The sequence below is a fragment of the Mytilus edulis genome, chromosome 7, assembly GCF_963676685.1.
Source record: "Mytilus edulis chromosome 7, xbMytEdul2.2, whole genome shotgun sequence".
Lineage (NCBI taxonomy): Eukaryota > Metazoa > Mollusca > Bivalvia > Mytilida > Mytilidae > Mytilus > Mytilus edulis.
The window spans coordinates 54334558-54406646 of NC_092350.1; the positions used below are offsets into that span (position 1 = coordinate 54334558).

The 72089-nt window shown below is 31.9% G+C and overlaps 2 protein-coding genes across 2 annotated transcripts; one reads left to right on the top strand and one right to left on the bottom strand.

The window, feature by feature from the left end:
* Positions 1-18182: 18182 nt before the first annotated feature.
* Positions 18183-27851, top strand: LOC139483515 (uncharacterized). The gene is made up of 5 exons (XM_071267536.1): positions 18183-18240; positions 22944-22985; positions 25915-25980; positions 26323-26649; positions 27429-27851. The coding sequence occupies exons 1-5, from the start codon at positions 18193-18195 to the stop codon at positions 27786-27788; spliced, it is 843 nt and encodes a 280-aa protein (XP_071123637.1). The 5' UTR covers positions 18183-18192; the 3' UTR covers positions 27789-27851.
* A 23669-nt stretch (positions 27852-51520) lies between these two features.
* On the bottom strand, positions 51521-54837 carry LOC139483516 (uncharacterized). The gene is made up of 3 exons (XM_071267537.1): positions 54699-54837; positions 53777-53878; positions 51521-51751 (listed from the first exon to the last, which is right to left on the bottom strand). The coding sequence occupies exons 1-3, from the start codon at positions 54798-54800 to the stop codon at positions 51641-51643; spliced, it is 315 nt and encodes a 104-aa protein (XP_071123638.1). The 5' UTR covers positions 54801-54837; the 3' UTR covers positions 51521-51640.
* Positions 54838-72089: the final 17252 nt, after the last annotated feature.

Here is a 72089-nt window from a genome sequence, read left to right on the forward strand (position 1 = left end):
ATAGCGATAAATATGTATATTGTGTTATAGTTTATATTATATACATATATATACATATACATTGTACATTTGATAAAGCACTCTTACAGAAATTAAAAGGGACGAGTAAAACAGTCAATTCAATTTGTTTTATATACATCTATTTTCGCAATGTTCCTATTGGTTTTGTGACTCGAAACCCCCATAATTTTACCGGCTTTTTTACTTCGGGTAGCGGTTCAAATATTTTCAGGAGCAGATAACCGCTATATTCTGTTTTCACCTACAACATAAATTGAATTAATGTTATTAATCATTACTCTCAACATCTCATACTTTTAATTGTCTTATTAAAAATAAGTTAATAACAGCTACTAGATAACTTATCAATCCTACATGAAATGTAGGAGTAGTATAATTAATCTCGAATCTGTTTATCATGTATAAAGTTATTAATATTTTTTAATTTAAAATTAAATGTAAAAAAAAAGTTGTTTTCATTTATGCTGCTCATTTCTATTGGAACCAAATTGTATGCAAAGGTGCTGTTTAAGCTGTATTTGTATTTGCAAGTTTTCTCTCCTTATGTAATTTCGTGTGGGAACACATTAAGTTGCCATAGTTGTTTTTTTTCTGTCTGCATTGCCTTATATGTTTTGGCGTCATTGCATGATTTGTGTATCGGAGTAACCAGACGGCTTGCCAGGTATGGTTCTATTTATATAATCTGCAATAATTTATTGGCCGTTTAATTATCTAGGGATACAAGACTGTTATTATGGTTATTAGGGTTCACAATTCAAACAATGAGGGTCTGAATTTTTTACTTTTGCACATTTTTGTTAATAGAGCCATATCATTTCATTATAGTTGCAATTGAAATGCTAATAATTATCAAAGGTACCAAGATTGTAATTTAGTACGCCAGACGCGCGTTTCATCTACATAAGACTCATTAGTGACGCTCAGATCAATATGGTTATAAAGCCAAACAAGGACAAAGTTGAAGAGCATTGAGGACCCAAAATTTCAAAAAGTTGTGCCAAATACGGCTAAGGTAATAATGTATTCCTTGGATAAAAAAATCCTTACTTTTTCGAAAAATTCAGTTTTGTAAACAGTAAATTTATAAAAATTATCATATAATTGATATTCATGCCAACACCGAACTGCTGACTACTGGGTTTGCAATACCCTCGGGGACGAAACTTCCACAAGCCGTGGCATCGACCAAGTGGTGTAAATAGTTATCAAAGGTACCAGAATTATAACTTAGTACGCAAGACGCGCGTTTCGAACACTAACTCAATATACAATAGAGGAATAAAAACTAAACAAACGAAAAACGATCAAAAGACAACGGACAATATATGAAACATATAAAAACAAACACTTCCGAGCAATACGAACTGAATCTTACAATACTTAAGTTGGTGGATACTACATAACTATCAAAAGATTATCAATGGAATTAAAAATGATTTCAAAAGAAATTTCTGTAATTAAATTGACACACTTTTTGAAATATATCGATCAAAGAGATTGGTCTGTCCCGTGTCAAACTTGAAAATTGTTAAGCTTTAATATTCACAGAATATGCTTCCCGTGATAAAAAAATTCGATTCAAAAGTTTACTAACTATAATTTCTGTTAAAACGGAATGTATTTATGTAGTTTTTATCACAATATTTATCACAAGTGGGGAAACATAACAAAAAATAACCACCAACACACGTTTTGTTCATACCTAAGATGAACCATTCTTTTGACATTTATTACCTTTGAAAATGGTATTTGCCATGATTTACCAGTTAAAGTCTCGTTTTCGGTGAGGTTCTTGCTGCTCCTTTGAATTATGTGTATTAATTCATGATGCAAATATCGCATCAATTTACAAATGAAGAACACGAATTTGCTATTTATAATGAACACTTTGATATATGTGCAAAAATCAGTAAGTTTCTTACCTTCACAATGAAAAAAGTCCCTTCTGCAACTGCAGTTCGATAGGTTAGCGATCTCAACTCACCAGGATTTTTTCCATTCATCGCACTCTGCACATCTTGTGTCATCTGCATAAAATATTAATAAAAGACGAAGTTGGAATACGTTTAGCAGAAAGAAAAAAAACCCTAACAAAGATTTCTAGATATCCAAGTACGATTATATTTTAACCATAGATATAAACAGACAGATTATCACAAAAAGGTGTGAACAATTGTTTGACATCGTTATTCATATCTCCTCATTTCATTCCATTTACAGTAAAACAACATATACCTTAAATGATACTCGTTTCAGAAGTAACATTAACCGTAAAAAAGATGCACATTTCAACAAATAATGTTAAATCATTTAAATTTTATTTTAGAAAGTTTGCAACTTCTAAAAATAAGTGTGTAACTGGGTATAAAGAATTTATAAACTGTCCTGTATTTCTACATATGATTCGTCGCTCGTCAGATACATGGTTGGCATATAACAAGTAACTTATCTTTGGCTATTATTTAAACATTATATAAATATATAAAAATTATGGAAACCAATCTGAGGTATTGAAAATTCATCTTGAATAAGGGTAACCTCTAACATACAATTTGATTTTATATACACTTCTGAAATGCTGTGGAGAGGATAAATAATCATGATAATGCCGATATTATGCAAACAGGAATGTCACTTCGAAAACAATGAAGTTAACTGACAACTATTTTTTAACAGATTTAAAGATAAAAAACCTTATTGAACAAGTTAATACAGGAACACAATTACGTGTCCACAATTTTCATTCAATCAGATTGCTGAAGACAGAACAAAACAACGGACAATTACCAGTAAGACATTTTTCGTTCATACAGAATAATAAATCATTGTAAATGTATTTATAATAACCAGACAACTAAATCTATTTTACATTTACAAGGAATGCAACATAGTGTTTACCTGTTCATTAAAATCTACCAAGGGTTGTATTCTATCATCACTTCGTGTTTCATCGCCATAGCCTCCAAGCTTTGGTTTTTTCTCATAACTTCCATAACTTCCATAACATTGTCCCATTGTGTACTTTTTAAAGTAATGGCACATAGTATGTCACACTACTTTTTAATACATGCTTACTCTTACTGGGCGCATGTCCGTTAAGTTTTGTTACGGTTCTTAAATGCTAAAAGGATATTTTTTAAATGAACTTTGGTGGTAAATACACCAGGAAGATGTTGACGCTGTTGATCTTTAACTCATAAAATTACTGTCATAAAATTGTTAAAACCTTATTAAATTTCAACATTAAAACTGTCTGGTTGTAATACGTACATTTTTATTGGTATTGTTTGAAATCTACACAAACATTTTCTTGATAATTTCGGGATTATTGCATAAAAGTAATGCATTACATTATTTATTAATTATATTAATGTGCTATATACGATGTATAAAAACGTACACTTATTGCCTTTATAATGCTATTAAATGCAAACAACTTTATATTTTGTAATTTTAATATAAAATTGTTGTCATTAACCAATTTACATGGATAAACACTAATAACGGAGAACATGATATTCTGTTACCCTTACAGTGATGTCGATATGTCATTGTAATCGAATTTAATCAGGAAAAGGGAAACCCTTTTTGTACAAGTTAAAGTTAGAACACAGAAATGCGATTTCTGATATAATACTTTTGTTGGCTGATCCATTTACATTTGAATGCGACAGATCACATATTCTATCCTCCATTGAGGCTCGTCTATCATTTCCTAGTGATACCAACTTGAACAGATGAGTGATAAAAAAGGTCACGAAAGTACTTGATTAAAAGAGGGACGAAAATACCAGAGGGACAGTCAAACTCATAGATCGAAAATAAACTGACAACGCCTGGCTAAAAATGAAAGAAGACAAACAAACAAACAATAGAATACATTTGACACAACACCGAAGCTAAAAAATAGGCAACACGAACCAACCAAAACTAGGGGTGATCTCAGGTGCTCCATAATGGTAAGCAGATCCTGCTCCACATGTGACACTAAAGTTAATATTCCTGATTTCACAAACAGAAACATATAGTTTGACTCTTGTTTTTGTTCATCAGCTAACATCAAATTATATTTGCTTATTGAAGTTAAAACATTGAAATTTAACAAATTAAAGTAAACTTATTTGTATATCTATATAACAGTTACAATGTAGTTAGGGCAATTTAGGGCAAAAACATTTTTTTTAGGTTTGGTGCAGGCGTGTAAATTATGATAAAAAGTCAATACAAAACTCGTTTTTGTTTTGTTTTCTTATTGCTATATTGTACCTACATGACACTTAAGATCATATCAGCTAAATATAATGTGGGGTGTTTGTTTTAATACTGGTATAACAGAAAAACAGATTGAATTATAAATCATCTTATGTTGTCAATATAGCTTTTATCACATGTTTCAAAAAGCCTTCCAGCTCGATATGCATGTTGAACTATACGTTCTTCGTCGATATTAGACCGTGTTTATTCCAGACGAGTAACCAGCTTTTAGCTATGCTGTAAGATTTTTTTTAAAAAGTAAAATAACATATATACCGAACTCAAAAGAAAATAATTTTGTTATTCTCATATATAGCTTAATATATTAACACGATTACGAGAATAAATATTGATAACATTTTTAATCAGATTAAAACAACATACAAATATTGCCACATTTTGCTGAAGCTTATAAACGTTTCATCTGATCAAACAAATTAAGGTAAGAGTACTTATTTCAGTTGTTCTTTGTAATCGAATGTATTGTAAGCATACAACTTGTTGGTGGCGGCGACAACACAGTACACTATTCGAACTCCGATGAAAAATTAAATGGCAATACACTCAAACACTACAAATGAATGTGTAATAAGTGTCATATTCCTGACTTGGTACAAACAGTTTCTTTAGTAGAAAATGGTGTACTTGACCTGGTTTTGTAGCTAGCTTTACCATTATTGTTACTAATATATTAAATCCTCGCAAGGTATACATATAAATGTCAGTCATACTTGTGTCACCTGACCTTAATCACATTTCATTGGTTGCAATAGTCAAAACCTTATCTAAGAAACTATATCAATGTTCAAGTAGGGAATCAAATATATTTGGTTTATGGAATGGTAGCAAAGTGTAAATGTCTTTGTGGCAGAGTACATCTGTCCTACCTTATGTGCACGGAACATTGATAAATTTTATGTAATATTTGTTCAATATAAAAAGAGAATTTTGAAAGTAAGCAGATATAGGCAAACGTACAGCCTTACAAATTCATTTGGAAAAAGTATGTTTAAGGTCCTTTTTTCATAAAACAATATAACATGGCTCTCAATGTTTTGACTTTAAATGTTCCAAATAACCCATGAAGGTAAATCAAGAAAAGCTTTTCATACACAGGAAATTAAAACACAAGAGTTAATTTCTTGATAAAAAAAAAGACAGGATGAGTGTTGCATGCTTTTTCTCAAAGTGCGCCTAATTAAAGATAGTCAAGATCTTGGACATCGTAATGTGTGCGACTTTTTATTTTTTTTTCAATTCGAACGTCACTGATGACAATGGATGAGTTTTTGTAGTTCGACTGAACGTCTGTCATGCATACGTGTTATCATGGTGTCTATGAAAGTATATTAACAAATTGAGTTGTTCATGTTTAAACTGATAGTAGTCTTTAGTTTATCATGTTTAGTTATTCTCGGAATAAGAAAAAATAATGAAATCACAAGAAACTTTAATATATACAAGCACTAATTTGTTATGAAATACATTGCATTATAATAATATGTAAATATATATAAGACTAACAATGACTTAAGTGTTACAGACAAAAAACAGGATACATTTGATAATATATTAGAAAGTTTAATGATGAAAAAGACCAACTTGACGTATTTGTGAAAATTGAATGTAGACAAATATACATGTTTATTTCGGTCTGACCTTTACAAAGATAGCATGTCTATTTCTGTTAAGCAGATATCTACCCGACATTTATTAAAACAATGGCTTATATATTGGATCAAAATCATTAGAAATAAATAAACTCATATATCATAACCGAGTTTGAAAGGTGATTGTATCAACAAAAGTCATAGTGATTTTTGTTTCCTCTTCATACCCACCTGCCTTTGTTTGATCAGATATAAATATGTTCTTAATACTTTTCGAGTGATTTGTCATTAATATTAGTCAGTTTATATCAATGAATACCAAATAATGATCATAAATCAACTAAAACATATCAACCCTCAAAAACCTTCTTTTAACAAGATCTATAATAAAAAAAGAGGCTCAACTTGTAGGTCGGCATGGGGTAAAAAATAAAGGAAACAGTAATATACCGCTGTTCGAAACTCATAATTCGATTGAGAAAAAAAACCCCAAATCCTGGTTACAAACTAAAACTTAGGGAAACACATCAAATATAAGAGGAGAACTACGACACAACAGAAACACAAAACTAAAATGTAACACACACAGAAGCGAACTATAATATAACAATGGTCATTTTCTGACTTGGTACAGGACATTTTAAGAGAAAATTGGTGGGTAAAAACGACGAATAAAAAATCATATTCATATGTAACTAATATGGAACAATAGTGTTGATTTATAAATACACCATTTTAGGCACTTTTGTTTTTCCAAATGAATGATATCACCAATAAATCGACGGGTTCAAACAAAGATAATGAGAGCATAGAAAACTGTGGATCTTATAATCAGCATGACTTTATAATATGACAATACAAATACTAAAAATCCAGGCTAAAATAAGGCTTATACTTAATTCATTCACGGACCCGAGAAGTAGTGGGTGTGTTCTACTATAATATCATTACTGTTTACAAAAAGCACACTTTTAAGGTAGCACAATAGAAAGATTTTATATCTCCAATTCCCCAGTTTAAAAATGCTATTCCTTTCTGTATAATGCTTGAAAATTTATAAAAGTGGTATTAATGGATAGCTAACGGAGCCATTATCTACAAAAAGGGTGTCTCAGATTTTGGATAGAATGTTTACATCAAATTTTACACCTAATCAATCATTATCTACTTTAATGTGGTAAGGATGTTTACACTAATTACAGATTTATGAGAGAATGGAATACAATAGCCATAATTTGAGACACCATTTTGAAGGTCCTGCTGTGTTGATTAAGATTTCGTTGAAATGTCCTGTATAGTTATAGAGATGAAAGAGCTAAATTCATTAAAGTGAACTGACCAAGCTTTTGCCATTTATTGCATAATAATTGATTACATAATGATTGCATAACAAAAATGTTGCGTTCATTTAAAAGATTATTCTTTTATCTATCTATATATACCTCTTTTATTAATTCATATGCATTCTTAAGAAAGAAACAACATTTTATAAAAATCAAATTATCTGAAAGCTAGACAGTAGATTGCTCGGCTGAAATTATTGAACTGGCAACAACTGTGTAAAATCCATTGAACTTTTTCAATATGCTACAAAATGAATTCATTAACAAGTCGTCACTGAAATATTTTTCAAAACTTGTAAACAAATGACAAAACCGATTACTGTATCAAAAATATTCACATCTATATCTCTATTATAGGACATACCCATGATACGCATAGTTGATTAGTTCTCGTCCTGAACATGCATGAAATATTTGTCACAGGATGTGACGCAACCGCCATTCAAGCAACAAAATTACATTCTTTAGCAAATCATGACTATTAACATGATTAAGTAGAATGTATTAAAATGTTCATATTGAGTTCATTTGAATACAGCTTCACCGGAAAAGATGACTCAGTTATGCGCGCCTTTATGACGTTACTTAACAGATTAAGGGAATCGCCTGTATATCCCTGCACTGTTAAAGTTCATCAAGTGTCTTCATAATTGTCATTATGCATGTTTATCTAGAAAAAAATGTGGGTTCCATATGTTTTTCATCAAAATGCCCAAATAACAGTTGTGCTGATTATCAATCAAATAATACGTACAAAATATCATAATACATTATTTCATAACTCGTTCAAAATAGAAAGGAAGTGACGAAATCAATAAACAGATGAAAGATGAAAAAATGCAATAAACGGGAAAGAAGTTTATTGTTTTGAATAAGGCCGTAAGTTTTTCAAATGAATTGTTTCATAGTTTTCTTGTCAGGGCTTTTTCAGCCGACGTTCTATGCGGTATTGGTTTTCTTATTGTAGTAGGTTGTACAAATGCCTGTTATTGTTTTAATCCATTTCATTCTAAACAATGTGCTAGGGTGACCGTAACCACATAATTTCAATTTTAATGCACCTACCTACATTTACGTAACATATAACATTAATCATATATACTTTTCGAAATATATCCTCTGTACTATCTTTTGCCTAGTTCTAAAAATATCATACGATGCAATTTTGCGCAATTCGCGATATAGGTCAAAGACAAGTCACTTCCTTATGGTATAAAACGTCAGCTTTTTTGCATTCTATTTCTTTGAAATAATAAAATTCTGTATGGAAAGCTGACAAAAGTTTTGGAAAAGAGAATACTTCAAATCAACTCATTTCGACAAAAATGATAAGTAAAAAAGTACATTCGACTGCCAAAAATCCAACCCCTCTCGTTATCCTTATTAACGGCAAGTGTCTGAAAATCTAACATTCATCTATTAATTTGCCAGTAATTACAATCATCCATTGGAAAAAAAATTGTATCTCTGTTTCATTACAAAATAACAAATATTAAGCTTTTAGATAACAATTATAAGATAATATTGTTCTTCCCCATTGCACCAATACCTTTAGCATTACATAAACTCGTTTATAATTGTCAAAAGGTTACTTCGATTTTGATTTACGGCAAAATATTTGAATTTGGATAAATGTAATGTTCACACAATAAGCGTCAAACAAAGCGTAGACTATTGTGGTTGTTGTAATTCTTCGTCGTTACCATTTATACTCCTTGCTTTTTATCAATGTTATCATTAAACGTTTTAAATGAAATATAATATGAGACATTAAACTATGACATGATATGATATATGGTAATGTTCATACTGTATATATGAAACATGTGTTCTGTACACAAGTGTCATTGAGTACCTCGTTGAGAAAACACTTATTAATTGTTAGAGATGCAGTCATTTTGTAATAGAAATTCACTTATTAATTAGTTTTTGATTTGACATAAAACAGCAAATTGTCCGGTATGAACTTACCTCAACTGTTAAAGGATCTTTCAGCTCTATGCATTGCAATCTCATTTAAATCCGATGTTATGATACTCTACATTCATCGTATTAAAAACTAACAGCTGATTTGAATGAGATTGCATGCATTTTTACGTTTGTAAGATTTCTTTCTGCACACATTCATTTAAGGCGTTTTATACTGCAGTGGTGCAATCTTTACAATTGGTATTGTCCGTTATATGTTAAAAAAATGTGGATCTGGTAGAAAATGTTCTGCAGCTTCTATACATTTTTTCACAACTAATTTTTGCCTTCTACGTACTTGTTTTGGAAATCAAATGTTTGATTATGTAGACAGAAAATAATCACCAAGGTCAACAAATACTTTTAATTGATTATAAAAAAACAAACGAGGAAAGTTAAGCTATTGCAAATGCAAGTTCGCAAACATGCATACGATGCGCGTTTCTTTGACATGAAAGGACTCTCTTCAAAACTTTATAAAGCAAATCAATTTAGGGTTGCTAGAAATGTGGCAAATGGAGCAGAAAACTATTTCTTTCGACGAAATTGTTGAGGTTCCAGCACAGTCATATAGAACAAATTGTCAGTTTTACACATAACAGAACTGAACAAAATTGATCAGTGAAGGTACACAAAATGAATGTTACAAACAGTTTAATTTTTTGTCATATATGGTGCTGGTAAAATCTCACATAAAAAAGTTTGCCGTTTGAGTAAATAAGATATGAATGTTAAACATTTATTGCATAATACGACAAAAAATATTTGTCCCTTGGCGCGAAAGAAACAATCAATCATTTTAGACGCATGTCAAATAAAGAGAAAACAATTTTGTATTAATTTTGTTGTGAAGGGGGACATGAGGATTTTAAATAGGAATTGTGTTGGCCCGTTAAGACTTATTAGAATACAGAATAAATCCGCCAAAAATTCACCCTGCTCCCTTCCCTTCCAAAGGACATCAACAAGTCGTCCCCTAACTGTAATTGTCCATGTAGTTCTGATATTGATCCAGCTTATTGTCTCTACAGGGATGTTCTTCCAATGCTGCCTTACAATATAAACGTTCATTTTACAGTTCACATTCTATTATATCTGCATTTATTAATTTATCAATGTCAGGTAGACTATATGACGCCATTTGTTTTTGTATGTGCTTCTGTCGTCAAAAACCATATTTTAAAAGAAGAGGTAGAAGAGAAACAGATCGTCCCAATTAAAAAAAAAACAAACAGAAACTTCTTCTGGCTCACTACCGAGGAACAAAAAACGCGCCCTATGTGTTAATAAGAAGCATCGAAATATGTCAAGCTTGTAAATGCATGCAAAAATGTATATACGCAAATGAAACTTTTCTGTGTTACAACCGAGGAACAAAATAACACGCCCTAGGTGTTTAAAAAGAAACATCGAAATATTCCAAGCTTTTAAAAGCATGCAAAAATATATAAACGCAAATGAAACTTTTCTGTGTCACGACGAAATATTGGTTTAACATTTTTCAAACATTGTGAAAATTTAATTCATTTCAATTATTAGTTAAAAAGTTTGTTAATATCTATATGCATACAACTTCCAAAACCTCTTAAGGAAATATCGTCTTTCTTTTGTGGAGTTGTGGTTCTTTCACCGCTGCTGCTATTCTCAATATTAACTTAAACTATAGTATAAACAAGTGTTGGTTGCTTAACGTCAAGTTTAAAATATCTAGATATCAGTAGAGGAACTAGGTAGGTTTTTCAAAATGTGTCGATCTGGATAAAAGTGAGAATTTAAACTTGAACCTGCTCTTTAATGTGCAGAAAGCGTGTTAGAGATGACATAAAATGAGAGAGAGAGAGAGAGAGAGAGAGAGAGAGAGAGAGAGAGAGAGAGAGAGATGAGAGAGAGAGAGAGAGAGAGAGAGAGAGAGAGAGAGAGAGAGAGAGAGAGAGAGAGAGAAATGTTTTTTTCTGAAAGACAGCGGCGCAACCTAATAAATGGATAAAAATTTCAGATGTGATAATTCTTTCAATTCAAATAACACAAAACAGACTTTGAAAATAATATAAAAAGGCGGGGACGGACAATGGACACTGCACGAAACAAGCTTAAAATCACACAATGCATTACATATAGCTAACATTTAGAGTTACCGCGTGATCTTCGAATTCAGTAGTAAGGTCTGAACTGCTCCGAACAAACAAAGAAATAAAATCTAAGGCCACAATATACTATTGTACATTAAAAAACGAGAAAAGAGGCAAACGTTATGCGGCGGTGGTTTAACTTAATGTTCAAGAGGATCATCAATATTTTTGTCAAATGGGAAATAATAAAACAAAAAACATTGAGACGAATTATTATAGTAAAACTAAATAAGAGAAGGAAAAACCGAAGCGTGAAAGATCAAAAGAACACATTCCTCCTCATAGAAGACCAAAGTTATATGAGAAAAGTACTTGAATTAGTGCAAGTATTTTAATATGGTAAGCAATTGAGTACTAGCAGATAACCAACAGAGATAGTTAATTAATTTAATCTGTTCTGAAGAACCACATTTTTTTTTATGAAGTAGATAATCACAATTTTCTAAACTCGAATGTTCAGTTTATTTGAAAATGTTAATGACTGAAATCACAAAATACCAGTACAGAGTTTCGACAAAACTTTTTTTCTTAATCCAGAAACATATCCAATATGTAATTGTTTATTTAATGCAATTTATATAAAAAAGACTGTCAAATTTATGTTCGTTTCAAGCAATGTTATGAAAGTGAGAAACAAAGTGTAAAAGATATATGGTTGTTTCTAATTTTAGTTTGACGTTTGTAGATTTGCTACACGTCATGGCTATAAGTTAGTTATTAACACAAACTAGAGTTTTACAGTTTTAAAGAGTTTTAATTTAAAGTTTATATGTTTAAAGACGTCTACCAAGAAACATCATTTGTAAAATTGTGAATGGAAATGGGGAATGTGTCAAGGAGACAACAACTCGACCCTAGAACAAACAACAGCAGAAGGCCACCAATAGGTCTTCAATGCAGCGAGAAATTCCCGCACCCGGAGGTGTCCGTCAGTTGGCCCTTAAACAAATATATATACTAGTTTAGTGATAATGAACGCCATACTAAACTCCAAATAATACACAAGAAATTAAAATTAAAAATAATACAAGACTAACAAAGGCCAGAGGCTTCCGACTTGGGACAGGCGCAAAAATGCGGCGGGGTTAAACATGCTAATGAGATCTCAACCACCCCTATACCTCTAGCCAATGTAGAAAAGTAAACGCAAACAATACGCACATTAAAATTCAGTTCAAGAGAAGTCCGAGTCTGAAGTCAGAAGATGTAACAAAAAAAAATAAATAAACAAAATGACAATAATACATAAATAACAACAGACTACTAGCAGTTAACTGACATGCCAGCTCCAGACTTCAATTAAACTGATTGAAAGAGTATGTCTTCATCATATGAATATCAGGCACATTCCCTCCCGTTAGGGGTTTAGTATTATACCATCATAACATATATGAGAAGAACATTACACGTGTCATGCCAATTAATGGTTTTTAAATACATGTGTTTAGTTCCGATGCAAAGACCCTATAAGTAGATCAAAATTGAAGCCGAAATATGCAATCTTTAATGACCTCACAACAATATCGTAACTATATCCCTTCTTAATTAGTCTATTTAAAGGTTTTGTTAGCTTCTGCTGTGAATACTGACATTTTTGTGCTTTATAAATAATATTTCCATAAAAGATTGGATGTGAAATACCTGAACGTTCAAACATGTATATGAAGTCTGCATGTTGCGCTATATTTACGAATGATGTCCTTGTACCGATGTACCGATGATAAAATTTAGTAAATGTTTTGACTAGTTTGTGATATCGAAAACCCTGGTGTAATAATTTTTCAGTAATACTAAAATTTCTCTCGTTAAAATTTGAAACGTTGTTACATACTCGAGCAAATCGTAATAGTTGAGATATATGAACACCGTAATTTTTTTTGTATCAGATGTTGTTTCGATGGGTCTTTGTTGATTTTAGTCATAAATTGTAACTCAAAGCAATACAACCAATAACAGGTCCGCAATAAGTGGTGCACAGTCATCCCCATTAGAATTCCGATAACCTGACAATATACGGATCTCCAAAGCGAACAAAAATGTTATGTAGTAAAAATTCAAGGGCAGATATAGTATCAAAGCATGTCCAATTGAAATCATTTGTGCATGTATATGATTTTTTTGGGTAACGAATAAAAACACATGTTAGTTAAGTAGTGATCGTTGAAATATACTCTATTAGAAATGAGAGGCGAAAGATACCTCAGGACTTTCAAACGCATTAGTAAAAAATAAACTGACAACGACATGGCAAAAAAGAAAAATACCTACAGACAAACAGCAGTTCACAAAACAAAACATAGAAATTTCTGAGTATCACGAACCCAACCAAAAACTATGGATGACCTAAGGTGCTAAGACAAGATGCACATATGTGGCACCCATCGTGTTGCTGTGTAAGTACATGCCTCTAATAAGTTTAATTCGGTAGGTTATATTTGTGAAAAGGAGGACGGTATTGTAGGTACGACAATTGGAGCATAACCGCTATCATCTTTGAAACAGTTATTCGATAACGGTCAACTAACCCGTGATGGTGTATGGAAATTTAACTAAGGAATAAATTAAACTTTACCACTTGAACAGTTGGTTGAATAAATTATTTGTGAGCAGCAACCGCATATCTATTAAATCAGCAAAGGAAATCATAATAGGTAAAACAGGCATTGAAATATCAACTTGAAGATATATGTTCCGTATGCAGGCGCTTCTGGAATGTTGCTACAAAGAAATAAAAAGTTTACACTTTGTAAGCTGAATTCTTTCCTTTTGTCGTAAAGTCTTGTTCGTTTCTTGAAATGCAGTTCACAGCGGTTGCAAATACGGCATTTAGTTTAAAAAAATTCGTTTGGAACGTAGGGGATAACAACGATTTTATATTCTCTCCTAAAAAGTAAAATACCGAAAAATAGCAATCAATATTGTGTTATAATCTTAATCACAATAAAAACTAACAAACATAAGTAAAAAAACCAAACAAATTTAAAAAAAAAAACATATATCTTTTTTATATAGATTTGACCGTTGGTTTTCCCGTTTGGTTGTATCAGACAAGATTTTTTTCTATGAAAAACTATTAACTCCATACAATGTCATATCGATTTTATATGATATGATCTAAACACATGGTGTTATATATTTATATGTTTTGTAATATATTAGTTACGTCATATTTATCGTGTTCTGTCTACTGCAAACAAGTATGCCCTTATTTGTCCAATTAACAATTTCACACATGTTAACCTTATTCAGAAATATATATTTCTTTTGTGCCACTCACGCAAAATGCATAGCGACTTAAACATATTTAATGAACCCATAATAGATACCAGGTTTATTTAATTTTTTTTACGCCAAACGAGATTTCGTTTTCAAACGACCCATCGTTGACGCTAGAATATATAGAATTAAAAAAAAAATTGAAAAAGAGTACGAAGAACTTGCACATTGCTCCATAGTGACAAGAAGTGCATTGCGTACTTCCGATTCGATTGTACTTTGCAACCTTACATGTACCACTTTTCTTTATTTCATTTTATTATTTGGTTTTGTGATTGCTTTTTTTTGCATCGATGTTTGTACGGGCAATATAAACAAAAAATTAAACAGCATACCCCATATGTCCCTTATCAAACTCCTTTTATTTAAAATACAATGGAATAAAAATCATGAACTGACACAGTTCGGTTTTAGACACTTTCTAATATAAATACTTGAAAAATATGATATAAAAAAATGTTATTTGTGGACGCTTTTATGATATTAAGGTATAGATTAACAAAGCCATATAATTTACACCGCTTTCTTTTATTTTTCTGTTACAATTACTTTATCTAACCCAACAAATGAAATAGATACAGTTATGGTATTAATTAGAGATAAAGATGTAGGTAAAAATATAAACCAACAAAAGTTCTTGATCTGTCTGTCAATCATTAAGGCGGTTCCCACAGGCAGTCATTGCTTTCTACAACGACACATTCGTTGATAAGGGCAAACCCCAATTATTAACTTAATTTGGATACTAATCATGATTGTATTCGATTAAATATTTTGACAGTATATGTTTTATTATGTTGTTTTATGTGTATACATTTATTTAAAACAGTGCTTAATTAAAAATGAGAATTAAAAAGAATAATCATGTGTTGGGTTTTTAAAAGTTGTCAGAGAGTGGTATTAAGTCTTCAGAGGCTTTCTTTTCTATCGTAAAATGACCTATCGTTAGATTTCAATGATGTATGAAACCGGAAATCGTTCATTCTAATGCAATTCGTTGAAAACGATAATTTTCTTTGGACGTTAACAAATAATGTGAACGGTTAGATTCTACGCTCTATCAGTCTGTGACTAGAAAGTCACAATTTTTTATTCCATTTTTTTTTGGTATGTTATTTCTAAAACAAACAACAAGGAAGTTACACAATATTTTATGAAGGCCAGGATTAAAATACAAAACAGTTATCGCCTGAATAAGAAATAGTGGTCTGACTAATTCAAAGTAAAATAAGTTTGTTGTTTGCATACAAAACCCGGTTATTTAGAAACCTGTTTGGAAAAAAACAGATCAATATGCGTTTGTACTCTTTATACTTACACATTAACAAACATTGGTATACTCAATATAATCAGTTCTCAGAAAAACTTCAATGACTATCTACATTCAAGATTTTTGCCGTCTCGCACAATGACAAACATAACTATATTTTAAAGGATCAGTTCTCAGTATAATTTGAAGGACATTTGATAGTGCAGATTGATTTGTGTCATTGTGCACATATACAATTAGTATATCAAAAAGGATTGGTTCTCTGTAAACTGCAAAGTAATCATAAATTGAATAATGTGCATTTTACAAAGAAACGCACATCATTATACTTGGAAGTGCGTTAATGATTTTAGATTGTATGGAGTTTATATTATAAAATATGAGCTAAAAAAGTAGAATAACATCAGTATATACAAGAGAGAAAAAATACAGAATCAAATCGTAAATCAGACAAAATCATAAATGGCGTTGAATATTAAGTTAATAAAAACAAGGTGTACCAGTTTGACAATAATTGACAGCTATACCTCTTTCAATTTTAGAAGATTCCTATAAATGTTTAACATATAATTTGTTTTGAAGAGTATCATGTTATAAAATCTGAAACAATGCCAAAGTTTATAACTTTTTTTGTGATAGTATAAGAAAAGATCAGAACAATATTTAGTTCATGGAATTAAGTTTTAAAATATACCCTCCTATATATGTTTGAAAAGAAAGAAATGTTGGATATGAATTGCAAAATCACTTATTTTATATAAAAATGAGACGTCGATGAAGAAAATATATATTTGCAACTGTTAATATGCATTTATAGCTCGATTATATAGAAAAGATACACAGAATTTGACCAATTTTTCAAGGTCGACTGAATTCATATGTATGGTATAATTCTAAAGTAACCAAACACCACATAAAGCTTAATTGACCATGTATGATACTCGCAAAACATACTGATACAATTCATTTGTTAAAAATTAATTAAAATTATACTTCAATACCAGATAATAGATTTTAATTAACAAATATCGAGACGTTCGATTCTAGATATTTACCAGACCCTTAGTTATGTAATATTTCTTATTGTACTTCAAGCATGACTATAATCATACGGAAATTTGTATCGATACTAAATTATAATCCTGGTACTTTTTCTTTTGTATTTTTAATGATTTTATTATCTTATGTATACAATTTCTTTCCGCAAACCCTGGAAATACTCTGCGGAAAGTATATTTAATTAGTAATTTTATGATAACTTTAAAACCATATATTGTTGTCAACACTAAAAAAAAAGCTGATTTTTCAAATTCCATAAATAAATCTGTTAGATCTGGAGTTCAGTGGAAATATTATAATATAGACTTTAAAAAAAAATGAATAATTTAAAATCTGTACATGTATTTTTCCGTCAGTTATTCAACCAACTGAATTTTATATAACTGTTTGGGTAAGAATATATTTACGAGGAAGTCTGGTGTAGTTTTTTGATTAAATTCCATATTTTCATCTATAAAGAAGTAAAATTCAACTACAAAACTTCTCATTTATCTCGTACTTTGAAATATAAAAATATGTAAATTTATAATCAATAAGAAAACATCTTCCTGAGTGAGTTTTGATTTTCGATTTTACCATAATTTCATAATAACTTTAGAAAAGGAGACATTATACGAAAATGAACATGTTTCTTATACCTGTATACATACTTACATCTGAAATGTTCTGAAATACGATAATCGATCTTTATAAATATAAAGACATGTGGTATGATTTCAAATGACACAACTTTCGAAAGTTCGTTGTAAGTGGATGTAAGCAGTTATAAACAACCATACGGCCTTCAACAATTACAAAAACCAATACCGTATAGTTGGCTATTACACGCCCCGGCAAGACAACTATAAAATAATTAAATCTAGAAAGCTAACGGCCTAATCTTCATGATCGAAAACACAAAATTAACGATAACAAATATAACAGCATGAATCAACGATAACCACTGATCTACAGGGGCAAACATAATGTAACGGGGTTAAAATTGTGTGTGAATGCATATATGATTTAGTGTGAAGAGTAAAGTAATTCAAATGAAACAAGTGTAACTATTTTTATTTGATACTTGATAAATTAATAAGTATTTTAAAATGTTCACGTGTTGGTCTGTTGTAAAAAAAAACAACCCATGAGGGTACTTTATGTACGTCACTCAACCGAGTTCTTGGAAATCGTTAGTAGGAATCAGACAAACGTCATGTCAGCAAAAAATATATTTGAATGCATACACCCGTGTCTTAGGTATAAATATGAAAATCTCAATGAATTGTTTGCAAAGAGCGAACTCAGCGTATAGTACAACATTCAAGGTAAATGAAGCACATTTTATAATTCTAATATTTTCGCAATACTGCATGTTTATGTATTTATATTTTATCTGTCTTGATGTTACTTTTAGTTGTTTTTTTCGGATAAATTTCTAAAGGTACTTCCACACACAAAATGACATTTGTAATATTGAATCTGACACTGCAATTTATCCCTTTTGGTATAGTAAAAAATATTTTCTATCTACAACTGTATTTAACAAAATGACTTTTCGATACCTTATTTATGCGGAACATAGAATTTGACCGTTGCTTAAAAATGTTAATTTCGAAAGACGAATTATCATTAATGTGATGATTGGGAACCTTTAATGTCTAATCTGATTAAAAATAAAACAACAATCAATTGCATTCAAAGCCCAAAACAAATTCAAACATTCAGTAAGTTATGAACTTATTTAAATAAAAATTTCTGGAACACCAATTCTTTAACATTCTTTAACTATTGTTCCCCCATCAAATTAATAAAAATAAATAAACCGTCTCCTCGCATACTTTTACACATATCTTCCGAATTCCATATTTTAATGTTTTAGTGACACACGTTCGAACGAAAAGGAACAAGTGAACCTCTTTCGGTTTGAAAAAAAATAAGGGAACATGTACAATAGCAAACATTTCAAAGTTTGTACGATCACGGAAAATAATTGAAATAAATTGGATTAAAAAATTACAGACAGTCTACCCTATCGGTCTTAGTGATAATATCATGGGAATTGGTAATATATCTAGAACCGATTCCGTTAACATTTTGGATATAGTTTCTAAAACTGTTCGTAAAAAACCGTTCTCACGGTCGTAGAACAAATCGCAATCAAAGAAAATTTCGGACCGATCATACCAATATTTCGGACCTAATTTCTATTTCAAAAAACAACGGCAGACATTATCTGTTAACAAAACTCTGTTCATTACCGGTTAATAAGTTAAATAAAATTTTGGAGGATTGCAACACAATTTCATATAGCAGTCCTAAGTATAAAATTGTTCAAATTATTATGGCATATTGTTATTCTAAACTATTTCTCAAAATTGATCGCCCTGAAGATCATAAAAAACATTTTATTCAAATAAAGTATGTCAATAAAGGTATTGATTTTGTAAATATTGCCGGTATATTTAACGACCATTCTGTTATAGAACAAATTCCTGGATATTTTGACAATACTGAGGTACCTCTTATTTGTTATATTTACAAGAAATCTACCCAGAAATTTGTGTTTAATTATAGTCAACTGTGTGAAGATGTTAATATCAGTGAAAATACACCTACTTCATGTAATTGTAGTACCTCCGAATATATTTATGGACCCATTTCCCATGTTATAACAGGATATCTTTACATCGTTCAAGTCCGAGAGTTAAAATCATTCCTCAGTAAAGGACATAAATATCGTTCCCCGTCAATTATTAATTGGAATGAGTGTCGTAATATCATCCACGACTCACTCCATACTTACTGTATGAAATGGATAAAACGGGTAAAAGCTGACAAAAAATCGTTGGACTCTTTTTTTAATTCAGTAATGAAGATAGTTGATATACGTATTCAACATTTTAAAGAACAATTTATATTAACAATAACCACAAAAAACCTATTTCTCGTATCAAACATAAACTAAAAGAACTAGCCAAGCAATTTGTTTTTGTCCCGGCCGATAAAGCTGCTAATAATATTATTATTGTTTGACGTAAATTTTACATTGAGGTTCTGAAAACAGAAATCACCAATTCACCAACATTTCAACTGACTCCATTTTCAGAAAACGACATCTGTAACAAACATAAACTTTTAGATACCGCTTTACAAGCAGAGCCAAATACAATGAAAGTCCCAACTATGTACTGGCTTCCGAAGCCAACAAAACACCTTACAAATATAGATGTATTTCGTCTTCAAGCCATTGTTCCACTACTAAATTGTCTATTCTTCTTACCAGCACACTTGGTACAATAAAAAACCTGATAATAAATTGTTCAAATTAGTCCTTCGAAAATAGTGGAATTAATTACTTTTGGAGTGTCAAGAACTCGTTGGAAGTACTTGATAAATTGCATGTTTATATTGGTGATTTTGAATCTGTTCAAAGTTTTGATTTTTCTACCCTGTATACCACATTGCCTCACATTCTCATTAAGAAAAAAATCACACACCTAATTAAATGGGCATTTAAAAAGTAAAAATGTGAATATATATGTTCAAACTCTTTTAGGTCATTTTTTTGTAGCAATAAACAAAAAAACTATGTCAATTGGACATGCTTTGATACTATATATGCCCTTGAATTTTTTACTAGATAACATTTTGTTCGTATATCGTCAGATTATCGGAATTCCAATGGGGACTAACTGTGCACCACTTATTGCGGACCTGTTTTTGTATTGCTATGAGTTACAATGTATGACAAAAATAAGCAAAGAACCATCGAAACAAAATCTGATAAACAAATTTAAATTGTTTTTTAGATATTTGCATGATATTTGTGCTCTCAATAATGACGACTTCAGTATGTATATTAAAGAAATTTATCCTGATGAACTTACTTTAAATAAAGCTAATACTAATAGTTATCAAAGGTACCAGGATTATAATTTAGTACGCCAGACGCGCGTTTCGTCATCATAAGACTCATCAGTGACGCTCATATCAAAATAGTTATAAAGCCAAACAAATACAAAGTTGAAGAGCATTGAGGATCCAAAATTCCAAAAAGTGGTGCCAAATACGGCTAAGGTAATCTACTCCTGGGATAAGAAAGTCCTTAGTTTTTCGAAAAATTCACAAATTTATAAAAATGACCACATAATTGATTTTCATGTCAACACCGAAGTGCTGACTACTGGGCTGGTGATACCCTCGGGGACGAAACGTCCACCAGCAGTGGCATCGACCCAGTGGTGTAAATAGTTATCAAAGGTACCAGGATTATAATTTAGTACGCCAGACGCGCGTTTCGTCATGACACGACTAATCAGTGACGCTCGTATCAAAATAGTTATAAAGCCAAACAAAATGACCACTGCTCTAACAATGACCACTACTCTTTCCTCGATCTTGATATCTATATCACTAACGGAGAGCTGAAAACTAAAATTTATGATAAAAGAGATGATTTTTCATTTCCTATCGTTAATTATCCATTTTTAGATGGTGACTTCCCTTGTCACCATCTTACGGTGTTTATATATCTCAACTTGTACGATTCGCTCGTGTATGTAACAATGTTTTAGATTTTAACGAGAGAAATTTATGTATTACTGAAAAATTATAACACCAGGGTTTTCGATATCAAAAACTAGTCAAAACATTTACTAAATTTTATCATCGGTATAAGGACATCATTCGTAAATATAGCTCAACATGCAGACTTCTTATACGTTCAGGTATTTCACATCTATTTTTTTAAGGAAATACTCTTTATAAAGCACAAAGGTGTCAGTATTCACCTCAAAAACTAACAAAATCTTTGAATAGACTTATTAAGAAGGGAGATACTGTTGTCAGGTCTTTACATATTGCATATTTTGGCGTTAATATTGATTCACTTATAGGGTCTTTGCATCGGAACTAAACACATTTATTAAATATGGTACTTAACCCCTAACGGGAAGGATCGTGCCTGATGTTCATATGATGAAATTATAATCTTTCAGTCAGTTTAATTGAAGTCTGGAGCTGGCATGTCAGTTAACTGCTAGTAGTCTGTAGTTATTTATGTATTATTGTCATTTTGTTTATTTTCTTTGGTTACATCTTCTGACATCAGACTCGGATTTCTCTTGAACTGAATTTAAATGTGCGTATTGTGATGCGTTTACTTTTCTACATTGGCTAGTGGTATAGGGTTGAGATTTCACAAACATGTTTAACCCCGCCGCATGTTTGCGCCTGTCCCAAGTCAGGAGCCTCTGGCCTTTGTCAGTCTTGTATTATTTTAATTTTAGTTTCTTGTGTACAATTTGGAAATTAGTATGGCGTTCATTATCACTGAACTAGTATATATTTATTTAGGGGCCAGCTGAAGGACGCCTCCGGGTGCGGGAATTTCTCGCTACATTGAAGACCTGTTGGTGACCTTCTGCTGTTTTTTTCTATGGTCGGGTGCTCTTTGGCACATTCCCCATTTCCATTCTCAATTTTATTCTCAACAATATTCAAAAATGTCCCTCATTTTCTAGTTCAACTGGCTAGTGTTACATAGGTCTATTTGTAAAATTACTAAGAAAATAAACCACATTCAACCACAACATAAGTTAATTGTGTTTCCATGTCTGAAGTGTATGCCCTTATATTTTACGGATATTTTTTTGGCGTTACAGAGAGCCGTCTAAGTATTCCATTTCATTCAATGTTCTACTTATTTGAAGTCTTTATGTGTGGCGTTGGGTCTTTTGTGGCGAGGGGTCTCATTAGCAATCATAACACATGTTCTTATTTTTTTTATATATATATATATATAAAACAGAAATGGGTTGTGTATTTTACCTATACAACAGATTACACCATGATGATATCCAGGGGACAGTAATACGAAGTTATAAATCAAAATAGGACATACAACACAATGTCAACAGAAAAAACTAAGTCTCCAACTTAAAACCCCTTTTGCAGTATGTCCGAATAATAGTAAAAAAACCGACTGAAACTTTACCATGTTAACATGTCAATATTACTAACTTTTTAGGAAACAGAAGATATATACCATTTCAATATGAATAGATATGAAGTAAGTATGTCATTTCGTAGTGCATTTCGTTAAGACAATAGATAAAAATTAACAAAAAATATACTCGCACTTTCTCAAAAATATTTTCACAATATGGTGATATTTTATTGGGACAAGTCAAATCAAAATTTTACAAAACGTTATCAGCTCTAACTTAAAGAAACTTTAATGTAAACTGGGTCCTGAATTCTTTTCACAGCTGTATACTCACTTGTCCAGGCGGGTCAAATGACTGCTTTACCTTATAATTAATTACCAAATGTTTTAACAGTGTAATTTCATCTTCATACTTGCTATATGCTAAACAGTGCAATTTTATCTTCCCACTAGCTTTTTGTTTAACAGTGTAATTTTATTTTCCTGCTTGATATTTGTTTAACAGAGTTTTTTGTCATCCAAATACCTGCTATTTTTAGGCATACACATAAAAACATAAATATAGAAATGGCATGAAAGAAATTGCATGTAAAACCCTATCCACCCGACAGTGACTTTATTGTAGACAACGAAAATCAATAGACGATATATGGGTTCCCAGACTTGTTACCCTTCTTGCGGCAGTGAATTCAAAAATGCCGGGTTCCGGTGCTGTAAATATAAAGAATATATTTGAAATATGTTTATATTTGCGGAGAAACAAGTCGATGTTACAAATTTTAATGCATATGGTAAGGCTTAAAACATGAGGAATTGACTTATTCACCTAACATTGTGAGTCTCCGTTTGTCTTAATTTTCATCTTCGATACCGAACGCATTTTTTATGTCATCAGTAACTTACGGTGTTAAACATGTTAAAATTGAAAAGATTAGGAGCGCACATTAGGTGACCAAGGATCACGTTAGACAAGTAACTGATGACGTGCAAAATTGAATACCAAAAACGACTGGGAAGATCTTAAAGTGACAGTGACCGTTGAAACGAGGTTACCGTTATGGATTTAAAAGAATAAACGGAAAAGAGAAATACGTATTTAAGACACATTTGAGTCATATTAAAAATCAGATAAATGCATCAATGAGATACGTTTAATACAAGTAGTAAACATTTTCAACAGATCGATTAACAAAAAAAAAAAAAAAGGTTACAACTATAATCTTATGACTAGTTCGTTATTTTAAATTTTGAAAATAAAATTTACGACACATGACAGTGTAATTCTAAAACACTATAAAGCTGCGTCACAAAAGTACACAAATATGCATCAATATAATATTTTTACAGCTCCTAAAATAAAAACTATAAATAGATTGAAATAGTATTCTAGATGTTCCAAAAATATCATAACAAACATGACGTTTTCCTCGACCTTGTTTCCTTTGTTTTGAATATCATTACTAAATAAGTTTCTTCAACCACAACTGTATATTGCTGGGCCTTCCAACATCAGTTATAGGCTGGTTTCAAAGTAATTGGGAAACTTTCTGTTCAACAGGTTGCGTGAATCAGATGTGGATACTGAAAAATTATCAAACTATCTTTTACAGAGCACGCATTCGAAGACTCTGTCATCTTGCAATATTATTAAAAGATTACTTTACTACCATTTACAGAATTAAACTCCTTAATTCCAAGCTTAAAGACAAATTGAACGTTGAAAGACAATTTCTTTTTTGTTCAATAAAGAAAACCCGGCCAACGTACATACAGTTATGTTGTTTAAGGGAGGGATTAATCCGACTTCGTTACTCTGCTTCAAGCAAAAAAAATCTGAATCTAGTATTATCAAGATGCTTGATTTTTTATATGACACAATAATTGTTTATTTTGGAGGACGTATTTTAAACAAACAATCAGCATTTCCAAGGGAACCAACTGTGCCCATCTTTTAGCCATTTTGTTCCTTCATTCATTTGAATCTAACTTCATCCACAAACTTGTTTTGAATACAGAAAGGAAGTTAACCATTTGTTAACGGTATCCTTTATCTTCAATTTCCGCAATATAGATAATATTCTCTCACTAAATAATTCAAATTTTGGTGACTATGTTGAACGGGTCTATCCCATTGAACTTAAAATAAAGTATACAACAGATACAGTCAGGTCTGCCTCATCTAGAAATTGACAATGATGGTCCTTTATAGACCACTTAATGACAAAAGAGAAGATTTCAGTATCCAAATTGTGAACTTTCCTTTTCTATGAAGCATCATTCCAACAGAGCCTATATTTATAATATATATCAACCAGTTGATACGATATTCCAGGGTTGCTGTTCACAAATAAGCTATTTAACCAAAAGTTGTAAGTGGTAAAGTTGAAATCGTCCCTTGTTTTGTTAACTATGTTTGTTTGCTATTTTCTTTTTTGTGTTAGCTATGGCGTTGTCAGTTTACCTTCGACTTATGAGTTTGAATGTCTTTTTGATATTTTTCGCCTTTATTTTAGTGATTTTCTGTACATATCTATTTTTAAGCCGTTTAAGTTTACCTTTGAAATACACTTATACATTTTCACCTTATATTTGGATATGCGATGCTGATATTTACTATCCCCAAGTTGATGCCTATAGTTATTATCTTTAATTTTCTTCTTTTTTGTCACTGTTTGAAATTCTGAGAGTTTTGAGTACAATAAAAAAATGTTTATGTAGACGTAAAACTTTAATAATTAATCCGATAAAAACCTAAAGACTTGCTTAAAAGGTATATTTTAGTTTCAAATTCACAATTGTATATTAGACTAACAAAACGTGAATTTTACACAAACATGAAAAAAATATTACTGGATGAAGACTATACCATGTATAACTGTATATCGACACTGAATAAAAATTATTCTTATCTCTAATAAGAAAATCTCTTTATTTTGGGACAGAAAAAAAAACCAAACAGACGAATCGTTTTGACTGTTACATGTGTGAGTTAGTAAATGTATTGGGTAAAATATCCGTTTGCCCGTCAATCATTGTATATAATTGTTTGTAGGCGACGTTCATTTCAAGTGGTACCAATGATGAACAACGGTTACCGGTAAATGATATGATGGAAAAAGTACGTATTTTACCATTGTTGTGTACTGGAATAAAAATATGGACAACGCACGATCTGTTACATTTCGTTGAGCAAAAATTTTATTTTCTAACATTGTATAATGACCCTGTAGGGAAAAAAGTATAAACCAACTCATCAAAGATAAACGAGTAGATGTTTCGGAATAAAACGCATAAATAATACGTACCGTTATCAATTAATATTCAATGTCAATTAAATTGTACGTCGTATTAGAAAACAAACAAATTCAACAAGTGTATTTTACATTTAGAATTTGATCAATTACTAATAAAAAATTAATGATTAATGTATAACTTTAAAAGACTCTTGTTTTTTTTGTAGAAAGTTGATATATCTGGAAGATGGATAGGACACTACAACGATGACAAAGATAACAACTTTTGTCTTCACTTCGATCAAGAAAAAGAAGGGTCTGATGTAAACGGAGACATTGTTTACACCAGACTAAATAAATCAAGTAAACTGGATATGCGTCATATCATATTCTGTGTGATTACTGACAAAAGGAACAAAGACTGCCATGACGGATGTAAAGATTTTCGGGGAGTTATATCTGCAGAAGGCAGTAAAATAGTAGGAACTTATGACAAAGGCGGGAAAACTGTAGGCACTTTTACAATGGAAAAGAGGCCTCTATTGACAATGCACGTACGTATTTCAAACTGGATGAATAGAATTTTTTTCAGAGGAAATAAATACAGAACTATTGTTACATTAAACATATCGAACTAAATACACAGGTGATGGGTTAGGGGGGGGGGGGGGGGGGTGTTTATTCTAAACAAGGTTTTTCTAAATGGATAAACTGAAAGATATAGAATGTAATCGGGTATATCGTGTTTACTACTTTAATATAATATTGTTTTATCATGGCTCTAATTGGATGTCTACTTGATTTATTTATTCAAGATGTATATGGAATAAAACACAATTTTGAAATTGACTTTACCAAAAAATGGTCGTTAAACGTCTTTTAAAATTAATTATTCAAAATTGTCCGATCTTATGACTGTTAATGGTGTATATCAAGTAACATCTCACTTTCTGACCAAAGATCATGCAAGTGAAAAAGGGACATGTTTATTGCAAGGTTCAATTCTAAATTAGTTTTTTTTTTTCTAGGGTGTAAGGATATTAAAAAAAATTATCTAAAGGTTTTCAATAGGTCAATTTTCCAATGTAATTCCTTAAATACAAAACTAGTATTTTAATGGTCAAAATAATAAGGCAGGATTATTGCAATAACATATCTTCTTTTTATTAACTAATTAAATATTTAGTTTATAATCATCATTTTCAGTAAGACTCAGCTGCATTTAAACACTGCACATGAGAAACACCAACAAATCCCAACCTTTGAATTCTATGATATATTGCTTTAATTAAAGATCAAACACTATTTATGTTGTGTTGTCTTTATTTTATAGCATGTCAATACAGAACTTGAAGGAGAATGGACTGGATGCTACGATGATGATGAGGAGGAAAACCGGTTGAAGATTACATTTGATGGTGGAAAAGGTAACCACAAACTTGATGGGGTCATTGGTAAAGGAAAGATAGATGGAAATCCAATATGGATCATACTGCGTATTATTGATTTCTTCAAACATAAAATTATAGTATGTGCTGTTTCCAGGGTTGGTCAAACCAAATGCGAAGGCAATTGTACAGATTTCCAAATGACAATGGTGTCATCTGGTATGATACAAGGGGAATATAAAGATCAAGATGGACAGGGCATTTTCAGACTGTATAAAACAACTCAAAAGGACATCCTCGGATAAAAATAAGAAGACTATTTCCGTGTTTAACTGACACTAATATATCAGTAAAGTTTTCGAAAAACACTCATATGTTTTTTTATTACCTAATAGTTTTCTTTGGCTAATCTAATAAATGATCTTTAAATAAATGTATTCAATATCATATTGCTTGAAAACATATATTTTGGAATATGCCAGCCCTTTGAAATGATAGATTTTTATATTAATTGAACATGTTAACTATTAGATTCAGTTTTGATATAATCAGGAATGAAATAAGGAATGTTTGCCTAAATAATGGTAAAAGAAGTACACCGCAAAAGTAATAACATTGCATAAGAGAAAAACAAATCAGGGTTACAATTTCTAACCGAGAGAAACACATACATTAGTGGAGGAATACAACAGAACAACAGAAACACATAAGTTTAACAGAAACAAACGCCAACATACATAGAAACGAACAATTTGATTACAACTGCCATTTTTCTTACTGGGATATTGTAAGAAAAAAATAGTGGGTTAAATCTGATTTAATAGCTAGCCAAACCACCCCGTTATATTGCAATGATAAACATATTGGTAAAATGAAAACGCTACGTTTCAGGCTTACAATAAAAACAATCGAAAAAACATTCAGTAGAGAAGTGCACAAATAAATAATATAAAAGTATATTAAAACATGTAAAGTGTAGTATAAAAACGAGATAACAGACCACCACAAGCAGTAACGTTTTTTTGTGATCTATATATAATCGTTAAATTCATACAATTATTTTCACAATACTGTGGATTCATTTATTTTCGTAGATACCAATTTTCGTAGACTCAGGAAAAGTTGTATTTTCGTGGATATTTGATTTCGAGGTTTAGCAAAAGTTTGCATACAAGCATATAAAAATGTGAACTTCGTTGAACATTTGAATTCGTGGTTACTATCCACCCACTAACTCCACGAAAATTGATACCCCACGAATTATAATGAATCCACAGTACTAGTTAAAACAATTATCATAATTCTGACAGTATTGAAAGGCTATTTTAAATCAACCGTGTGACGACATTATAATTAATAAAAGTCTCATATATATTTGGCAATAGCCTTAACTAAAATGTATGTTGACACAAAAGGCATTGTACAAACAATTGATTGGCAGTCAAAAACAGTGAGACTTGTAATGACGTATTTGTTATACCGATGAGTTATCATGAACTAAAAGCAAACGACGTTTCGTGTATGTTATTTCCTTATAGATGAGTATTTGTATCTGCTCCGAAATCATCTGTTTTGACTGGCAAGGTGAATTATCCTTACACTATTTCACTTTCATTAATTATTTAACAAAACAGTCATATCTGAGATGTCCTTTGAAATATTTTGAGTTTTCATTTTCAAATATGTTTTAGAAATTTAATGTATTACTAAGTGTTTTATCAAAAATCACCCGGTCGGTAATTTTTCGAAGTATTTGGAGCTCAATTAGATTGTGACTGTTCAAATGTGTTACCTTCGTTTAGGGAAAAAGAAAACGCGATATACAAGGAAAACAACATTTCCTAGTAAATCTTGCATTGAAAATAGCAGGTAAAGAAAGAATAAGGTTTATAGGAATAGTTCTAGTCCTAATTTTAAAATGTGACAACTTTTTCATTTAGAATTATATCATTTTATAAAAAAGGGACGAAAGATACCAGAGGAATAGTCAAACTCATAAATCGAAAATAAACTGACATTGGCATGTCTAAAAATGAAAAAGACAAACAGACAAACAATAATACACATGACACAACATAGAAAACTAAAGAATAAGCAACACGAACCCCACCAAAAACTAGGGGTAATCTCAGGTGCTCCGGAAGGGATGGGTTCGACATAGTCACCACATTTTGAATTATTAAGTGAAAGAACATCATCTATATAGAAAAAAGTAGAGTTAAAGGATATAGCTAACTACCATCTTTCTTTCTAAAAAGTTCCTGTATGAAGTTATAAAAATGTAGAGCTAACTAAAGTGCTAAAAATAAATACATCTGCCAGATGAAAAGAAATACTATGCTGAACTCTTGTGAAGTGTACATAAGCACTGGGGTTAATGTGATATTCGTAATTACAGTTACGTGCATTCAAAGATGGCGGGCGATGGTCCTGCTTTATATTTGTAATAATAAAGTTTAATTTCTTTTTGTATTTTGTGTCTTTTTTTACGTTTGAAACTGAACTTGTATACAAAGTTTTTTTGCATAGTTCAACTGCTAAATAAAGAAATTAGCCTTTCAAAAAAACGCAATGAAATGGTTAACTATATAGATTGATATCCGTAACTGTTATAAACGTGTAGAAAAGGATATCCGTATCTGTTGTGTTTCTTTATTTCTGCTTTATTCCTTATCACCGATTTGATAGATCGGACGATATTTATTTGGATATAAAACTGCCATAAATTCGTTAAATAATTTGAGAAATAAAAGCCCACAATATTATAACAATATTAGAAAAATACAACGATTTAATTTATGACGTCTTTACATTAAATGCATTGGATGTTGGATTTGTGATGATTGATGAATAAGTCTTAGATGCATGATGTTTTTAGTTGTTATTGGTTTTAAACAACAGGTCAGTAACTGCGAGTACTCTCTGGTCAGTACTGAATTTCTTTGTGTTGCTGGGATGTACAAGTACCCTCCCGAGCCAACTGGTTTTTTTTGTATCCTGATGAGTTAAGCTCTTTTCAACTGATTTCTACAGTCTGTTCTCACGCTGTACCGTTACACCGCTGTCCCATATTAAGGCAGGGTTGATCGTTCACGAGGATAATTAACCCACATTATATATGAGCCTATCCTAAATCAGAGGCCTGTAACTTGGTGGTTGCTGTTTTGTACAATTAATGTATTATTCTGTTCAACCACTGTTTCAGAATAATGATTAGGTGGAGGGTTGGGCACCCGCTAGCATATTTAACCCCGTATCATTCTGTTTTGTCTATTCCAAGTCGGTTATTCAATGGTTGTCGTCTTGTTGATGTTGTTTTTCGTTTGTTTTGTATGTCCCACTTAGAGGCATTATGTTTTATGATCTTTCCGTCCGTATGTCTGTCTGTCACTTCGGCCGGGTAGATAAGTAAGTTTTTGTTGAAATTGAAGTCAAATCAACTTGAAACTTAGTATACATATTCCCTATGATATGTTCTTTCTGTTTTATACAAAATAAGAGTTTTGACCCCAATTTCAGGGTCCACTGAACATTGAAAATGATAGTACTAGTTGGGCATCCGTGAACTGTTGACACATTATTATTTTTACATAAATTATGCTCTTATTTTATTTGTATGAATTGTGTTGCATTTGTCATTTCCGGACCATTATAGGTAACTATACAGTATGGGATTTGCTCACTATCGAATTGATAATGGATGTGTCATTTGGTCTTTTGTGGCATTACAATCACATAATATGTTATATACGTTCAAGATAAGAACAGTGTAAATAGATAAAGTCTGTAGGTCTTACAATAGAGACCGTCCTGAATGAAGGTTAGGGAAATTTAGTCTGCCACGGGAAAATAACGGTAAGTTGGATAGAGATGGAAATTTTGCCTTGCCAAGGGTCACCTATTGACACCTCAAAACAGTCGGTTGCAAGGGTTTTTAACGTGCAAAGAGCATGACACTCTCTCTACATGAGGCATTGAATTCAACAACCAGATTTTAACCTGATGTGGATGCGTACATGATAAATTCCGAACAACCAAACGGACGCCCTATTTTGACTAGGGATTAAGTAAAGGAAGACACATTGAGACCATATTTCTATTCCCCAGTCACCCTTGGGGGTCATGAAATTTTGAATCTAGGAACTGACGTTGTTTAACATCTTGACTAAGTGTTATACTGTTTTTTTAATAGTTTTGTTTAATGTCAACCTTTTCTATATGATATAATTTTTGTGTATCTAGATTTTAGTAATACACTTTTGGCGTGGCTAGGTATTTATACATACTGCCTCTGTGTTATCGTACTATGGTCAATTTGTACACGCGACTTTATGTTTTGCCAATGAACTTTTGCTAAAAAGTGTCTACACGCCAATTTATTTGTCTTTGTTCAAAAAGTTTTAAATTTTGTTAAATAGTAAACAATACATGCAATAGCGACTGTTGTATCCCATTTTTTTGACATTTTTACCTATCCTAAATTGTTGTTAATATAATTGAATTCAATATTTCCAGTTACCTATACCATCGAAAATTTATTTGCTTCAGTTATATCATGAGGAAAACGACTGGTGCCACATGTGATGAAGTATCTGCTTACATTCAAGAGCACATGAAATCACCCCTGTTTGAATTTGTGATTTTACTTTTTACCAATATAATAGCGATATTTTGGGCAACTGTTTTTCTCCTGTTAGTGGTCGATCTATGAACAAACACTGAGTATTTCAGTTTGAAATTAAGCAACACCAGTAGCATTTTGATCACTTACGAAAAGCTGGAAATGATACAGATAAAAAGAGTGCAACTCAATAATGATTTCCGCATTTTCTTCTATAGTATTTCTCCTGTTGATTTATATCTACTTTTTTATGTTAGTATTTGAGTTTTGACTTCGAAATTTGATATGTACACTTACAATACAAACACAATTTAAAGTAACCATAAGGCATAATACCAAACCCCGATGAAAATTTTAAACGGAAAGGAAAAGCCCAAATGCATCAAACGAATTGATAACAACTGTCTAATGTCTGAATTGGGTTAGGCATTTGTTATGTAGAAAATGGAAGTGAGGATTTTTGTTTTATACCTAGCTGAATCTCTCACCTGTATTACAGTCGCATACGATTCCATTATGCTGACAATGATATATGACGACAACAAACAGACATAATAGTTTAACATTCCAAAATGAACATGTCTTTCAATAAACATGCTGTAAGGATCATGTAGGCTGAACAAGTACAAATAAAAAACTACGAAGTTGTTGATTGGTTTGTACCTTGCTATACAGTCTGGCATTTAAGGTCAAACAGCTCTTGTTCAAAAACGAATCTTGCGACGTTGAATCAAATTTTCATACTTATTAAATAATAAGTATATTGTTTCTTCCTCACTATAAAATTAATCTATTTATCAAATTGATGCATGCATGTTTAGAATTTAAGCAATCTGAAATAAACTTTCATACTTATTAAATAATGAGTATATTGTTTCTTCCTCACTATAAAATTAATCTTTTTATCAAATTGATGCATGTATGTTTAAAATTTAAGCAATCTGAAATAAACTCTGGATATGTAATTTAAAGGAATAGTTTAAGTTTTATGTTTAATTGCCTACAAAATGTATGTCTTTGTTTTAAATATGATCAATTTTGTTTTATATTTAATATTGCAAATTAGTAATTTAACACGATTTTGCTGCGTAAAGGGAAAGTTCATAGTGTACTGATTCATATACTAATAATACTTCAGACAGCACGTTTGCAATTCTGTTATATAATAAAGTCTAACAAATAAATCTAAAGACTTCTTTAATTAGCTGTAAGTTTAAGCAATGCTCATATCTCGGTTTTGAACCTCTTATTTTATTTAGAATTCATGATAATTAGACATCCTTCTCAATAAAAAATAAATGATAAAATGTATTGTTTCGGTCATTGTAAAATAGTTTCAATCTTCTGACCATTCATTGGCTTGATAGATGTTTTCCTTAACATTTAATAACATATAAATAATTATGAAGTTGGAAGTTATGAAGATAAAAGAGGGACGAAAGATACCAAAGGGACAGTCAAACTCATAAATCTAAAACAAACTGACAACGCCATTGCTAAAAATGAAAAATACAAACAAACAACAGCACACATGACACAACATAGAAAACTAAAGAATAAACAGCACGAACCCCACCAAAAAACTAGGGGTGATCTCAGAAGGGTAAGCACATCCTGCTCCACATGTGACACCCGTCGTATTGCTTATGTGATAACAAATCCGGTAAACAGTCTAATTCGGTAGGTCACATTCATGAACGAGAAGGAGATTGTAGCTAGTTACGACGCAAGGAACATATCCGATATCATTTGTGAAACGGTTATTCCATAACGGTCAACCAACTCGTTATGGCGTCCGTAAAATTTACGAAGGGATGATTTCAACTTCACCATTTGGAACTCTTGGTTTAATAGCTTCCTTGTGAGCAGCAACCCTCTATCAAGAAAATCATGATAGGAAATGCAAGCACGGGAATATCGTATCAATTGGGAAATATATACCCCGCATGCAGGTGCTGCTGGAATTTTGCTACTTAGAAATGGAAAGTTCACAATTGGAAAGCTGAAATCATCTTTTTTGTCGTAAAGTTTTGTTTTCAATCGACTCTCATTGTCAATTTCTAGATGTAAGTCAAGATATGAGACCGACTCAACTGTATCTGTAGTATCTCTAGCTCGATGGGATAGATGCGTTTCACATAGTCACCAAATTTTGAATTATTTAGTGAAAGAACATCACCTATATAGCGGAAAGTAGTGTTAAAGGATATTGCTAACTTCTTATCTTTCTTCCTAAGAAGTTCCTGCATGAAGTTAGCCTCATGATAATAAATAATACATATCTTTTAATTAATATGTTGAACAGGCGTATAATGACATTATCATTTACATTGTACTATTACACTTAAAAGGCTCAGTACTCTTCTCAATCGACATCTGTTACTAGTCAAATGTTATAAAGTCATCTTCAATTTATCTTTATATGCTCAAATTACCATTCAATAAACCAAACAATAGTTAATAAGTATGGTTCACATTTAAAGTGTAGATTCATTTCATAGAAATTTAATTAATTCGATGTATTCGTACGATCAAATAATTGCATTAAATAAGAAGATTATATCTGCAGGAATATTAATTATTGAAGTTTCAATCGATGCGTTGGTATTGGCGAGACAAATATCTTTATATATTTGTTTAAATTCCTATTTTCGGTCTGAATATCCAAAGCTTTCAAATTTTGATATACATTTTTTGATTTTTTGGCAAACGTCAACTATTGCTTATTGAAATTCTAGAAATAACTATATTTTGTCAAGTTTCCAAATAGACGACTAACCAACTCAATGAAACAATTCAAATCAAGCGGTTATATCTTGTTCAGCACTATTAAAATAAAAAAATTGGCAACCATATGTACATTGTATTGATAAAGTATTTTAACAAAGTAAGACAAGTAGCAATATACATTTTCATAACTTTATATGGCAACATCAATGGTATTAATTTTCAAATTTCGAAAATAAATGTCCCTTTAGTGATCATCAAGTCCAAACGTTTTGAAAATCCCAAACTTCTTCACAAATTCAAAAGCTATAAAGAAACCCTATGTTTTCTTCACCAGATGGAGGGATATTATTTGGCTTGCTGTAATACTTTTTAAAAATAAAAAACAACATATGTTTCCATTAATAAGTGTATATGATAAAAAAATTGTAATACACATATCGATAAAAGGTAATTGACATCAGTCAAACACAATAAGCATGAATTCTGTTTTGAAATTATTTTTTTAATGCGTATTTAACTGAATACAGAAGACACATGCACACAATTTGTAAAGTTAAATGCCAATCAACTTTTTATTGAGTGACAGAAAACTGCAAGTTTGAAAAATCAGTTACCCATTGGTTAATTGGTTATTATAGTAATATGACAATGTCAATGGTGATAATGACGATTGTTAAATGTATGATGTTAAATTTTTCGTCCGTAAAGTAGTTTATTTTAATGAAGCATGTGCATATCGTTTTAACTGGTTTCAATGTATATGTGTTCTCTCCTAAAAGCAAAATATAACGCATGGATGGAAGTGATCTATAATAGTTTGTATTGATATAATACATTTCCTTTAAGTTATGAGTAAATTCTATTTAAAGATTTTAAGTGAACGCATCTATTTATTTATTGTGTACATGTATCGCCCTCGTGGGGAAAATCGTTGATTACTATTCAGACGTTGTGGTCTAGCGGGACGGCTGCAGTGCAGGCGATTTGGTGTCACGATATCACAGTAGCATGGGTTCGAATCCCGGCGAGGGAAGAACCAAAAATTTGCGAAAGCAAATTTACAGATCTAACATTGTTGGGTTGATGTTTAGACGAGTTGTATATATATATATATATATATATATATATATATATATATATAATGTCTAAAAATAGCAACAATCAACATTCAATCTAATTAAGCGTGGATCAGTTTGTGAAAATAAACTGATACAGTTACTGAATTAAAATTATATAAATGTCTAAGAATATAACTAAAACACACTAATTGATACATTAAAAAGTTCTATTAGATGTTAAATAGAAATACGCAATATTTCGCTAAACAAATTAGCTTCATCAGGCGTGTGCATCTCTCAAGGTGAAATCGGATGCATGACAGAAAAATATTTTTGTAGCTTAATCTATACAAGATTTGAGGGATGGGTGTAACATATTAATTCGGTCATAAAATATGTTTGTAGCTACAACTACATGAAGTTGGAATAAAAGTTTAACACATTTATAGATGTTCGATTAATTGTATGAATTTTTATAAATTAATTTGTATGATTTCAAGATAACTATGGTTTTGATTTGCTTTGAAATCTTTTTTCGTCTCTCTCATTGAGTCCATCAGGTTCAAGAGTTCGTAACTGGTGCATCCAAAATCTCTCTCTTTTTTGTCTTCCTTGTGTATCCCAATTTTGATTTTTCTCAATGATTTGAAATGTGATGTTTTCAAAATCATGTCCTGCTCTTAAAAGGTGTCTTGTAATTGGGCAGTTCCTTTCTTTTGTATAAAATGACCGATGGTTATTTAGTCGGATGTTAAATGGGGTTTCTGTTTCACCAACATATTGTAATTTGCAAGTTCCACACGTTAGAACATAAATGCAATTTTGCGTTTTGCAATTTGATGTTATAAATATGTTGTAATTTTTCTTTGTGACTGTGCTGATGAACTGGGTTTCTATATTGGCGACTTTGCAGCACTTACAATTGCCCCTTCCGCATTGTTTATAACCTCCGATTGTTGATATCTCCCGTTTAGATACTTTGGATGATACTAGAATATCTTTGAGGTTTTTTGGTCTGCGGTAAGCCATAACGGGAGGTGATGGAAAAATCTCGCTTAAGGAAGGATCATTTTCAATAAGACGCCAGTGTTTGTGGACAATTGATGAAATATTTGTCAGATGAGGATGAAAGCTAACAACAAACGGGATTTTATTTGTCTGGGCCGTCTTTTCTTTGTATTCAAGTAGGTTTGTTCGTTCTTTTTCGTTTGCTTTTCCGAAAGCTTCTGAAATACTTTTGTTCTTATAACCTCTTGATTTGAGTTGCTGTCTGAGTTGCCCTAAACGATGGTTTAACTTGGATTCCGATGAACAAATCCGTTTTAACCTGATGGCTTGGCTGTACGGAATGCTCCGGGAGCAGTGTTTCGGGTGACAACTCTTCGGAGAGAGAAATTGGTGTTTATCAGTTTTTTTGGTGTGAAGGTCTGTTGTCATGACTCCGTTTTCTAAAGTTATGGTGGTGTCGAGAAACGCAATTTTCTCATTTGAAACTTCAGATGTGAACTTGATCGATTGATGAAAGTTGTTACAGAAATCGAGAAATTCTTGCAGGCGTTCTGCAGTTTCGTTCCATTTGATGTCGATGTCGTTATATTGATGACATCGACATCAAATGGAACGAAACTGCAGAACGCCTGCAAGAATTTCTCGATTTCTGTAACAACTTTCATCAATCGATCAAGTTCACATCTGAAGTTTCAAATGAGAAAATTGCGTTTCTCGACACCACCATAACTTTAGAAAACGGAGTCATGACAACAGACCTTCACACCAAAAAAACTGATAAACACCAATTTCTCTCTCCGAAGAGTTGTCACCCGAAACACTGCTCCCGGAGCATTCCGTACAGCCAAGCCATCAGGTTAAAACGGATTTGTTCATCGGAATCAAAGTTAAACCATCGTTTAGGGCAACTCAGACAGCAACTCAAATCAAGAGGTTATAAGAACAAAAGTATTTCAGAAGCTTTCGGAAAAGCAAACGAAAAAGAACGAACAAACCTACTTGAATACAAAGAAAAGACGGCCCAGACAAATAAAATCCCGTTTGTTGTTAGCTTTCATCCTCATCTGACAAATATTTCATCAATTGTCCACAAACACTGGCGTCTTATTGAAAATGATCCTTCCTTAAGCGAGATGTTTCCATCACCTCCCGTTATGGCTTACCGCAGACCAAAAAACCTCAAAGATATTCTAGTATCATCCAAAGTATCTAAACGGGAGATATCAACAATCGGAGGTTATAAACAATGCGGAAGGGGCAATTGTAAGTGCTGCAAAGTCGCCAATATAGAAACCCAGTTCATCAGCACAGTCACAAAGAAAAATTACAACATATTTATAACATCAAATTGCAAAACGCAAAATTGCATTTATGTTCTAACGTGTGGAACTTGCAAATTACAATATGTTGGTGAAACAGAAACCCCATTTAACATCCGACTAAATAACCATCGGTCATTTTATACAAAAGAAAGGAACTGCCCAATTACAAGACACCTTTTAAGAGCAGGACATGATTTTGAAAACATCACATTTCAAATCATTGAGAAAAATCAAAATTGGGATACACAAGGAAGACAAAAAAGAGAGAGATTTTGGATGCACCAGTTACGAACTCTTGAACCTGATGGACTCAATGAGAGAGACGAAAAAAGATTTCAAAGCAAATCAAAACCATAGTTATCTTGAAATCATACAAATTAATTTATAAAAATTCATACAATTAATCGAACATCTATAAATGTGTTAAACTTTTATTCCAACTTCATGTAGTTGTAGCTACAAACATATTTTATGACCGAATTAATATGTTACACCCATCCCTCAAATCTTGTATAGATTAAGCTACAAAAATATTTTTCTGTCATGCATCCGATTTCACCTTGAGAGATGCACACGCCTGATGAAGCTAATTTGTTTAGCGAAATATTGCGTATTTCTATTTAACATCTAATAGAACTTTTTAATGTATCAATTAGTGTGTTTTAGTTATATTCTTAGACATTTATATATATATATATGTCGTGTACAAGTTGCGATTTTGTACAGGTTATAACATGTACAAAAATATTGTACATGTTATAACTTGTATAATGCAAAAATACAAGTTATAACATGTACAAAAGTGCCTCATACATGTTATAACCTGTACAAAATATTGCTTAAAAATGGGTTTAACTTGTACAAAATTGATACAGTTAATGTCTAGGGGTATTACGAAGCATTCCTAAGACCTGTCATAAGATATATCTTAGGACATGTCTTATGATCCTCTTATGACTATCTATGGGCATATCTTTATTTGATGAATTATAATTGTGAGTGTCCACTTTGAAGGCAATAGTAAAATACTTTCTTTCTAGTTGACACTAAAAGACAGCCAGGATAGATGTGTCTACAAATAAAATTGGGAATTGAAATGGGGTATGTGTCTAAAAGACAACAACCCGCCCATGGAGCAGACAACATCCAAAGACCACAAATACATGCTTTCAAAGTAGAGGATATATATTTAAAACATCAAAATAACATTCGCCTCATGCAATGATCTTATAGTTTATAAACAAAAATTGAGTTATAAATTTACATAAGTCATGCTGAAGGCCAAAAATGTTGAAGAGTAGATCAAAAGATATTGATAATGAAGCGTGGTCCAATGAAAACTATTTCAGCTCTCTCTTGCTTTTACAGAGTAAGCATATAAGACATTGTTTTAGTCTTTGCATGCTATAAAAACGAGAGGGAGGAGTATTTCCCAAAATTATTAGGAATCGTTCTTAAATTTTTTGGAAGAATTTAGTTACTAGTATCTAATGTAATTGTCATTGAGGAATGCAAGCTTTTAGTAAATAGTTTCACACTTATTTAAGCCATGATGGACTGCATAAAACACAATTACATGAAAACACATTTTGCCAACATAAGTCATGAAACATATATTTCTGAATTTTGTGATCATTGTCCTCTACAGAAAAAGACACGTTCTGGCCTATTTATTGTTGTTCTTTATTCATTGGTGAATTTAAATGTATATTTTACTTCATTAAGATTTATTTTAAATTTTGTACAAGTTAAAACCATTTTTAAGCAATATTTTGTACAGGTTATAACATGTATGAGGTACTTTTGTACATGTTATAACTTGTATTTTTGCATTATACAAGTTATAACATGTACAATATTTTTGTACATGTTATAACCTGTACAAAATCGCAACTTGTACACGACATATATATATATATATATATATATATATACAACTCGTCTAAACATCAACCCAACAATGTTAGATCTGTAAATTTGCTTTCGCAAATTTTTGGTTCTTCCCTCGCCGGGATTCGAACCCATGCTACTGTGATATCGTGACACCAAATCGCCTGCACTGCAGCCGTCCCGCTAGACCACACGACCACCTGGGCTCTCAATAAAAGAGCTTTCGGTGGGCATGTGTTACCTTTCCACGTCAGTTTTAATCTAGCGGCGTACTACAGTACATGATATATAAGGCATGAAGATGTTATTGTTACAGATCAGCTAAATTATCTATAGTAAAGGATCCTACAAATTAATGTAAGATACAGTCACAGAAAATAATTATATTCATAAGTACGTCTGAGTCAGTGACAACCCTACAACAGATGTATCCATCGGATCGCCATCAATGATGGTGATACATGGCTGTGTACATAATGTATATACAACTCGTCTAAACATCAACCCAACAATGTTAGATCTGTAAATTTGCTTTCGCAAATTTTTGGTTCTTCCCTCGCCGGGATTCGAACCCATGCTACTGTGATATCGTGACACCAAATCGCCTGCACTGCAGCCGTCCCGCTAGACCACACGACCACCTGGGCTCTCAATAAAAGAGCTTTCGGTGGGCATGTGTTACCTTTCCACGTCAGTTTTAATCTAGCGGCGTACTACAGTACATGATATATAAGGCATGAAGATGTTATTGTTACAGATCAGCTAAATTATCTATAGTAAAGGATCCTACAAATTAATGTAAGATACAGTCACAGAAAATAATTATATTCATAAGTACGTCTGAGTCAGTGACAACCCTACAACAGATGTATCCATCGGATCGCCATCAATGATGGTGATACATGGCTGTGTACATAATGTATATACAACTCGTCTAAACATCAACCCAACAATGTTCGATCTGTAAATTTGCTTTCGCAAATTTTTGGTTCTTCCCTCGCCGGGATTCGAACCCATGCTACTGTGATATCGTGACACCAAATCGCCTGCACTGCAGCCGTCCCGCTAGACCACACGACCACCTGGGCTTTCAATAAAAGAGCTTTCGGTGGGCATGTGTTACCTTTCCACGTCAGTTTTAATCTAGCGGCGTACTACAGTACATGATATATAAGGCATGAAGATGTTATTGTTACAGATCAGCTAAATTATCTATAGTAAAGGATCCTACAAATTAATGTAAGATACAGTCACAGAAAATAATTATATTCATAAGTACGTCTGAGTCAGTGACAACCCTACAACAGATGTATCCATCGGATCGCCATCAATGATGGTGATACATGGCTGTGTACATAATGTATATACAACTCGTCTAAACATCAACCCAACAATGTTAGATCTGTAAATTTGCTTTCGCAAATTTTTGGTTCTTCCCTCGCCGGGATTCGAACCCATGCTACTGTGATATCGTGACACCAAATCGCCTGCACTGCAGCCGTCCCGCTAGACCACACGACCACCTGGGCTCTCAAAAAAAGAGCTTTCGGTGGGCATGTGTTACCTTTCCACGTCAGTTTTAATCTAGCGGCGTACTACAGTACATGATATATAAGGCATGAAGATGTTATTGTTACAGATCAGCTAAATTATCTATAGTAAAGGATCCTACAAATTAATGTAATATATATATATATATATAGGTAAAATTTGAAATTTTTATCATTTTGGATATCAAACACGATGGCATTCGAACCAGGAGCTTACATGGTGGAACGAAAGTGTGGCGCTGAGGAACAACAGTTAGTTGGATCCACGCAGGTAAAATAATAACTGTACATAACATGTAGTGAAAGTCTAACGTTATTTATTCTATATATTCATTTTAAATGGTATATTGCACTTCAAATGAATGAATATATTTGGATGCATATGGTTTTTGCCTCACGTTAACACCAACATTAACGATGGACTACGCGTGTAGGCTTTTATTTGTACTTCAACAAAACATTTTACGCTTAATCAATATACGCATTTTGTGCAATGGTAATCAGTTACGGTTTTATTAATGTATTTATACCTCCAGGTACGTACACTGCTATTTTAACTATACTGTATACACATATATCTAGGAAATACTTTATCGTTTGTATAAGACTTATATGCTTGCAATCTGGTATTTCAAGTTTATCAGTTACATATTGGTACTTTATTTTCAAACATATAACACCTACGTAGACAGAAGAATATGTGATATGTGTGCAAATGAGGCACCTCTCTCATTCAAGTCTCAATTTGTAAAAGTAAACCATGTAGGTTATATGTTTTATAACATTTCCATGCAATGATATGTTTTCTAGAATATAACACCTGCACCAAAGAAGTGGGTAGTTAATGAAATAATACATTAAAAAAATATCACACGACCATGACTTATGTTTTTAAAATTTTATTAAAGGACGTGAATAACAGTGATATACGAACACGACATTGTGCAATGCAAGAATATAGTTATCGATATAATGTAGACCCATGAATCTACATTTGTTTATAGCAATGACGTATAATTGGGTTTTAATTGAGTGATAACAAAATCAGTATCTATATTAATAACAAAACAATTATAAAAGATCAATTTATGTTTAATTGGAAACTTTTGAGAACACGATTGTTCAAAAGATCACTATGTTGACCAAGAATGCATCACTATTAAAAATGAGGTGTTCTATTTTAAACAAAATCATTGCATCCATCAACGGATTCAATAAAGGTGTTATGTTACTTAAGGTAACGGACTACTTGTTTTGCGTATGTACAGGTACATGTAAGCCAGATTACGTTCATTGAAGTTACATACATTTCAGGTACAAGACATGTCTTAGAGAATACAAGATCTACATGTTGGTTTAAAGTTGTTAGTTGTATTTTTCAAAACAATAATGTAATTCCAATCAGTTGTTTGACGAATGCTATCTTTGAATGTCTGTCTGAAACGACTTTAGTAAAGTTTTGTCACCACCAGATATTTTTTCTGTTGAAACTTTCAAGTACCTTACAAAATATAGTTATGGTCCTGGTTTGGATTATAAATATAATAAAAAGGAAAGGTAACCATGCTATCTATCAAGCTACAATTGTGGCAAATTGCCTAATTCTTCAGAGAGTATTCATTAAAATACAACTGTTTTATCAAAAAGAAATATGTTTAAAAATATGCTTAAATAAAAAAAAAAGATGCAATCACTTAAGAAATATGAGTAATAAAGTGACGGGACATACTCAGTGTATTCGAAAGCAAAAGAAATTTTACGCAATGTACGTGTTCATCAATTTTCCAAATGTAGCAAACTTCACAACTTTTTATGTGTATTCTCAAATATTGAGCAAATGGTAAGCACATGCCATTTAGTAAACTACGCAGTCTTTAACACAATTGTAGCTTAACGTATCAATTAAAACTCAGGCAACTTGAAGATGTTAAATGTAACTCTACAATGAGGAGAGGTATGTTGTTCATGTATACAAAGCTGCGGTAAGAATCGATCACTCTCATATCCATGTCATATGTTATTCACCGCGCGTGAAGGGTTGGTAGTTGATATAAAAGTATACCAGTGTACTTCCCAAATATAACCTATCACAGAGGTACTTCTGAAATCTTAACTTGCTTCACGTAATATACATGTATTCGTCGCCTTGAATATAATAGCACTTTGCAGACATAAGTTCATAAGAAATACACAAGCTACGAAAGACGAAACACTGAGTTCGTGTCATTACACCATATTGGGCAGCGCTGAAATAGAAATTTTATCAATGAATCAAATCAGCGTACAAAAATAATTTCAAATTATTAAAAGAATAACCTTAACGCTTGATTGTCTAAGAGAGCTAGATTGAGGCAATTGTGTGCCCCCTTCTCGCTAAGTGACATGTGTGCAGTTTGGATGTCTACAGTATCATTACGTTAGGGACGACATCAAAAGTTCAATGTAGGTTAAAAAATTAATTCACAGTTTTTTCACTGACCCCCCCCCCCCCACCCCCATCTTAACTTAATTTGGAAAAAATTGATTTAGCTATATGGATATAGGTAAAATCGATTTTGGATTAACAAAACTTGCAGCAATGTTGACCCCCCCCCCCCCACCCCCAAACTATTTGATTTAAGTTTTTTGTAGGATATAGGATCTTTTAATGTCGTCCCTTACTATCAGTTTATAAAAGAATGATACAAAAATAAAAGCATAAAAACCACTATGTAATAAAGTTTCATATCTAATATGTCTATTTATTACAGATGAAGCAGGCTGTGAAACGTGCACGAAATGGTGAAGATCCGGGTGAAATGTTAGCCCTAACCTACATAAGTAAGGTTGTAAATGGATTTCAGTATGTCGTTAAGGTGTGCATAATATATATAATTGGTGTATGAATATAGAAATATAGCAATATATTAGACTGTTTACTTATCGAGTACAACATAGAAACCTATTTCATAGATTCAACACAGGGTGACGCGAATTTGTTCTTATTATGAATATTCTCTTGTCAACACTTTTCTAGGTCAAGTCGATTTTTCAACTCCAATATGTACATAACAGTCCTGCTGATGAAACAATTATTATGATCGTACATGTGTTGTGGAATGACGAAGACACGATTAGTGAAAAGTGTAAGCCTTGGTAGGATGCGTTTGTTTATAACCTTCCTCAATTTCATATGACAATTCAACTCAAACACTTCAAACGTATTTTTATTTTGAGTCATCTTTAATCCCCTGGGAGGCAATCTGAATAAAAATATGTTTTTCATTAAGACGGTATGAACATTTTAACATTCTAACAAAAAACCGATTAGTCGAGTATTAATTTTGGTAATCAAATTTCGGTGGTATTGAACAATACCTAAAATTAATATACATAATATTGAGTTCATTGAATGTTACTGTTAAGTACCCTGCAAGAAACTTGAAGAATTTAAAGTTGGAATGTTATTAGTATAAAGCAAGGCACATTACGAATTTAGAATACAGATATTTCGACTTTTATCAAAAAGCCTCACCTTGAGCATTGTTGAGAAATGTGTACTCTTTTTTATCGAAACAATATGTTTTCTCAAACAAAAATGTATATCCTTATTTTATTGATAAAATAACAAGATGTAAAACAATAATATTAAAATGCTGATATCGAATCATGTCACGTAAAAACTTCTTTTTATTGAATGATTACTAGCATCTTTTTTGTCCTTTGCCAAAACAATTGTCCAAATTATGAATTAATTTGGATGAATTAAAATGGCAAGGGAAAATACAGAAAGACTTAATAATTGGTACTCAAAGTTTGCTATGGGTGCAATCTTTCTTTTGTAGTGCTTGTTCAAATTGCAAGAGAATTATATAAACTAATATCCTCCCTCCCTCCCCCCCCCCACAAAAAACACATATCACTCCTCAGTTATGACTCATTGGCGCAATGGGTAGAGTGAAAACGAAATATGTAACATAGAGGAAACTGTCATCGTGAACTGAGAGTACAAGAGTAAAACAGCAGAATTACTGACTCAGTGGTTTTAATATAACCATTTGACATCGATTTCAGAATACATACATGCATTTCTAGACAAGACAAGCCCACATTTGAGAACATTCTAAATCTTTCACTTAATAGATTGGTTAAAGAGAACTTGCAATTACTGAATACTATTAAAACCAATTACAAAGTATACATAAATCATGCTTTTTAAGACCAATGTACAATGTATCAATCAGTACAATTTCAACGGAATAAGTGTAAAGTCCATACATTTGATTAAAAAAAAGAACTGTTTAAGTTCCTTAACTGAACTTTTTATTTAATTATACATATGTACATATTACATTCCTGCCAATGCTTTTTACTCTGAACTTAGATGTCATAACAGCTATTCTGGAATGTCAAACTACACGTTAATAAACATATATCATATAATTGTGTGAAACAGAAAAGGACATATTTTAGGTATAAACAGTTGCCTGTGTTTATCAACGTTAAAATGAAAATCAATGTATACGGTTGATAAAGGAAAACGAAACGCATTGGCGTACAGAAGGAAGTCATGCGTCTTCAATAAAAGGGGATATATGTATGCTGAATTTCATTTAATTGTGTGTTTTTTTTCTATTAGCAAAATGTCACATGCATTATACAATAACATGTCATGCTTACTTTTACATTGTATGTTATATAAATTGATATTGTTTTGTAGGTTAAAACAGCAGACAACGTGTTTTACTGTTGTAAATACTTCAACCACCAGGGACAACACGAGCAAACGCACAGTTTGAAAGGCTGACAGTCACAGAACAAATTCAAATTGACTTTTGACAATCTACTTAAACTGTTTATGAATCAGACATGTAAGATGTAGGAAACATTATTCGTTTAAACCATTTTATCATTTTCCGACTGATTTTTACAAACTTATTCCCTGAAATATTGTTCTTTAACAGTGTTAATTGTTGTTTTGTTTTTTGTTTAATTTAGATTAACAAATTGTCCTTTTCATTTTGTTCACTATAAACAAAACATCATCGAATATATGTAAAAGATGATGTCGGGTTATACCTCAACAAGACAGCAAGTCAAAGCCACAAAAACAAAATGATATCGTGTAAGACAAAAAAGCAGCTTTAAATTGTAACCAACATAATAAAATAAATCAATAATAATATTCACCAAAATTTATTATGCACAAACTAACTAAAAACATTTTACAAATAAACATTTCTAAAAACAGTTGTTGGCATGACACGGGTTATGTTCTTCTCATATATGTTATGATGGTATGATACTAAACCCCTAACGGGAAGGATTGTGCCTGGTGTACATATGATGAAATCATAATCTTTCAGTCAGTTTAATTGAAGTCTGGAGCTGGCATGTCAGTTAACTGCTAGTAGTCTGTTGTTATTTATGTATTATTGTCATTTTGTTTATTTTCTTTGGTTACATCTTCTGACATCAGACTCGGACTTCTCTTGAACTGAATTTTAATGTGCGTATTGTTATGCGTTTACTTTTCTACATTGGTTAGAGGTATAGGGGGAGGGTTGAGATCTCACAAACATGTTTAACCCCGCCGCATTTTTGCGCCTGTCCCAAGTCAGGAGCCTCTGGCCTTTGTTAGTCTTGTATTATTTTAATTTTAGTTTCTTGTGTACAATTTGGAAATTAGTATGGCGTTCATTATCACTGAACTAGTATATATTTGTTTAGGGGCCAGCTGAAGGACGCCTCCGGGTGCGGGAATTTCTCGCTACATTGAAGACCTGTTGGTGACCTTCTGCTGTTGTTTTTTATTTGGTCGGGTTGTTGTCTCTTTGACACATTCCCCATTTCCATTCTCAATTTTATTATTGACTGTGTCCTACCCTTTATACTTCCTTTGTTTGGATTTTGTCTATTAACTGTATATGGCCAATCAAGTACGATAAAGTACAATGCAGTTGTCGTCAATACAAGTTTCGATTTAACAACTCCAGAGCTGTAAATCCAATACAATGAGAATGAAATGGGGAATGTGTCAAAGACACAAAAACCCGAACAAAGAGAAGAAAACAAGAAGACTTATATCTTATCTAAAAGTGTAACTTTAGATAAATATATAATGAGCAAGTCTAGAATGGGTAAACATCACAAAATAAAGTAAAATCATGAACAAATGTTACATATGTCGGATAACTAATATCCTTCATCAATAAAATGTTTCAAATCAAATGATTTTTATATCGCCATGTGGTGGTCAAACTTAAATAATCTTGAAAGTTTTACAATTAACACGTATCAATACGCTACATGGTAAATTATTTCTTCAAAATTGATGTTCAGGAGGCAGAATAAATTCCTTAAAACTGTAAAAGTCCTGTACTGAAGGCCGAGTTACTGGAAACATGTAATTGTAGGGACTCATTCCTTTTTTGTTGTCATTAATGCACTCTGGGGAAAACTATCATATAATGTTCTTATTTAAACCATTTCTGAGAAAGTCTGTCTCATGTGTTTTATGCATTTATATAATCGTCATTAAATCTGTAAATTTGACAACATTTCTGATTTTTTCAATCTTACAATTGTTCAATAATTGTAAAAAAAAATAAAAGATAGTTCAATAAAATCTCGATTGTCATGATTCCAGGTGATCGTTCTCCATTTAAACCACGGCTAAAGTGGTAACTGGTTTACTCTTACCTTCATTGGAACGTTCATATTATGGTATAACATTAAAATTTAACACAATTTATTTTGTTTGCGACTTGGAGTTTTTACAACATAATTCAAATCAGTGTCCTTGATATCGAGTAAATACCTCAGTATTTAGTTTGTAAAGATTGTTCAGTGACTGGTACACAAAACAAAGACCTTATCGCCAGGTATGGTGTAGAAGATTCAAGTCAACGGTTCAGTAACCCATTGTCACTTAACCAATGCCAAAAGTCCCCTTACAGTATGATCATATGCTCATAAGGACAAAACCAAGGTATTCTTGAACAGCCTAACAGTTTTTATCATGTTTTTCAATTAAGAAGTGAATGTTTCTTTTTGTATTGGGTGATAAAATTGTTGACCGAAATACATTTTGCATGAAATGTAAAACAAGAAGCATTTCATACTTTTAATTTTTTGTAACATGAACACATGAGTTTTATCAAGTTTTCTTTTATTAACATGTACACTTTATTGTAAAAACATCTGCCAATATGAGTGTTACATTTTATCTTGAAATGGGGGTACGGACAGAGTAACGTGAGATTGCTAATAGCCAATTAAAATTACGTAGTATAGTTAAAACTCCATTTCATGTAATTATTGTTTGATGAACATATTTTAAGGAACCTTGAGATTCCAGGTGATTAGCACTTCAAAATATATCGAGAAATTCCTAACTGGTAAACGTACTGCTGAAATAAACCTAACATGCAATGTTAACCCTGAGAGGACAGTATAGACTGAGGAAGTCCTACTAAATTGAAAAAAAAATATGACGAGAGCTTTGCCAATATTTGCTGTCTTGATATTTCTAAACGAAAGAACTTTAGGAATGAGAGTGTATGTACACATGATGATCAATAAATTAGCACTTTAAGCCTGCGTCTTTAGTAAAGGTCCTACTCATTTGATTAATAATCGGCTTTACAGTATTAAGTTTCATTGTTTCTAAGTAGTAGAAATGCTGCACCATCTTAAGGCAAGTCTTTTTTTACACTTTAACATACGACAAAAGGGGTGCCATTCGCAAGATAATTATTTCCCGTTTAAAGATATTAGCACCATCACTTTGTTTACCACTCTCAATTCCGCCTCTGTGGTAACATCGTAGGGTCTTCACTTTCTCATTAAAATACCGGCTTAATGGATGTGACATTCTGCCGCTTTGTCTGTTTCTTACTGTGGTTGAGCCCTCTTACAAAACTAAAGAGTCTCAGCGACTGCTGTTGATCTTAAACAAATATTCATCTGTCCAATTAATGAATGTTCACATCCGGCCATGGTATAATTGTATGGTTTTTTAAGTATTATGTGCTTTTGTGTTGGCTAATGTCAATGTCACTTAGGCATTTCTTCTCAGTCTCACTAATTAGTGACAAAAGAATTTTAGCAAAAAGAAGCGTCAAGAAGCGACAAGAGGCGACAAAAAGAATAATATTAGCGACATGAGGCGACCAAAAACTATTAAGCGACAAGAAAACATTTTTTTTAATTAAAATTACTTATTCCAAATAAATATTAAAAGAATATGCAAAAAAAATACAATTTTAACGACAAGAAAGTTAATGTTGATAGAAAAAAAATAAAATATAGATCTAATTCAGTTGCTACATGAATTTACATGATATTTTATTATGTATAACAGCAGCGACATATAATACATTTCTTATTTATCTTTTGATCCGAAAAATAGCAATCTTGAAAATGTGGTTCTGACTATCGCCTTTTTTTTTGGCAAGTGAGTTTTTACATAAATGAGCGTTAATAATGTTTTATTTCAACATATTTGTTTATGGCAACAGATTTGTGATTTTCCGACAGTTTAGTGTGTTTGTTATATATACCCTTAACAGAGATTAGCCATATGCACTTAATGTTACCTTGCTTTTAATGTGTTTGCTATAGATGCTTAACAGAGATTAGCCCTCTGCTTTTAATTTTACACATGCATGTTTGACACGGAGATAACAACTTTATTGTTGTGTTTATCTTATATCTGTTGTTTTTAAAAGGAGTGTCATTATTAAAGGGTTAAAGGATAACTCATGTCTCAATAGTCCTGCACGAGGACATATTTGAGCATCCTTCATATGAATAAAACTTTGAATATCGGATCAAGCCAACGTTAACCTTACTTAAAGCTACATACAGACAAGGAATCAGATCTTTGCTTGCGGGAAATATGTTTTATTTAAAATGAATCCTATAATTTTACGAAAGGTGTCATCCAGCAGAGTTTGTTTTTTTCCTTTTTTTTTATTTTTTTTTGCAACAGCAGAGGTTAATGTATCAATCCAGTGGTAGTAAAAACATAAAAAGGACTAATTTCGATGCACCAGTTGCACATTTCGACAATTAGTGTCTGAATGTAATGATCGATGCCAAAATATCTGAGTATCCAAAACATAATTCAAATCTTAAGGAACAGATAAAAAAAAAAGAAACTAATGTATCGCGAAATCCAGACAAAAAGTCAGAAGCATGAAGGAGATCTATTTCTACAATTAAAATAAGTTCATTAATTTTATAATAGCAAGTTCTATTCATACACTATTGAGCTTGTGTTTTCTATTATAGTGTACTTAATTGAGGGTTACGGCGTACCCGGAACCAATGGTTTCAATCATTTGTTTTTTTTAAATTAACCCGTTTAACGGATACTAACATTAGTTGATTAACCAATTTGAAATATATGTGTCAAAAAAAATCACGGATATGGTTGATTAATCTCAACCATTTTTTCTTTTAAAAATAATAAAAACTAAGGTTCAAACAAAAAAATGGCACAAAAGGGCTTTGACTGTTAATCTTAAGATATTTTGGTGTGGTGCTTTGTCTCAGAATTTGTTTTCAATAATGTTTTGTGTTTGCCATGACATTTTAAGGTTCTGCATCAATACACCTTATCGCTAATCCCGGCTGACCCGGCCGCTTGAACTTTTGACGTCAACAACAATCACTTTTTCATTGTGACGTCAGATATTTTGTTTTATTACGTCAAAATTTTACGGGAACCTGTGCGATATCCAGTAGCGGCGGACAAATAGCGATAAGGTGTATTTATGATTTATAGACATCCTCTTGGTGTATTTTACCTCTCTTTAATAAACAAGTGCTTTGATTAACATTCGAATGAGACAAACAAAAACAAAAAAAGTATAGCAATATATCATATTTTAATTGTGAATGTGGAAAGCAGAAATACATAAAGATTAAACAGAAGGCTTCATCATTTTACAAACAGATTAATTGATTGAAATATCTTTTTGAAATTTCTCTTTAAATTTGACATGAAATTGGTTCAGTTGCCCTCTGCGCAACTAATCCTACGTCCCCATTTAGGCCTTGACGTATGTGTATCAGCAGGTAAATGTCATCTTGTGTTCTAACCTACAAAATGATATGAACATTTTTTTAAATCTTACTTTAATATGATTTTAAAAGATATAAATGGTTTACAGCTTCATACATATGGCGAAACGTTTAGTCGTCTTTTCAGTGTTTACGTGATTATTGCCTCTTTTGTTTTGCTTAGTTTTTCTACTTTAATGCAATTCTGTGGCTTATAATGTAAATGTTTAAGTTCAAAATACCCTCATTGTCAAAACTAGATATCATTGAGATGGGAGCCATCTCTGTGGGCCCCGCTGTGAATAATGTGCATTAAAAAATTGTATCTTTACCATAGGACATGGGTTTGTCAACTGAAATCAAAGTTTTTGACCTTGACCTTTGACCTACGAAGTTGTAAATAAATTATGACACACCCTTTGGTGTTGGTTTATAAACATGTCAAGTATAAACTTTGAAATGATAACGGTTCTCAAGATATAGAGCGGACACGATCTTTACCATAGGACATGGGGTTGTCAACTGAAACCAAAGTTTTTGACCTTGACCTTTGACCTAGGAAGTTGCACATAAATTATGACACACCCTTGGGTATTGGTTTATATACATGTCAAGTATAAACTTTGAAATGATAACGGTTCTGAAGATATAGAGCGGACACAATCTTTACCATAGGACATGGGGTTGTCAACTGAAACCAAAGTTTTTGACCTTGAACTTTGCCCTAGGCAGTCGTTCATAAATTATGACACACCCTCTGGTGTTGGTTCATATACATGTTAAGTATAAACTTTGAAATCATAACGGTTCTCAAGATATAGAGCGGACACGATCTTCACCACAGGACACAGGGTTGTCAACTGAAACCAAAGTTTTTTTATCTTGACCTTTGACCTAGGAAGTTGTACATACATCATGACACGCCCTCTGGTGGTGGTTAATAAACATGTAAAGTATAAAGTACGAAATCATAATGGTTCTCTAGATATGGAGCGGACACAAAGTGTTACGGACGGACGGACGGACGGACGAACGGATGGAAGGACGGACGGACAGACTGATCACTATAGGGGACCCGCCTTTGGCTGGGCCCTAATTAAGTTAAACAGTTGTCCCATATAATTTCTTTTTCTATTTGACTGTTTGAAATATAATCTTCAGCAAGAACATTACACAAACATAGTCTACCTGCACTGGATTCAATTTTTATATCTAAATCTAAACACTGTTGGAAATCATTCTGATTCACAACATTACTACATTAATTGTCGGTTCAAAAGTTATACGCACATGGGAATTAAATTCGTAATTTTGGTCGATTTTCAAACATATCCATGCCATTGCAGTGATTTCAGTAACACTGTTTGCAGGCAATTAATCTAGAATTGTTAAGTATTTTGTTTACCAATTTGGTTTTATGATAATGTGTGCCTTTGAATAACAACTACGGAACAGTTTAAACATATACTGAACCGATGAACAAGTCCGATTTGACTGCAAGAACACGCTATGAACAAGGCTGAATTAGTTGTAATGGATACGTCGGAACATTGCTTCTAGAATTGAGAATTGTCTTATTGGCACTCATACCACATCTTTGTGTTTCTATCATAATATATGTATTTGGTTTTATTTTCTTACAAGTATTTATTATGATATTATTTTGCTGATTTCAAACAAGACAAATTGTTATAACGTACGATAAAGAATTGATTTGGCCCCTTTCAGACCACATCAGACCAAGTGCTGGTTTTAAAAATCGGTTCAGTCGGGTTAATAGTTCATATATTCTGCTTTATACGTTCCACGTTTTCAAAGTGTTTATCAGTAGTTGCTCAAATTTTCTGAATAAAATAAAAAAAAAAGCTTGGAAGTTGTTCTTTTGTGGTAATTTTCATGTCACATTGTATGTCTATTTCATTTAATTCCGCATACATATTTACGGTTTTTGAATTGCTACTTTTTTGTTTTACATGTACCAATCTACATGTATGTCAATCATTATAAAAAGGTTGATGGTAAGGTGTACAAACGAAGAATAAGATTGATCATACATTTCCTTACCTTGACAACGAAGTTAGTTCCTTCTGCATTTTGAGATCGGTAAGTCAGCGAAGTAAGCTGAATACCTGGACTATTTCTGGCTATTCCAACAGCGTTTGTTATCTAAATTCAATATAAATAATCATTATTATTTTATTGTTATAATACAGTATTTATAACAGCGCATTATATAATATTAAAATTACCCTAAGCGCTTTACAACATATATTCATTCACATATATAAGTATTAACAATACAATATGAAAACCCATTTTAAAAACTTAGCATTGATAAACAATAAAATTTATTTAAAAGAGGGACGAAAGATACCAAAGGGACAGTCAAACTCACAAATCTAAAACAAACTGACAACGCCATGGCTAAAAATGAAAAAAGACAAACAAACAACAGCACACACGACACAACATAGAAAACTAAATAGGCATGATGATATTAAGGAGATAAACAAAAGAGTTAATGGGAAATCAACCGACCGATTTAATAGAACACTTCACAAGTTCATACACAGTTTTATAATAATCAAGTGTCTATAGCATATACATGTATTAGCTCTTAATTGCATAACTGGCATTGATACATTTTAAAAATGTAGCATAAACAAGTAAAAAGGATCAACTTAGATATAACACGCTTTTCGTTTGCAGTAAGTTTGTAAACAATCTATATGAAACGATATATGAATAAATTTCATGTAAATATTATCAGTCAAATGCTTGTTTCATTTGCAAAATGCAGGTAGAATATTTATACATGTAAAAATGTTTTAAAATGTAAAATGGCTAATTTAAGGTGGTCAACATTTATATTAGCCTCTGTACTTTTTTTTATAAATTTGTAATGATAAAAAACTTTGCCTTCTCCAACATATTCCTAATCCGATTTACACTTAACATATATATACTAGGATATACAGTGACTTACCTGTTGATTATTATCTATCAATCCTTGTATAATGCCATCACTTCGTTGTTCTCCACCAAATCCCCCAGCATTGAAAGGTACAGGTACTCGAGGTTGTGCCATTATTTGGTTATTAATTTTGTGCTAGGTATTCGTTTACATACATTTAAATACCCGTGTACTTCAATTAGGCGCATGTGTCGGTTAATCATTGTTACGCATCATAAGTAAACTGGGATTTATCAATGACTTAAGGAGGCATATGAACACCCTAATAAAAAAGTAAACATAAACATCTAAACGTCAACATCCAACTTTCAAATTATGCATGACATGTTTCTATTATCATTTTGAACTCTAAATTGTCGGAAACAAATATGAATCAACCTTAGACTCGTCGAATCACAAACAGCGAGTCTTACACCTCTTGTTCTTCAAAGTTTGAAAACATTGATTACACGTTACTGCTGTTTTAAACAAATTTTGTTTAATTCCTACCATTTGACCAAACAACTCAGCAATATATTAAACGCAGTTGTTACTACAAATATATAACGAACTCATATTGAATATCATTAGAAATTACTTCGAATGATATGATTTATAGCTTAGTGGTACTGTAGTTTAAAGATACTGCTTAGCTGAAAACATAGGGCGGAACAAAAAAAAAAGACGATAATATTACAATTTTGCTGGGATATAATTTAGAACTTTATTTGCAATATCAAAGATCGTGATCGTGGTTGCTACTATTCACGTCTAGTTAAATTGAAGTCTAAAAAAAGATATGGTGTAAAAGATAATGGTAGTGAGTGTGAGCGACTCAAGGTGCATTCGAGTGCAAAGTTGTTTTATCATGTTTATATTAGTACCGTTTTGATTTTTTTTCTTCTCCTGAATACATTCAAAAGATCAACCACTTGAGATGAAAGAACTTCTAAACAATACTTAATTATCAAACTTATGTCAACTTATGAATTTCGACTAATACTTCTGATTCTTTTTTTAAGTTATATTTTGACAAACTGCCACACCTTACTAATTGTCAGACAATTAACTATAAAATCTTGTTTAATGTTTACCCGATATCAGATCTATTGTTACACGAGAATACGTCTTTTCGTTTCATATATTAATCTACAGAAAAAAGAGAAAGCGTGTTTGTGGTCTTTGAAATGATACTACATGCTATATGATAAACATATATTCAAAACAGCATCCTGAGTTCTGCAAATGTGTTAAAAATTCGTGATAAACTAGTTCTCAGAACTCAAACGTTTGTCTTTGTACAGTAATGTACCAGCTCGATTTTCCATTTTGTTTACAAAAGAAATTACAGTTATACGAGAAAGACACCTTAAATATTCGATATATCATGCAGTCGTCATTTGTTCATTTGTCTTTATGCAATAATTTAATATTACTTTTACTGTTTTGTTTGTTAAATATTATATCCATTTGACGTCGCTCGGTACTTATACATCCCGTCAATGTGTTTGTATCATCTTTCATTTTTACTGGGGTGTTTTGTATATGCGACTTTTTGTGTTTCCCTGTTTCTTATAACGTGACTCTGTACTTTTAAAGCTCCCGGCATTATGTTATTGTTCTATTCTATGTCATTATGTTATGTTATTGTTCTATTATAAATTTGATAATACTTTGAACGTCAAACGACAAAATTATGTCATTCGCGTAGTAGATTTAACAATAAATTAACTTAAAAATTCCGAAGAACTGCTGGATATTTAATTTCGGTCTATTTTCCAACATGACTTTTGATTTTATAACCATGTAAACCACCATTCTCCATGTGAAATTATAATTGTTTTGAATAGACATTGAACAACAAAATTTCTTTTTTGTGACGTTTGCATTTTCTGACGCCCAACACGTGAACAAGGAATGTGTTTCTTAATTTAATAGATGCTTTTTGGTTTTTTTTTTGTATATGTTTGTTTGTCTTGAGATTATAACACAGTGATGATTGCTATAACCATATTTTGACTATTTTACCGATTATTTCTGTTGTGTTCAAGCATCGCTGTGAAAATAACGGAATTTGATGCGACTGACATAAAAGTGAGAGGTTTAGCGCTATAAAACCAGGTTGAATCCACCATTGTCTACATTTGAAAATGCCTGTACCAAGTCAGGAATACGAGAGTTGTTGTCCTTTCGTTCGATGTGTTTTATCCTGTGAATTTGCCATTCGATTAGGGACTTTCTGTTTTGAAATTTCCTTGGAGTTCAGTATTTTTGTGATTTCACTTTTTTTTGTAGACTTACAGTAAATGCTAGTTTTCTTTGGACACTTTTAAACAATTTTTTTCTAAAAAGAATATCCTCTAAAATATGTCATTACTGTATCTTAAGCAATAACGGTTACATATAGATTTCATATAAAGAGTCAATGTCTATATTGGAGGCATATTGTATAATTTCAATGCTTTTTTTAAAATTATAGATTGATATTCAGTTAGATATTGAATAAGTATATATTTACAGAAATACAATAATGTAAAGGAACTTCTTTTTGCAGACTTTTTCATATTTTCAGAAGAGAAAGGCTGACTAGACGAAAGGACAAAGATATCAAAGGGTTATTCCAACTCAAAGGTTGATGATTAACTAAAGTGAAGAAGTTGTATACAAAACTTGAAATAGAAAACTAAAGACTGAGCAACATAAACAACCTTTAAACCCAAGGTCAGTCTCATGTGTAGGGTAACAATATCCTGCCTCACATGTGGCTAGAATCATCCATAAACTTCATGTTCTATACTGACGTTATAGTTCGGAGTTGTGTTACTATGTTGAAAGTGTATATCTCCCTGAACTTCAACTAAATCAAATATCTAGGTTTGTTCAAAATCTTGACAACTTAACTACAAACAGGATGATTTTAGATTTCTAATAGTGATATTTTGTTTTCTATATATTAATATTCCTGCAGCTCCTGCATATATAGTATATACCTTAATATAATATTCAAATGACAGATTGTTACAAAAGGAAATGTTAAGTTTTCTTTCGAAAGTTTAATAGACGCCTTGCTGAGTTGGTTCATATACAGCTTCTTCATAGCTATATTGACAATATTATATTTTAAACAGGAACTAGCAGACCAGCAACAGAGGCATCGATATAGTGGCTATTTATATTATTTATATCAACTATTGTTTGTCCTCCAAAGTGCACTTAACAAACTAAACTGATCAAGTATATACGCATTGCATTCTAGTTATTTCAAAAACATTCTAAGTATGATTAAAACATAAAAATATCCGTACAAGCCCTTCCCAAACATGGGAAATTTTAGGTATTCTATACAACTCATCTGACCTAAAACTTTTTCACAGAAAATCATCTGATTTATTCTGAAGGACTTTAAAAGAACCGGATTTAAATTATAAATATTCAAATACACAATTAAACGATTTAATCTTCACATAAATGTCTATTAAAAGGTTCTGAGAAATATTTCAAAAGATTTTCGGAGAATTATTTCAAAAGATTTTCGAAGAAATATTTCATAAGAGTACAAAAAAAATGTATATAAAAATTAAATGCAGAATACGCACTTTATTAAACAGACATGACAAATGAACAAAGTAGTTTGAAGAATTTAGATGACTACGTAAACTACATTGTACTAGTATATATTTCTTTTTTTGAAAGCTGAAATTAAATTCCTGTTAAGAAAATATCCGTTTTATATGATTCATCATTGCTTATCAGTTACAACATACAATACAATACAAAAACATTTTATTAACGTCTCACCATTAATAATACAATATACACATTTCACATTATGAAAGTAAATCTTTTTAAAATTGTAAAATTAATGCCATTCTAAAAAGAACTATGAGATTTAAAGGAACTAGTATTTACAAATTTTCAAAAAACTATTATAAAACAAAAGTTAAATCATAAAACATATTTACATCAACTATTGGTATAAAAAAAGTCTTCTACGGTCTAAAATAAGCTTGCAGGTTTTTGGCACATTTTTGTATCACATTAATATTATCACTCGCTAAAATAAATGAAAGTTTCAAGGAATTCGGCAATTGAATAAAATTTTCGTTTTCAAAGTTTAAAATCTTATACAGTTCGTCTGTAAGATCGTCGTACAACGGACATTCAGTCAATACATACTCCTCCGTTTCAATTTTATCGTCACACACAAAAGAAGTTCTTTGATCTTTTGGAACACTCTCGTAGCGTCCTGTCTCCACACGTATTTGGGGCAACACCACAGCGAAACTGAAAGTAAGCTCTTCTGTGCGATGGTATAAAAAGTTTATCTAGGTAAAGTTATGTATATAGATTCTGTTTAAATGTTCTATATGTACGTAGTTTGTTACCTCCTGGTCCATTTCGTCTAGAAATGTCTTTATGCAAATCTTCACTTCATTTCTGTTTGAAGTCGGACATAAGTTTAATATGTATAGCATTGTTAACTTGCTGCTTATCAATATCAGTGTCATTAAACAAGTTCGCAGTTCCACATGATGCGAATTGACTATGAATTCTAAAGTTTGAGTTTTTGTACACTCGATGACGTCTGAAATTCCGCTCTGCCCAATTGTTTAGTTTCTTATTTATAATACTAAAATTACGAAGTCCAATTTGTCAGCCGTCATCACGTAAAAACGACGAATCAAAGTATTCAACTTTATATACAACTAATATAGTACAAAGGTGTAGATTGAAAATTACACCACTCCAGGCCCTTTTTGTTTTCCACGTAATTAATATTGTCAATAATCAGGAAGTTCCGGGTCGAGTCCGATACCGATACCAATAGTATAATCACCTGTCACCTATTACCTTATCTGTACGTTCCGCATCTGACAGGCGCACCACCAAACGGTGTATTCAGGATTAATATGCTATATACACGGGTCATAATCACAGGTTTGACACTACACAATTGTCAAATTGTTACCTATTGTAGTATTTTAATCCGTAAGACTTTCTAAGATAACAATACGAATACTAAAAATCTGGACTAAAAATAAGTTTCAATTTGTTAGCGGGCATGACATAAAGCAGCGAATCAAAGAATTCAACTTTATTTATAACTAATATAGGACAATGCTGTTGATTAAAAAATACTCCATTCCAGGACCTTTTGTTTTCTAAATAATTAATATTACCAATAATTGATAAGTTCCAGTTCGACGGGTTCAAACAGAAAGATTTGAAAGCAGAGAAAATTGTGTATCTTATAATCGGCATGACTTTATCAGATGACAGTACTAATACTAAGATAAGGCTTGCGCATAGTTATATACTTTAATTCAGTCACGGACTCGCGATATCACGGGTGTGTTCTAGTGTATCCTATTATCATCAATATATCTTGACCGATTCCAGTAGTTTATGATTACCCGCCATTGTTTCAGAAACGGTGGTGTCCATCCTGAATCTCCTTTAACTGCAACGTTTGGGGTATGACGAACAACTTCCATGTAAAAAATGATTGCTTTGTTTTGAACTGCATTTATACACGAGAATGACTTATTTCCCAATACTGCCGCGCCGTAACTAATTGTACATAAAAGCTACAGTAGTATACCGCTGTTCGAAATTCATAAATCAATAGAGAAAAAACAAATCCGGGTTACAAACTAAAACTGAGTGAAACGCAGCAAATATAAGAGAACTACGACACAACAGAAACACAACATTAAAATGTAACAGAAACGAACTATAATATAACAATAGCCATTTCCCTGACTTGGTACAGGGCAATTTTCCCGCTTTAATGACAATGTTAATAATAACATTTAAATGACAATATTACATGACAGGACTACATTTTACAAATAAATGGGACAAAATAAAGGACAGAAAAACAAATGAATAATAGCCAACAAATGTACCAGTTTAAAAATGTAATACGCCAGACGTGCGCCACATCCACACAAAACTAACCAGTGACGCTAAGCTTGGAAGCCAACACAAGTACAAAGTTGAAAAGCACTGAGGACCAAAAGTCCCAAAACAAAATGTAACCAATACGCCTGGGAAAAGAACATCATTATTATTTAGAATTTAGAATGATTTATACTTTTGTGAACAGTATATTTTATAAAATGACTATATAATAGATCTACATAATTAAACTGAAGCGGTGACTAGCTATAGAATAAAAACGGACACATTACAAAAATACACAACAGTGTTGGTTAAAACCTAGTGTAAAGCTCTAAATGACGTCACATCTGAATTTATAAAAATGTAACCAATACGCCTAGGACAAGAACATCATTATTATTTAGAATTTAGAATATTTCATACTTTTATGAACAGTAACTTGTCAAAAAATTACTATGTAATAGATTTACATGATCAAACTGAAGTGACTAGCTATAGAATAAAATAATCCATACCATAGAGTCGTACAGCTTTGAAACAGTTCCAAAAGGTAGACCTCCTAGTCCCTTGTACTGTTCTGTAAAAACTAAGCCTAAATATGTGTAACGTTCTACCGTCTCAAATATATGGTTTCTGCAATGAAAGATTGTTTGGTTTCTAGGGAACGAGTTTGGCCGAAAGTGGATTATATTTGACTTATTTTCATTTAATTGCAATACTCATATAAGAAGACCCTACATCAGTACTGAACGAATAACAATGAGATGGAGAACAACGATCAAGAGTTGTTGACGTATTTTCTGAACTATGTTAAAAATTAATCTAGAGTTGTCTCTCTTTGTCTGTTGTTTCTTATAATTCACAAATACCAAAATTAAAATACCACAGACTTTCTGTATACTATACTCATTTGTGTAGAGGTTCCATCCTCTGTATTTCATTTACAATTTTTCAAAAACAATCCTTTGAATTAAACATACATTTTATTACACCAACTTGTATTTACATTTTCATTACTAGAATATACATTTTTACTTTGTGGCATTACTTTGGCTACAGAGTATTCTATAATATTTTGTTGAGGCGCCAGGGTGACTACCGATTACCTATGCACAATGGCTATCAGCTGACCTATGTTGACATAGTGTCATAAAACCCCTGGTAGTTAAACACGGTTACACCACCACCCACCATTGGGAGTGACTGGGGAAAACACTCGTATTACCAATGCTCCAGTTATTAGTGCCCCACCTGTTGGTAGGTGTATGCCTCCCCTCTATAAGATAAGGTGGTGGAGGTCCCAGAGTCACCCATCTGTAGACCCCACCGTTACCACTAACCACATTTTCCAAACCTTTCATTTATCGTCGTCTTGTTATCGGTACACAATAAATCCTAGGCATCCATTAATGTTTGTAGTTCTGTTTCTGTGTTTGATAAAAAACACTAAATCATCGGCATAAAGTAACATTTACATGTTCTGCCCATCGATGTCAATGCCAATATCTAGTGAATTAATTTATGTAGCTAATCCGTTTATATACAAGTTGAAAAGTAATGGCGACAATAAACAGCCTTGTTTTAGACCACATTGAACGTTAAACCAGTCTGTCTGATACCCGTTAATGCGAACACAGCATTCCACGGACCTATGCAGAGACAAAATAGCGTAATAAATATTCCCATATATATCAAGGTCGAAAAGTTTCTGGACTAACATCGCTCGATTTATCCCGTCATATGTCTTACGAAAATCAATAAAGGCCACGAAAGTTTATGTGATCAATTGCACTGCGCCCTTTCCGGAATTCATTTTGACTATCATGAAAAATGTCATTTTCGTTCTCCCATTTGACTATAAAAAAGAAGATGTGGTATGATTGCCAATGAGACAACTGTCCACAAGAAACCAAAATGACACAGACATTAACAACTATAGGTCACCGTACGGCCTTCAACAATGAGCAAAGCCCATACCGCATAGTCAGCTATAAAAGGCCCCGATAGGACAATGTAAAACAATTCAAACGAGAAAACTAACGGCCTTATTTATATAAAAAAATGAATGAAAAACAAATATGTAACACATAAACAAACGACAACCACTGAATTATAGGCTCCTAACTTAAGACAGGCACATACATAAATAATGTGGTGGGGTTAAACATGTTAGCGGGATCCCAACCCTCCCCTAACCTGGGACAGTGGTATAACAGTACAACATAAGAACGAACTTTAAAAATCGGTTGAAAAATGCTTTAACTCATCAGATGGACAAAAGTGGACGTGGCCGGGTACTTATACATCCCGACACAATGAACAGATCTGAGAGTACTCGCAGTTATCTGACAGCTAGTTTAAAGCCACTAACAACTAATAAAAAAATATGCATCTAAGACTAAACTATCAATCCGTACACATCCAACATCTAATGGATTTAGTGTAAAGACGTCATAAACAGCCAGAGAAGAACATGACCATGTGCAATGCCAAGTTACAGGTATCGACATATTGTAGATCCATGAATATGTATATGTATATAACATACTAGTAATATTTAGTTAGCTTTTATTTTACTGATAACAATATCAAATATTTATACCAATAAAAACAATATTCAATGATCTTATTACAGTGTTGAATAGGTAACCTTTTAGAATAAGTTTATTTAAAGGAGCGACAAGTCTACATGGATCATACATGTATCTAAATTTCCGGGCACAGTTAACTAATCTGTTATTAAGAATATGACTGTATAGTTTATAGCACACTGGTACCAACGGTATACCTCGGTAGCTCATGGGGTCTTTCGGGTTTGAGGTTGACGATTTCGGGACTGGGTTTATAATTCCCTTTGTCCACGCTGTAGGAATAACACCGCTTCAGCAACAATTGTTGAAAAGTTTGTGTTAAAGTAAAGTTAACTTGGAAGTAAAGTTAACTTGGGACTTTAGGATTTCTGACAGTATTTAGTCCGTTGACGTGGACTAAATACTGTCAGAAATAACAAACCCGTTGACGTGGACTAAATACTGTCAGAAATCCTAAAGTCCCAAGTTAACTTTACTTTTTACACAAACTTTTCAACAACAAACCCGTTGACGTGGACTAAATACTGTCAGAAATCCTAAAGTCCCAAGTTAACTTTACTTTTTACACAAACTTTTCAACAATTGTTGCTGAAGCGGTGTTATTCCTACAGCGTGGACAAAGGGAATTATAAACCCAGTTCCGAAATCGTCAACCTCAAACCCGAAAGACCCCATGAGCTACCGAGGTATAACGTTGGTACCAGTGTGCTATAAACTATACAGTCATATTCTTAATAACATATTAGTTAACTGTGCCCGGAAATTTAGATATGATCCATGTAGACTTGTCGCTCCTTTAAATAAACTTATTCTAAAAGGTTACCTATTCAACACTGTAATAAGATCATTGAATATTGTTTTTATTGGTATAAATATTTGATATTGTTTATATCAGTAAAATAAAAGCTAACTAAATATTACTAGTATGTTATATACATATACATATTCATGGATCTACAATATGTCGATACCTGTAACTTGACATAAGTTTAATATGTATAGCATTGTTATATACTAACGTTAATGTAAAAGTTCAAGAATTTGGTTTTATTTAATTTTTCTTAAACAGTGACTTATAATTACATTATAATTCATATTATTTATTTTAACGTATATTAAGTAAGTCCACAATCTTAACATCAATCCCGATTTTATGGAAAATGTTAACTATATCATTATTTAAAAAATTTCTAACAAAAATCTTTATAAAATGTGCGTCATGTTTGAAAAAGAAATACGTCCTCTTATGCTGCCGTTGCCAACTTTCAATAATTTATAGTTGGTCGGGGTCTAAATTATTTTTGTTTAAAAGAAGAAAACGTTTTCATTGATTAGATTTTTTAAATCAGGATTGTTTTACCAGGCAAATAATTAAGAAAGTTCATGTTATGTAGGAATTTACACATCTTGCACATAAATCAGGCCGTTAGTTTTCTCGTTTGAATTGTTTTACATTTGTCATTTCGGGGCTTTTCATAGCTGATTATAAGGTAAGGGTTTTGCTTATTGTTGTTTGCATATAGAAATATGATGGTCTTATACGACCGGATCTTCTACTTTATTGTGAAAATGAGAAACGTGATTCTGTATTGTTTTGTTTTTGCTTTCGGAAACATATTTTGCAAGCTATCCTTTCATCTGATATTTTTTCACAAACTCAAGCTTCAAAAAAGGGTTGGCAATAAATACTTTTTTTTAAAATATTTGAAATTATAGAATTTGGCAAAGTATGGAAAACTCTCACACAGACCAATACTTACATCACAGATTACCAGCAGGTCGAAATCCGATTTTGAATAATACAACTTTGTTTTTTACTAGATGTGATTTTTTTTATGTAACTGCTATATGTGCATATGTGCATGTTTACATATTCAGTGTTTTCTCAAGCGAACAACTTTGAACCGTCAGGAATGTATTTCATGCATTTTTTATACTATACAATATTTCAAGTTGGTTCCGTGCTTCCATTTCAACATATAACTGAGTATCGGTTTACACAAAATCTTCTTTGACATTCATCTGATTATTTTTATGTTTTCGGTTTCACTCTTTTTGGTTTCGTTTTTACATTTGTTTAAAAGTATAATCAAAGTACTGAAGTACTGAACCTCGGATGACCGCAAGTTCTTGTGGATGGTCACAAGCACTTGTTTCAGACAAAAAATCACATTTCTATACCGGAAAACTGAGGTTTATGTACAGAGATATATTTTTTCTGAGACAAGTTCGTACGTGGATGATGAATAAATGACAAGGAATTCAACTGCACTGCTTTAATATCTATTATAGTGTGGTGATACAAATACGTATACTCTGGTTTGTTGTTATATATTATATTTATAATAGTATATAGCATTTACATGTATGTATACTTTTCATCCAATTGTATATCATTCTATTCTACGATTCCAATAAAAGTGCAGTACAAGTGCATGGTGGACATTCTTCTATAACAATTCGATTTTTCCAATAGATTGGATTTGAGTAGACATTCATATTTTCCCAAAAAAACTTTCTTGTGATATTCTTCCGCATGCGTTAACACAATTTTTCTGTACGTGTGCATTTTTTAATGCATATAACTATTTGTAACGACATTATATTTTCGTATTATAAATTTCTGTTCTTATGAGTATTCATTGAAGAAGTGAATTTATAACAAGCGATAAGAAATGTTATTTTGCACTCGATGATATCCGCGTATTTATACGATCGGTTACCAGTCAAAAACGAAAGTCAAATCTCTATGGCAACAATACATCGGAATGCCCTCATGGTCATCGCGATGTAAAAATAAAATTCAAGCTATGTTTTGTGGCGTTCTGCTTAGATAAAAAAAAATCTACTTTACACCGCAGATTGATTGGTTGATTTTTTTCTAGAATGAGTTGGGAGTGTCTGTAAATTAATACCTTGGAGCTAGCTGCTACATGTGTGTGTACCATCCATCATATATGTCGGACAACTACTCTCTCACTCTCTCTCTCTTTCGTTCTTTCTCAAATTCTTTTGCCACACTACTTCTTAATGTAATAACCTTATTTTTCAAACACATATTGTTAGGTAGATGACTAGGAATTGTTCTACTCACAGCAGATAAAAAAGGATCGTTAGCTAAACTGAAATGTTTATGATATACCAGTATTTCTCTGATAAAACGTTTTGTTTAAAGACTCGATGCGACAAAAAAAAATGATCGCACGTTTTACTGAAATGTTCACGACTAAGGTGTACTTTTTCTCATAATTTTTTTGTGAGAGTTTTCATTCATGTGTATAGCTTCGAATCTTTTAATAGCAACGATAGTAATTACAGATATTATCTGGCTTAGGAGGATAATTAAGAAGATCTCACTTTTGATCGCATTTTCTTTTTCAATGTATCTTGCTTTTATAAAGTGGGAGTGTGGTTATTAGTAAGTTATCTCTTTGTTATACCTCCGGGGCCTTGTCTTTGTTTATGAAATATCCGAGTTAAATATTTCGACATCTTATATGCATGAATTAATGCAGATCTGTATTTTAATGCACATTAAACGAGAACTTTATTTTATATAGATCAGACCATATCAAGAAATTATATTATGCCAAATATGCAAAAAAAATCGTATACAGTTTAACGTTATTATAACGCGAACGTCAAATTACGGTTACGGGGACATTTCATTGGACATCTTAGATCGTTTCGGATTTTCTAACTGCAACTCAAACAAAAGTACATATCATTTCATTTTAAAGGAAATTAAATGTATTTTCCATTTATATTAGTTAACAGGTGTTAAAAAAATGAGATATAGTAGAATTTCGTTTGATAAAAAGCCTCTGAATTATTCTTTGTGTTATTTTGTCCATCGGGACATTTTATTGGACACGGGAAAAATGACGATGTTTTTAAAATAAGACCGCAGTTACTTAATGATGACTTCAGATAGCTTCTTCGGGACATGTATAATTTTTCTGATATTATTAAAATCCATTTTCGTCCGTTATATCTTATGAAAGTGAAGACAGAAAAAAAATGTACGGGTTAAACAGCTAATTGGGACATTTTTTCTCTTTTTTATTTAAACTCTTTTAACGATCTTCCTTCTCTTAAAGTTTAAAACGTCTGTTTCTTCATTTTAAGTTAAATGAATACAAAACAATTGCAAAATTTTTAACCATTCTACTTACCAATGAATCCGCACTGGGATTTTAAAGACTCACATAAAACAAAATTGTAACAGCGGGACACCCTTGAAATGACGTTATAGGCATCGAAATGAGCAAAGTTTTTCTTTAAAATATAGACAAAGCACAAAAATCATCTATGTTATTGATTTCTGTGGTTTATTTCCTTTCGAATGATATGCATAACATGGATATTTATTGTATAGGATAAGAGCTTGAATTTGAATAACCCGCCTTCTAACCCATATTTCCAAAGTGACACCAATATCGTGCGCAACGTCTATGCTTTAAGCTACGCACAGTTTTCATTACTTCAAAAATTGTGACTTCATTACTCATTTCAATCTCGGTATCAAGTCTCTAGTCCATTACGTAGTCTGAATTGACAGTTTCTTGTTCAGTAAACTACAACACGAACGCTTTAATTCAGTTACCACTGCTTCACGACCATGGGCTATGCTTCCGTCCGGCAATTGAACCGACAGGTATAAGTTTTCTTCGTGATGTGATTTGAATGGCACTGCCGAACTGCCAATGACAAATTTGGACAATTTGCCAAACTTTTATCAGCTTTCTTGCTTAAAATCAAAGTATATAATGTTGTACTAAATATAACGTTCTAAGTGTTAATTGAGATGCTCAAGTTAATTTATGTGTGTGTTAATTGTAGCAGTAAAATGGTATTTGAACAAGTTTAATTTTAATGTATTTGCCGAACTTTTCGTGTTTTTTACTTTCGTATTTGTTCCAATCATCTTAATAACAAACGGATATACATTTCCATAGATTGCTTTATTTTACACTGGTGTCAACGTGATGATTGTACCTGCAATCACGATCATTGCAATATAGCGGACATACATTGATGAAATTTTTACGATGCATTTTTTTTATGTGTTTTCTTCGGTTTTATTTTCGGTTACCTGGTTTTGTATTTTCTAAATAAAACTAAGACTATTAAACTTTAATAGACTACAAAGGCGAATAGGATGTTTATGTAATCATGAGAGAAAAGGTGAAATAAATGGTATACACGTCTATATAATTGTATTCCATTAAAAAAAAAAAAAAGACTATAATTCCTTACACTTACATGTATATGACACGTATTATTGTAGTTAGTCGTAGAAGTTTTTCAGCCAAAAATATCAATAAACAAATGTATTGATTGTTACATTCAATGGCAATGCTTATTAAGATGTTTCTTGATATAATGCGAATCTGACAGTGAGCTGTTCAAGCGGATAAATCGGCCGTATAAAATTTCCCTGAATCTGTGTCCGCCATATTGGGATGATCGTAATTGCAGTTACGATCATCACGTTGACACCAGTGATTTTATATGTCGGCATTTTGCATATATAAGCAGACAGTCATACTATAGAAGATGTGTTTCCCTCGTTGTTAATTTGTTATGCGGATTTCTTTTCTCTCACTCGATTAACAACTTTTGAACAGCGGTGTACTTGTGTTGCCTTTATTTATTTATATATGTCGATTCCGGTTTCAAAATAATCAATTACGCTTTGACTTCGTTTCTTGTCTAACCGGCTGAAATGGGCTTTTTTTTTAAAGACGCATACAGAATTTATTAAATTTACTAAATAACAACAACACTCGGTGACATGTGTCATTTAATTGGTGGCTGAGGGGACTTTCGTGGATCTGTTTAGTGAAATATGATGAATGTCATTCATAAATTGTTCAAATGTCTTATCAGGCGAAATAGCACGTGTTGTCGTCTTTATTATTCGATAGGTACCAATATGTTCTAATACATTGATAAAGGGAAAGCACAAATTTTCCTCAATCCATAACAATAAGTACCAATAGAAAATAAATGAATCTTCCGTGCATTTGAAGCAAAACATGTATATACACTTTTTCTTTAAAAAAAAAAACACCAACGAAACTACGAAGCAAAGCATAGAAAATCGTCCGCAGATCTTCGTCGCATTTATATAATACATGTGCATATGTGTGTCTGTCTTATCCTGTAGATGACTTGTAGATAATATCTATAGAACTGTTTATAAAACCAAAAACTTAATCAAGTCATGTCTGTATTAAAATGTATGTTTAACAGGTATACAGATGACATAATATCAAAAATACAATGTTTCTACCTTTCCATATCTTAAATATAATATTAGTTTGAACATTATGTCAGCACAAGTTAAAAGCTTTGACAAATATTCGTTCGTTTGACGTTATTGAGTTAATACTATACAAGGGTGTCCACCATAAATAGGAACTACATGTATGCATCATATGTACAATGTTAAGAAAGTGTGTGCTAATATAATCAGCTGATTAGACCCTGAGTAGTCAGTGGAGTGTAAAAGGGTACATCAAGAGAAGCTTGGAATCTTGACAGTTTTTGTAACAAGCAATATTTGATGAATAAAATTATTATGTTGTTAATAAAAAAGAGAAAAGGTGTGCTTCCTTTATGTCACGAAAGTACTTTTTGTAGAACTATTTAAATTTGGCGTATTTAATATGCAAAAAAAAATTGCAACAGACACTGAGGCAAAATATATACAATAAATTACATCGAACATGACTCGTTTTGCGTTTTAAAATTTCAATTTACTGCAATACCGGTTCTGAATGGCTAAAATAGTTATCAAAGGTACCAGGATTATAATTTATTACGCTAGACGCGCGTTTCGTCTTAACATAAGACCAATCAGTGAAGCTCATTACAAAGCAGTTTAAAAGCTAAATGTGAAGGTGCAGTTTTGTTTAAAAATGGAAAAAGAAGCAAGCGCTGAATAATTAGAACTTATAACTTTTAATGAATTATGATTTGATATTATAGTTTTAGTGTACATGCAAATAAAATTAACGATAAAGCTACGCGTTCTAACGCTTTTCTTAATTTATTGTTTTTTTGCTTTAACATGCAACATGCAATGTGAACATGCATTTTTACCAACACTACATTAGGCATTCAAAACAAAACAAAAACCTTTATTCTTAATTTTGGTAAAATCTTTAACGTTTAGGGGGAACACGATTCAAAATAATCAGAACATGACATTGAAGAACAAATAAAAATCATCAATCGAGGAAAAAATGTAGTTCAATTAAAAAATAAAATAAAATAAGACCACCAGCAACAATAGAATAAACTATTAGTCTTACCCAGGGGCCGTGTCATCGAAGGTGTCTTAGAACTAAGACATGTCCTAAGACCATCTTAGGAGAATTTGTTGCTCTTAGTCGTGTTACCGAAAAGATCTTATCTTAGGAGATGTCCTAATGTTGGTCCCAACTTTAGGACTACTAATAAGTTGTCCTATGATAGTCTTAAGACCATTTTAACTTTTAGGGTAACTTTATGATGTCCTAGCATATAAAAAAATATAGATTCTTTTGTATACTCTTGTTAAAATAATTACATTATTTTTTATACGGCGAGAAAATTTCACTTAGGACTACGATAGGACATCTTTGTTAAGATTATCTTAGGACACCCTTCGATGTAGTTTGAGATATATCATAAGACCGTCCTAAGACCGTCCTATAATTTGTCCTGAAGACAAATGTTAGGACACTTTCGATGACACGGCTCGAGATACACAAAACCTATTTGTTTTAAAGTTTTTTTTTTTTTATATATAAATGTTACTAAAAGAAGTAGGATGACTGTACTTGTACAAGTTTCACACAGATATATCATTTATGAGTTGAAAATGAGTAAAAAAGTAATAGTTGCCGTTCATTGCACTAACATTTAGATGTAAATAAAATAAAAAAAACGATATAAAGTTAAAAATGAAAAATAGATATGAAGATTTAATTCAAACTAAATTTCAAAACATTGATGATAAAAGTAAATTTTATTTTTATAAAAAACTTAAAAAAAGATTACAAACTAGAATCTTATCTAAATACATCTAATTTTCAGATAAGGAGATTAATTAATCATTGAAAAGGGGAGATATTTTAAAGTCCCAAGAGAGGAACGACTTTGCCATAAATATAAAATACTAGAGGATGAGAAACATTTTAAACTCTATTATGAGTATAATAAAACTCTAAGAAATTACTTTTTTCAACACATATGTACTATAAATAATAACTTTAATAATTTAAAAGAAGAAGAAAAAAAAATCATTATTTACTAAATCCATCATCGCCTTTACAAACAAATAAGTTAGGATCCTTCTTGAAAAAGTCATTAGAACTGAGGGCAGGGGACTCTTAACAGCTTGTTTGTTGTTAAATTTTTTTCTTATGTATGTTTGATATGTATAAAATAAAATTGAGAATGGAAATGGGGAATGTGTCAAAGAGACAACAACCCGACCATAGAAAAAATTGATATGTATGTATATATGTTTATTGTGTTAATATATGTTGGTCACAAACTGTCAAGTTTATACGACGATAAAATATTTGATTGATTGATTAAGTAATAGCTTCCAGGGTATATATAGTAACTGTTATAAATGAAACAGTAACGTATCAAATTTAATGACAAGTGACAAATTTTGAAAAAATAACATACTAGACGGAAAGCAGTTTATTCCCTACAATAATTGCACCAAAAATTATCACAAATTCCCATAAATGACAAAATCGCAATAATAAATGCACTCAAAAATTTCGGAATTTGCAGTAATTGCCAATCAGACAACTCTCCACCAGAGATCATATAACAAAGAAATTGGTAACTTTAGGTTTATGTACCGACTTCAAAGAAGATTTATGTAAAAATCAATGAACTATTCATAAATATGTTACAG

What these genes read in the sequence shown, in the direction of transcription:
- LOC139483516 (XM_071267537.1), bottom strand. Translation starts at nt 54,800, where the DNA reads ATGGCACAACCTCGAGTACCTGTACCTTTCAATGCTGGGGGATTTGGT. An exon ending in TGATAGATAATAATCAACAG is followed by an intron (nt 53,879 to 54,698) that starts GTAAGTCACTGT and finishes TATTGAATTTAG; the next exon opens with ATAACAAACGCTGTTGGAAT. An exon ending in GAACTAACTTCGTTGTCAAG is followed by an intron (nt 51,752 to 53,776) that starts GTAAGGAAATGT and finishes ATCATTTTGTAG; the next exon opens with GTTAGAACACAAGATGACAT.
- LOC139483515 (XM_071267536.1), top strand. Translation starts at nt 18,193, where the DNA reads ATGAATTGTTTGCAAAGAGCGAACTCAGCGTATAGTACAACATTCAAG. An exon ending in TCAATATGAATAGATATGAA is followed by an intron (nt 22,986 to 25,914) that starts GTAAGTATGTCA and finishes AATTGTTTGTAG; the next exon opens with GCGACGTTCATTTCAAGTGG. An exon ending in TAAATGATATGATGGAAAAA is followed by an intron (nt 25,981 to 26,322) that starts GTACGTATTTTA and finishes TTTTTTTTGTAG; the next exon opens with AAAGTTGATATATCTGGAAG.